Raw genomic sequence first — 70114 nt, 5'->3', positions numbered from 1 at the left:
AGGAATCCCTCACGCTTGCACGACACGGAGGGCACCATAGGACAGCACCAAAATAAAACATACAACTCGTACCAATCTAGATCATCAATCACCCAAGGACAATATACTCAAAACATCATAAGATGGCAACACATCATTGGATCATAATATGTGGCATAAAGCACCATGTTCAAGTAGGGATTACAGCGGGGTGCGGGAGAGTGGACCGCGTAAAAGAGATGAGGATGGTGATGTTGATGAAGACGATCACCGCGGTGATGATTCCCCTCCCGATGGCACTCCGACGCCACCGAGAGAGAGGAGGAGAGGTTCTCCCCCTTGTGCTTCCTCCTCCATGGCCTCCCCCCTAGATGGGGAGAGGTTCTCCCTCTGGTCCTTGGCCTTCATGGCGATGATGGCCCCTCCGGTATCCTCCTCCATGCCCTCTGGTGATGATGGCCCCCTCCGGCAGGGTGCCAGAGAGGGCCTAGATTGATTTCTCGTGGCTACAGAGGCTTGCGGCGGCGGAACTTCCGATGTAGGTTATTTTCTGGGGGTTTCTGTATTTATAGGAATTTTTGGCGTTGGTTTCACGTCGGGGGGGTCTCTGAGTCGTCCACGAGGCAGGGGCCCAAGCCTAGGGGGGGCGCCCCCCCACCCTCGTGGACAGCCAGGACTCTTCTGGCCCAACTCTTTTGCTCCAGGGGCTTCTTTTGGTCCATAAAAAATCAACAAAAATTGTCACGTCAATTGGACTTCGTTTGGTATTCCTTTTTTGTAAAACTCAAAAACAAGGAAAAAAACAGAAACTGGCACTGGGCTCTAGGTTAATAGGTTAGTCCCAAAAATCATATAAAATAGCATATAAAACATCTAAGATGGATAATATAATAGCATGAATACTTCATAAATTAAAGATACGTTGGAGACGTATCAGCATCCCCAAGCTTAATTCCTGCTCGTCCTCGAGTAGGTAAATGATAAAAGAAATAATTTATGAAGTGTGAATGCTAGCAGGTGCACAAGTTTGATCAATGATAATTTCAATCACCTTTTCTAGCATCATTATATGTTATAACAGTAGCTCATCTCATAAAACTTTTCATTATCAAGTAACAAGCTATTCACATGTTAAAGTATAGATCATAAACTTTCTTGAAAACTAACAAACACTATTCTCAGTCATCAAACAATTGCAATTCATCTTATTTTCAGGAAGGGTCTATGTCAGAGCTTTGATTCAGCAAACTCCACATACTCAACTATCATTTAATCTTTCACAATTGCTAACACTCACGTGATATTTATGGGTTCAAAGTTTTAATCGGACACAGAGAAAGATAGGGGCTTATAGTTTTGCCTCCCAACCTTTTACCTTAAGGGTAATGTCAACAATAATAACTCATGAAAACCTACATCCAAGTGGATATATATATATATCCGGATCACTCCAACACAAAGTGCTTAAAAGTGTAAAAAGGAAAGGTGATGATCACCTTGACTCTTGTATAAGGGTAGAAGGTAAAAGTAAAAGATAGGCCCTTCGCAGAGGGAAGCATAGGTTGTCATGCGCTTTTATGGTTGGATGCACAAAATCTTAATGCAAAAGAACGTCACTTTATATTGCCCCTTGTGATAAAGACCTTTATTATGCAGTCTGTCGCTTTTATTTCTTCCCTATCACAAGTTCGTATAAAGCTTATTTTCTTCGCACTAATAGATCATACATATTTAAGGAGCAATTTTTATTGCATGCACCGATGACAACTTACTTGAAGGATCTTACTCAATCCTTAGGTAGGTATGGTGGACTCTCATGGCAAAACTGGTTTAAGGGATGTTTGGAAGCACAAGTAGTATTTCTACTTGGTGCAAAGAATTTGGCTAGCATGAGAGGGAAAGGCAAGCCCAACATGTTGGATGATCCAAGACAATATTACGTTTAGGATATAGGAAAACATAACCCATTAAGTTGTCTTCCTTGTCCAACATCAACCTTTTAGCATGTCATATTTTAATGAGTGCTCACAATTACAAAAGATGTCTAAGATAGTATATTTATATGTGAAATCTCTCTTCCTTCAATATTCTTTCATGAATTGTTCAAGTGACCAATTCTGCGTTTGCTAACTTTCAATAAGTTTACTACCTATACTTATTCTATGTGAAGTCATTACTCCCCATGGTATAAGCATATGAAACATATATAAATTCAGATTTATGATATTCAATTCATTCAACCATTTACTCACAGGATATATGTGAAGCACGTGAGTAAATGACAAACTACTCCAAAAAGATATAAGTGAAGAACACTAAGTAGTCAAATAATTAACTAGCCATGGGAGGATTCTTTTTCATTCAAGATTTCATATCCAATGATTTTATTCAAACAGCAAGTAAAAAATGAAAATACGCTCCAAGCAAAACTCATATCATGTGATGAATAAAAATATAGCTCCGAGTAAGGTATACCGATAGTTTTGAAGACGAAAGAGGGGATGCCTTCCGGGGCATGCCCAAGCTTAGGCGCTTGAGTCTTCCTTGAATATTACCTTGGGGTGCCTTGGGCATCCCCAAGCTTAGGTTCTTTCCACTCCTTATTCTCCTCATATCGATATCTCACCCAAAGCTTGAAAACTTCAATCACACAAAACTTAACGAAACTTCGTGAGATAGGTTAGTATGATAAAGAGTAAACCATTCACTTTGGTACTGTCAAAGACAAGGTTCATAATTGTTCCCACACAATGTCTACTGTATCATATCATTTCTACAATTTATATTGAGAAATATAAGCCATAGAAACTAGAAAACAAGGAGACTATGCAATGAAAACAGAATATGTCATAAACAGAACAATCTGTAATGATCTGAACAGCAACCATACTTCTGCTACTCCAAAAATTATGAAATAAATTGGTGGACGTGAGGAATTTGTCTATTAATATTCTTAAAAAAGAATCAACTCAAAAACACTCTTCTGTAAAAAAATGGTAGCTAATCTCGTGAGCGTAAAGTTTCTATTTTTTTACAGCAAGATCACATTAACTTTCACCCAAGTCTTCCCAAAGGTTTTACTTGGCACTTTATTGAAACAAAAGCTATAAAACATGATTACTATAGTAGCTTAATCATGTAAACATACAAAAATAGTAAGGGTAAATATTGGGTTGTCTCCCAACAAGCGCTTTTCTTTAATGCCTTTTAGCTAGGCATGATGATTTCAATGATGCTCACATAAAAGATAAGAATTGAAACATAAAGAGAGCATCATGAAGAATATGACTAGCACATTTGAATCTAACCAACTTCCTATGACTAGGGATTTTGTGAACACATAATTTATAGGAACAAGTATCAACTAGCATAGGAAGGCAAAACAAGTATAACTTCAAAACTTTAAGCACATAGAGAGGAAACTTGATATTATTGCAACTCCTACAAGCATATATTCCTCCCTCATAATAATTTTCAGTATAATCATGAATGAATTCAACAATATAACCATCACATAAAGCATTCTTTTCATGATCTACAAGCATATAAATTTTTCTACTCTCCACATAAGCAAAAATCTTCTCATTCGGAATAGCGGGATCACTAGTTCCTAAAGTTGACACTCTTCCAAACCCGCTTTAGATGATAGTATTATTCATACTCCAAAAGATATAAGTGAAGTTCATGGAGCATTCTACAATTAATATAGACTAAGCAATATCCAAGCTCAAAATATATAAGTGAAGCACACGAAGCATTCTATAAAACCATACTCAAAATATTTAAGTGAAGCACAAAGAGCAATTCTATAAGATCATATTTAAAAGATATAAGTGAAGCACATGAAGTATTCTATAAATCAATTAAGGGCTATCTCATATTAGCATGGTTCTTAAAGAAAAAACAAAAACACAAAGGACACAAATCATGTGAACAAAACAAAAACCGAGGTACACCGATATTTGTTGAAGAAGAAAGATGGGATGCCAACTGGGGCATCCCCAAGATTAGATGCTTGAGTATCCTTTGAAATATTTACTTGGGGTGCCTTGGGCATCCCCAAGCTTGAACTCTTGCCTCTCTTTATTCTTCTCATATTGATAGCTCCTCGATCTTCAAACACTTCATCCACACAAAACTTTAACAAAAACTTTGTGAGATCCGTTAGTGTAATAAAGCAAATCACTACCTTTAGGTACTGTTGCAAACTTATTCCAATTTCATATTAGAACTATATCTACTGTATTCCAACTTCACTATGGTTCATACCCCCCGATACTACCCATAGATTCATCAAAATAAGCGATCAACACAAGGGAAACAGAATCTGTCTAAAACAGGACAGTCTGTAGTAATCTGGAGGTTTAGTAAACTTCTGTAACTCCAAAAATTATGAAATAAATTTGAAAATTTTAAAAATTTGTACAGAAGTAATGTGCAAAAAGTTTCAGACCCATTTGACTTTCCAGTAAAAAACGTAAAATCACGTGCTACAGCCAAAGTTTCTGTTTTTGTTCTGCACATAGTAAACAAGCAATCTAATCATCCTAAAACCAAAGCTTGGCACATTATTTTTATAATACAAAGGATATACACAAGGGGATAATTATTTAGAGAGAAACTTCCATGAAAAATTCTACATTGTTTCCGTGAGCATGAGCACAAGTGCTCAAGGTCGATCCTCACTTCTTCAATGCATAACTTTCCAATCACTTCTCTTTTTGAAAAACTTTTTAGGCATGAGAGGCAAGTAAATTTTTTTGTATTTTCATTCTTAAATTTTTTTTGTATGTTTCACCCACAACTAAACAGAAACAAAAAGGAAAAACAAAATCTACTTAGTGAAGAAAGCAAACAAGCACACACGAGAATATCAACCCCACGCTATTGCTCCCCGGCAACGGCGCCAGAAAAGAGCTTGATAATCCCCAAGTGCAAGGAATCATCGTAGCAATTTCCAAAGGTGGAAGTGATAAGTATGGAGTGTCGAACCCACAAGGAGCTAAAGGTAAGATCAATATTCTCTCAAGCCCTATCTGCCACTGATACGACTCTACGTACACCGAACGTTTGCTTCCAACTAGCAACGAGAAATAAAACTACGTTGTGGGTATGAAGAGGATAACTTTGCATGGTATCGGAGAGCTAAAATATAAAAGTAGGTGCTGTTATCATAAAGTTAGAATATATTACTAAATTTTATTAATAGCGAGTGTGGAATAATGATGGGTCGGTGTGCGGAATTATCCTAGGCAATCGTTAACAAGACCGGTGGTCGTCATTGCAATTTCATATGAGGGAGAGGCATAAGCTAACATACTTTCTCTTCTTGGATCATATGCACTTATGATTGGAACTCTAGCAAGCATCCGCAACTACTAAAGATCATTAAGGTAAAACCCAACCATAGCATTAAAGCATCAAGTCCCCTTTATCCCATACGCCACAACCCCCTTACTCGTGTTTAAGCTTCTGTCACTCTAGCAACCCACTATAAGCGAATCATAAATGTATTGCAACACCCTACAGCGGGAATCCCTCACGCTTGCGCGACACGGAGGGCACCATAGGACAGCACCAAAATAAAACATACAACTCGTACCAATCTAGATCATCAATCAACCCAAGGACAAAAGATATCTACTCAAAACATCATAAGATGGCAACACATCATTGGATCATAATATGTGGCATAAAGCACCATGTTCAAGTAGGGATTACAGCGGGGTGCGGGAGAGTGGACCGCGTAAAAGAGATGAGGATGGTGATGTTGATGAAGACGATCACCGCGGTGATGATTCCCCTCCCGATGGCACTCCGGCGCCCCCGAGAGAGAGGAGGAGAGGTTCTCCCCCTTGTGCTTCCTCCTCCATGGCCTCCCCCCTAGATGGGGAGAGGTTCTCCCTCTGGTCCTTGGCCTTCATGGCGATGATGGCCCCTCCGGGATCCTCCTCCATGCCCTCTGGTGATGATGGCCCCCTCCGGCAGGGTGCCAGAGAGGGCTAGATTGATTTCTCGTGGCTACAGAGGCTTGCGGCGGTGGAACTTCCGATCTAGGTTATTTTCTGGGGGTTTCTGTATTTATAGGAATTTTTGGCGTTGGTTTCACCTCGGGGGGGGGGGGTCTCTGAGTCGTCCACGAGGAAGGGGCCCACGCCCAGGGGGGTGGGCGCCCCCCCACCCTCGTGGACAGCCCGGGACTCTTCTGGCCCAACTCTTTTGCTCCAGGGGCTTCTTTTGGTCCATAAAAAATCAAAAAAAATTGGCACGTCAATTGGACTCCGTTTGGTATTCCTTTTCTGTAAAACTCGAAAACAAGGAAAAAACAGAAACTGGCACTGGGCTCTAGGTTAATAGGTTAGTCCCAAAAATCATATAAAATAGCATATAAATGCATATAAAACATCTAAGATGGATAATATAATAGCATGAATCCTTCATAAATTAAAGATACGTTGGAGACGTATCATTGGATACCATCGCAACATTAGCCTGACAGGATGTAAAAGAGGACCCGTAAATTTCCACAAAAATGATAGTCATGCACATTATAGGCAAGCAACCCTAGCAATTCTACACCGATCATAGCCATGAACACATACTAGCAATCCCAGAAATCCTATCAACTGGCACACCGATCATAGTCATCACAGGGTTGTCAAATCGAATCGAATCGACACAACCGCCCCAAAAAAACCCTAACCACCCCATCATTGGCGTTCACAACATCCGCTTGAAGCACTCCCCATGAGATTTGGGCAATGAAGCATAGGGAGGCGGAGCTTGTAGCACCTCGTGGTCTCCTTGCAGTAGCACGATTCGGATCTGCAGCAACGAGCTCAGCTGGCGACGGCTGCTGCAATGGGAGAGGATGATGAGAGAGAGGAGGCAGCACGCAGGCTGATGATGATTTGGGGGAAGACGGAGTGGGGATTTCGGGGGAGAGGGTGAGACCGGATCGTGGGAGAGGCAAAGACCGATGGGTGGGCCCAGAGGCATGTGTCGGTTGAGGGAGGCGGCTGTAGGTTGGGTGTAGACAGTCGGTTGATTTTAGTCGTTTCTGGTCTTTCTTTTTTGTTTTTGGCCGAGTGGCATCCTAGCTGTCTGTATTTGGGAATATATATGCAAGCTTTATTTTGAACGGCCATAAAATCTTGTGTCTATCTATTTGCAACGGTCAAACTATAATTCCTTTTGTAATACTACTAGAGATATATATATATATACTCGGCTGCTCGTAATAAATCCAGCGGAGGAGAAGCAAGTTGGTAGACCCATGCTTCCCCCCACAAATGAAGCGGCTTTCTTAAACGCGAGGGAAGAGAAGCGCCGCCGCCGCCGCGGGGGGAGATGGCCCCCGCCCCCGCCGCCGCGCCGGCGCCGGCCGCCACCGCCTGCTCCTCGTCGGCGAGCTCCGCGCGCCCGCCCTCCACTGCCTCCTCCTCCTCCCAGTCGTCGCCCAGGCGCGCGGTCCCGGCGCTCCTCCTCTTCACCTCCCTCGCCGCCCTCCTCATCCTCTCCTCCGGCGAGGCCCACGACGCCGACGCCGATGCCGCGTCCGGCCGCCCCCTCAAAGGTTCGCGCGCCCCGCCCCGAAACTCGCCCCGCGACCGCTCTCTGTGCTCGGATTTGGGTTCCCCCTGCGCGCTCCCGCGCCCGCGGGGGTCGATTACGGCCTCCCCCTAGGGTTTAGGGTTTTCACGCGGCCCTGCCCGCCTTCGGGATGCATCCCCCTCCCCAGGCCGTAGCTGTTGGTTGGGGCTTCGTTTCCGAATAGGATTTTGGAGTGATTATTTTTGTTCCTTTGCAGTATTGTGTGTCCTTTTTGGGCAAATATGTTCAGCAGTTTGCCCTCAGAACTCATGATCCGGGGTCCATTGTGTGGGGGGATCTAGTGTTCGTTTCGTTCTTGTCGCAATAGGTGGGATTTGAGAGAGAAGGACTTGGGCACTCCGTGTGCCCTTGCCATTGCATTTGGTGCATCGGTTTGAGTTCTCCATGGTGATACGTGGAAGTTACAAGTTGAGAAGCTTATTACTCTTGGGTGCTTGGTACCCTTGAGCTTGTTCCTCTTGGGTGCTTGGGCGCCCTAGATGGTTGGTGGTGTTCGGAGCTCAATCATTGTGGTGTAAAGCTCCGGGCAAGCATCGGGGTCTCCAATTAGGTTGTGGAGATCGCCCCGAGCAATTTGACGGGTTCCGATGACCGCCCCCAAGGGTTGCCAAAGTGTACGGGTTCGGTGACCGCCCCCAAGGGTTGCCATTTGTACGGGTTCGGTGACCGCCCTCAAGGGTCCCTTAGTGGAATCACGGCATCTTGCATTGTGCGAGGGCGTGAGGAGATTACGGTCGCCCTAGTGGCTTCTTGGGGAGCATTGTGTCTCCACACCGCTCCAAACGGAGATTAGCATCCGCAAGGGTGTGAACTTCGGGATACATCGTCGTCTCCGCGTGCCTCGGTTATCTCTTACCCGAGCCCTTACTTATGCACTTTACTTTGTGATAGCCATATTGTTTCTTGTCATATATCTTGCTATCACCTAAGTAGTTTTTCTTGCTTAGCATAAGTTGTTGGTGCACATAGGTGAGCCTAGTTGTTGTAGGTTTTGTGCTTGACAAATTAACCGCTAGGTTTATTCCGTATTTGTTCAAGCCTCAACCGTAATTATTTTAAAGCGCCTATTCACCCTCCCCCTCTAGGCGACATCCACGATCTTTCAGTTGGCAAGCCATCTCGGTGGCACTGATTGCAAAACTCGATAAGACCGAAATAATTGCAACACGCAACAGAGAGTTGGCAAGGCCATCTCGGTGAGACCGAGATCCATATCGATGGATCCGATTTGTTAGGGTTTGGCTGTGGCAGTGTCCAGATGAACTCGGTGGGTCCGGATATGCATGTTTCGATGGGACCGAGTTGGAATGTAGGGTTGTGGACATATTTGGATAGAGAAAGTGGCTGAGGGTTTTGGAGCAATATCACTGAGCACTTGAGCAAACATATCATTAAACAACACCTCTTCCCCTTTTAATAGTATTGGCTTTTCTATGGAGTCAATGTGATCTTGGATCACTTAACCAAAAAAGTAGAGTCTTGAGCTTTTGCCAATCCATGTCCTTAGCATTTTGAGGGGTCTACAATCACTAGTCCTTGCCATGTCAACCATTGAACTTCCTGAAATCTTTAACTTGAATGGATATTAGTTCAATGAGATATATGTTGTTATTAATTACCCAAACCACCCGGGGCTTAGTTGCACTTTCACCACGAGATTTGGGCAACGAAACATAGCACGAAGCAGATCTGCAGCAACGAGCTCAGTTGGCAATGACTGCTACAATGGGAGAGAGGAGGCAGTAGGCAGGCCAGTGTGGATTTGGGGGAAGACGAAGAAGTGGGATTTCTGGGGAGAGGGTGAGACTGGATTGTGGGAGATGCGGAGATTGATGGGTGGGCCCAGCCGCCCAGGGGCATGTGTCGGTTGAGGAAGACGACTATAGGTTGATTGTAAATAGTCGGTTGATTGTAAACAGTCGGTTGATGGGTGGGCCCAGTCACCCCGGGGCATGTGTTGGTTGAGGAAGACGACACATAGGAGTTGGCTCTCGACCATCTGATTAAGAGCCCATCTAACGGACCTGGAGGCGGCGGACGCTGGTCCAAGATCGGTCGGTCGGAGGGAATCATCTCCCTAAAATCTTTGTGCCTATTTGCAACGGTCAAACTATAATTCCTTTTTTAATGTACTATATATACTCGGCTGCTCGTAATAAATCCAGCGGAGGAGAAGCAAGTTGGTAGACCCACGCTTTCCCCCACAAATGAAGCGGCTTTCTTAAACTCGAGGGAAGAGAAGCGCCGCTGCCGCCGCGGGGGGAGATGGCCCCCGCCGCAGCCGCCGCGCCGGCGCCGGCCGCCACCGCCTGCTCCTCGTCGGCGAGCTCCGCGCGCCCGCCCTCCACCGCCTCCTCCTCCTCCCAGTCGTCGCCCAGGCGCGCGGTCCCGGCGCTCCTCCTCTTCACCTCCCTCGCCGCCCTCCTCATCCTCTCCTCCGGCGAGGCCCACGACGCCGACGCCGACGCCGCGTCCGGCCGCCCCCTCAAAGGTTCGCGCGCCCCGCCCCGAAACTCGCCCCGCGACCGCTCTCTGTGCTCGGATTTGAGTTCCCCCTGCGCGCTCCCGCGCCCGCGGGGGTCGATTACGGCCTCCCCCTAGGGTTTAGGGTTTTTACGCGGCCCTGCCCGCCTTCGGGATGCATCCCCCTCCCCAGGCCGTAGCTGTTGGTTGGGGCTTCGTTTCCGAATAGGATTTTGGAGTGATTATTTTTGTTCCTTTGCAGTATTGTGTGCCCTTTTTGGGCAAATATGTTCAGCAATTTGCCCTCAGAACTCATGATCCGGGGTCCATTGTGTGGGAGGATCTAGTGTTCGTTTCGTTCTTGTCGCAATACCGCACACCGTTGTAAACTGCATTGTTCTTGCTGCCCTTGGGGTACCCTACTCGTTGTCATATTTATGTGTGCTAAGGTGTACCAATGCTGGCCTGATTATTCATTACCGCAGATGTCAGCTTGGAAAATCCGGAGGTGACTTTTGCTCCCTCATCCATGGGTGGAATCTTTTGTGAGCGAATCCGCATTTCTGGAATGCCAAGGTGGCAGTTTCAAAGCTACGCAAATCAAATACATGTTAGAATGAATGTTTCTCATTCAATGCCAGAAAAGTTCCATTGGAAAATACAGATTTGCTTTCATGGGTAAGTCTTGCATTGCCTGGAAAAAAAGAAAGAATATATGCATCTTTGCTAGTATGCAGCAAATTGAAGCAACTTTCATTTGCAGGAATGCTTCTACGGGTCTGTGCCAATGTGAGATGGGTGAATGGCAAGTTCTGCAAGGTGGCATGTGGAACGCAGTGAAGTCTCCATATGTCAGCAGATATGTTGATGTGAAACTGACTGATAAGAAATCTACTGTCTTCAGCCTTTCCATTCAGGAAGGTAAGGACTTCTTTTCCTGAAACTAATCTGTTTCCGCCAGTCACACATATTTAACAGCATATGTATCAGCCCTTTCCTCTGAAATACTAATTCATTCTCGTTCCGTGCAATCAAAATTTGCAGAGCTTCAGAAGTGGCGTTTAGCTTGCCTTGGTATTGGATTTGTCCTGTTATTCCTGTCACCCATCGTTAGTAAATGGGCACCTTTTTACTATAGCAGCTCTATGGCACTTGGAATCCTGCTTGTGGTGCTGATTGTCCTTTTCCAGGTATTGTTTTAGTCAAATACCTGTTTATGATTCTCTCGATAAAGATTCATTGTTAAAAGAAGTGAAATAAAACTAATGCATTATGGTACCTATTTTTCAAGGCTTTCTCAAAAGTGTTTTCTATTAATAATCTAGTTGATTGATGTTCCATATTCTTAAGTTCATGTAAGCTGCATGGATGCAGGTTAAATAGGCTTTGATATTATGCTAGTTTCAAGTAGAGTACACCATGAATCAAGTTAAAGTTTGGCACCATGAGGATCCTTGCAGTTATATGCAAAGTGTTAATGCTGATATTTTTTTAGCAAACCTAGAAACTTGAGTACACTTCATTAAGCAAGATACTTATGCCCTGTAAACTTGATTTCGATGGAGATTCAACATAGCACTATGGTAATTCAATAGTCCCTTGATCAACCATGCCGTAGTAGTATCCGAAGTTCTCTTCTACAGATACTTGAAAGTCAGGTCCATCTTGGTGATTTAGACATAAACAGCGAGCTTTGTAGGATAATACCTTAACGGCGTCTCTTATTTTATTGAACTTTGTAGCTCCTTGTAGCATCAGGTGGTGTACAGATGGACTAGCATCTTGTGAGTCATCAGTGTTTGAACCATTTGATGTTTTTTAGTGTATCAGTGCGAGGGTCTGATTGACCAACCAACAACGAAGTTTAGTGTTTACTTTAGTACATTTAATACGGAATATTTTCTTGTAACTGGTACTGATTTTGCTGGTTGGGGAATCATGAGCATTTCTGATGAGGGAGTTAATTTTTTATTATGTTCATGTTTGTTTGTTTGTTTGTTTGTTCTCTACTCTTGTAGATAACTAGTTACTGATTTAATTTGATGTTACAGTAATCAAAACTCTACACCCCCCAAGTTTCGTAATTTTTGCTCAGTGCACATGATGCCAAGTTATCAGTGTGGCCCTGGTTACAATTTATGATAAAGAACAGTCATTCTCAATCAGGTTTCTATTTATTTGCTGGAGAATTGGTTCCCTTAATGTTCTGACCTCGTTCTCATTATAGGGGATGAAACTGCTACCAATGGGCAAAAAAGGTTTATTTTACCTTACAATTTATGGATCTGTGGTAAGTTTTCTATATCGTCAGCGTTCTGCTATAACATTTTATTACACCATAAATATGCCTATCTGAATATATTCTCTCTAATTCTTGATATCATTTCATTCCTTTTCCAATATTTAGTTGGGTGTTGGCTCCTACGCTGCACACTACTTCTCCTCAATGGTTGCCTCTATTCTGGAAAACTTTGGCTTGAGTGAGGAGATGCACAACCCTGTAAGTAATTCATCCATCCAAGTATCAACTATAGAATTGGTGATCGAATAATACTTCTTTTTACCCAGCAAACAGCATGAGAGGCTCTTACAGTATATTATTAATAGAGAAGGATAATCATGGTATGATATCTAAAGGCCACATGGGCCAGAAGCCACATGTTACATCAAGAATTAATTAGCTCAATGCCATCACAGAAATGCATAATTATGCAAGTACCGTTGAGTGTGGGGAAGACATGTGAATGGATTGCTTTGTTCTTGTTGTCCATATTTGTGATGGACTGACCTAGTTCCTCGGATATGATTTAGCCTAGTTTTTGTTCACCCTTTTGCATGGTATTATATCATTTGCTAGCAATCTTCTGACTTCTCAATTATTGTTCCTGTCAGAAATGGTTCACATTATCTTGTCTTGTCTAGTAATAATACTTATTGCCACTACTTTGGGTAATCTTTAAGCTCTTCAAATAACAAAAAATATTGGAATGAATTACAGGTGTCAATCTTTCTGCTGGTAGCAGTTGTCTTGACTGGAGCTGGTTTTGGCTATTGGATGGTGAGGAGATTTATCATTTCAAAAGATGGCAGTGTTGATGCCGGGATAGCACAGTTTGTGAAGTGGGCTATGCGTGTTGTTTCAATGTTCTTTGTTATGCAGGTGGGCTTATTTTCAAACGCTAAGTATTCTTCTCATGCATCTATGAGGACTCTGAATCTTGGTCAATGCCTACATCAGATTTTATTGTCTTTTGAAGTTCATGTTTGACATTGTCTTGTAGAGCACACTGGACCCTATTCTAGCATCGGCTGCTCTAGCTGCTAGCTGGTGGATTTGCTCTGTACTGACAGCAAAGAAAGTTCACAAGCCAACAGCACCGTGAGTGTCCCTTGAGTTAATTACTGTTGTGAATTTACTGTTGCTGTTGAAGCCCTGAATATGCTGATTCTGCTGCAGGAAGCGAAAACAATCAAATGTTCCTTCTCATCCAAGGTTTACTCAAGTATCACCCAACACTCGCCAGGTCCAGTTCTTAAGTCCATCATCAGGGGCGGGTACTGGAAGAGCCACAACAACACAGTATGGTTGGAACAATTTAGCCAATGGAGGTAAAGTAATCAGTATCATGTTCCGCATACTACTGTGAGCCAGTGTACTGTACTTATAGGAAACTGCCATAAGTCATAAGTAACCTCGAAATATTTAAGGATGCAAATTGATGGATGTTGGTGCCCTCTGGCCCTAGCTAGTTATTTTGTAATTTTTACTTCATTCAAGTGAACTAGTTATGGTCGGAGCCTCGGTGGGTATCCTTCAGGCTACCCATTTGCATCCCTGCTCTCTGTTTGTCTTTGGTACTACGAACTAATGATCTTTTAGGCATATATTTAACTCCAGAAGACCTATAAAACCATCAACTTTGACACGTTGAAGCATTTGACATAATAACTAGCCAACTCTTGTTGTCTTTGCAGGTCTGGTCCCGTCAGCACTAGGAAAGAGGGTAGCACCCAATCAAGATGAAGACTACTACTCCACCTTCCACAACATCGAACCACGGAGATACTCAAAGAGAGAATGGGAGGAGTTCACCGAGGAATCGACCAGAAACGCACTGATGGAACACACAGCCACCCCAGAGTTCGCCCAATGGGCTGCTGACAATGCTCACCGGTTGCGGGTGGAGCGGGACGACGCCTCCGAGGACGAGTCGATCGAGAGCTCCTCAAGCTCTTCCGAAGAAGCCGAGAAAAGCGGAAAAGCTTCCGGTCTGTTGAGCAGGTTTATGTGATACCCTCACCGACTAAAACCGTAGGGAGCTCGGCGTGCTGCTTTTGCGGACGATTCCATAAGGTAGGATTGGAAACTTGGTAGCGGTAGGGGGTGGAAGTTCATCGTTTCCACATGGTTCGCCATTGCAGCAGAATGCTTGGTGACTGTAGGCTAGTAGCTGGTTAACCACCATCATCCGTCTCAATTCAACTAATGTTAGGTTTAGCTGGCAGATTGCCATCCATGGATCTTTAGATTTTAGTCGATGCATCAGGGGATGTCGACCGGCGTCGGTTCCGCGCCATTCGATGGATTAGGGACAGTCGATCCTGTTGGGATCTTGCCATTGTCTTGTTGAACATCTCCTGTTCCATTCTCAGGTGTGGCATTTCAAGGATCTTTATCTCTTGTTAGCTAGGCATGTACTATGTCAAGTTACGCAAAGCAAAGACTGTTTGGGAGCCGGTCTGCTGGATGGCATCGGTTGCGACGTAGTAGCTGTTAGGCTCATCGATGGCGACCTGCACCTCTCTCAAGTTCAACAGGGCACTTGGGCTGGGCTGAGAGGTTCAGTCTCCTTTAGACTGTATTCTTAGAATCTGCTGTAAATGGTACTGCACAATGCAGCACGTGCAATCAGCAAGCTTGCGATGGGTAGACATTGCCAGTCAAGAATGGGATCAAGCACCATCAGCCACCAAGAAATTCAGAGTTGTCTCACAATAAGCGAGAAACCAAGAAATTCAGAGTTCTCCCGGGAGCATTGGTTTTGTGAGAACGTACGCCAAGGGACCAACCCTAGGCGAATCTTGGCGCAGGGCCGACGCCATGTAGATCAACTGGAGTCGGTCACTGTAAACCGTTTCCTGCGAACACTCGTTTAAAAATTTATGTTTTTTTAGGGGTTTAAAAATTTATGTGAGGTGGACAGGCAGGGAATTCAAACTCGAGACATCCTGCGGAGAGGCGCACACGCTTTACCACTTGGGCTGAAACAGTTTTTGTGGAAACATGTACTTTATCTTGTTTTATGTATTTGAACCTAAATTCTTTAAATTCAAATTTTCATTTAAAAAATAAGAAAAATCATTTTTTTTCCTTTTGAAAGAATAAAGTCACTATTTTTTAGAGGGGATTTTTTTTCTTAACTTGCCATGTGCATTTTTATTATATGTAGCATGGCATTTTCTAGGTCCTTTGTTGTAATGCCCCCCCCCCCCCCATGTGAAACTTTTGGGAAATTTTATCACTTATTCATGGTAAATTTATTTATTTTTACTTTTTCACATGATAATTTTATTATTAATAATTAATAATATGACGAATATCCATTTCTATGCCATGGCTTATCTGCACATGGTGAAAATTAAATTCAAATAATAATACTAATAAAATTCTAAAAAATCTGTTTTTTTTTGCATGGAAGACTTTTTAGTGCGTGAGGTCCATGCCAGTTTTCAACTCATTCAGACATTTGAGTAGCTCTCAGCAAAAAAACAATGGGTCCGAACAGTACATAAACAGTAAAATGTTTCACAGATCCACATTTGCCTTTTTAAGTGAGAGCTACTCAAAGTCCAAATGAGTTGAAATTTGGCACGGACCTCACACAACGAAGTATCTTTCATGAAAATAAAATCAAATTATTTTGAAAATTTCTACTATTTTATTTGATTTTACTGTTCATGGCCGGAGCAGATGAGCCCGGAAGCCAAATTGCAGCTATCATAATATGACTTTTTTTATTAAGAAAATATTAGTTTTATTACTAAGAGCATGGAATTTTAATAATTAACTATAAAATTGTCCGTGCGTTGCAACAGGAATATAAACATTTGAGTACATTAGCTCGCGCGTCTATTATTATATTGATGCGCTAAAATTTTAGCAAGTTTTTGTATGCAATCGCCATAATTTACCTGCCATTTTATTGTTAAGCACTTATTTTTTGGTAAGAATTTAATTACTTACCAAACAAAATATGCTTTTTTTATAAGTTAATAAAACATGAGATAATTGATTCTATTTTAGGGAGAATGGATGGGAGAAAAATCAGAGATGAGAGAAAAAATCAAAGAGGAGAAGGAAAGAGTGGGACATATATAGAAGGTTAGACGAAAGAGAGGTGAACTGAGAACCTTATGTTCATTTTAAGTAATAGAGGCTACTAGATTAGCTTGTGACTGTGTGTCTATTATTATATTGATGCGCTAAAATCTTAGCAAGTTTTTCGCCATGATTTACCTGTCATTTTATTGTTAACCATTTATTTGGTAAAAATTTAATTACTCACCAGACAAAATGTGCTTTTTTTGGGTAAGTTAATAAAACATGAGAAAATTGATTATGTTTTAGAGAGAATGAATAGGAGAAAAATCAGAGATGAGAGAAAAAAAATCAAAGAGGAGAAGGAAAGAGTGAGACATATACAAGGAAGGTTAGACGAACGAGAATGAAATAAGAACCTTACGTTCTTTTTAAGCAGTAGAGATAGAGATACCGTGGCAATTTTATTATTGATATAATGACGGTTTTATGATTAAGAGCATGTCATTTTTGTTATTAGTAACATGTCGTTTTTATTTTAAGGAGGATGACATTTTTATTATTAACCGGATGCCAGTTTTATTATTGGCATGTCATTTTTATTATTATCAGGATGACAATTTCATTATTATAAGCGTGGCAATTTTGTTTTTTCGAATGACACACATTTTTAAGATCTTTTGCACAATGGATCCAATAATAAAAAGCATTACGACATGACATTGTGTTTTTCATTCTTCTCCAAAACATGGCTTTTTTGGCACATCCATAAATTTATTTTTCAGATCACACGGCACATTGTTTCAATCATACCATTTGTAAATTAATAATTTAAAGAAATGACAGTTTTATAAAGTAGCATGACATTGTTTATTTTTTCATATCATGGCAATTATATATTTATGTTTTCTCTGTTATTCATAAGAAAATGTGTTTTTTGGTTTAGGGCAATTATACATTTATGTTTTCTTTGTTTTCATAAGAAAATATGTATTTTTGTTCATGGCATTTGAGAAAACGGTAAACCGGACTCCGGACCAATGGGTTCGCCCTGGCCCTCCCCCGAACAATTGAGGGAGGCGAAATGTTCGCTGGGAGCTGCTCCCCTGGCGAATGATCGTTGGTCAGCCCTCCTTTTTGGGGCTGGTCGCCAGGTATTAGAGTCCTTCAGAATTTTGTCTGTACTCTTCCCGCAAAAAAAAGGAGAGATTTGTGTGTGCTCACAAAGAGAAATAATGTACTATAGTAATCTTGTACTCCCTCCGTTCCATATATTAGAGCATTTTTTTTACACTAGTCTAAAACGCTCTTCTATTATGGGACGGAGAGAGTAATTTAATTGGGATGTGGCTAGATGTCACCCGACCGGGACTTAACCAAATCTATAAAAAAATTGTATGGATCTCCACGTAAGATCATGGAATAACTGCGACGCAATGCCGAATTGTATTTCATAATAATAGAATCCAGGGGCCCGGACGGCGGCAACAGAATCTTCTCTCAATCCTTCTTTGACTCTGCATATTCCTCCCGTCAGAGAGAGAAAACAACACGAGAGAGAGAGGGGGAGAGCGAGGCCGCCTCCATCTCCACTTCCGTCGCTTTCTCGCCCCCCTCGCCGCCCAAGCCCCGCGTAAACCGCCACAACCCGATGCCCTTATCCGCCCTCTGATCGAGATTGCTTGGCTCTCGCCATCGTCGATGGAAAGTATCTCTCTACCAATTGCGTGTATTCTTCCCTTTATAGGCTAAATGATTTATTTGCCGATAATCAACTAATTAGCCTAGGGTAATTTCATCCTACTGTCTCCAATTACGTGCCTTGGTCACCTTGCTGGAAATAATACACCTTACATGAAGAAATTAAGGGAGTATCAGTTTTTGTTCATGGCATTTAGAAAAGGGCGCTGCTACAGATAAGCCGGATGATTTCCTAGAGAAATCATCCGCCTGCACAGCCGTCCAATCCTTTCGTCGCAGCTGTTGGATACATAGTGAAACAAGAAGCAGCGCTGCTGCGCAAGCAGGAGCCGCCCCCTCTTCAGCGGGGCTGGGCGTTCGACAGCAACGGCAACACGGGGATGCGCCATTGCAGCCGCCAACACTGGCGCGGCGGTGCTCCAACGCAGCGCCGACGTCCCTCCATAACTTCGTCCATGCTTCATTGCAGCCGCGACACCGGCATGTGGTGCTCGAACGCAGTGCCGGCGACCCAGCGCAACTCCGGCCATGCTTCATTGCAGCCGCCAACACCGGTGCAGCGGTGCTACAACGGAGCACCGCCGTCCCTCCGTAGCTCCGTCCATGCTTCATTGCAGCCGCGACACCGACATGCGGTGCTCCAACGCAGCATCGGCGACCCGGCGCAGCTCCGGCCATGCTTCATTGCAGCCGCCAACACCGGCGTGGCGGTGCTACAACGCAGCGCCGAGGTCCCTCCGTAGCTCCGTCCATGCTTCATTGCAGCCGTGACACCGGCATGCGGTGCTCCAACGCAGCGCCGGCGACCCGGCGCAGCTCCGGCCATTCTTCATTGCAGCCGCGACACTGACACAAAGTGCTCCAACGCAGCTCCGGCCATGCTTCACTGCATCCGCGACACCGGCACGAGGTGCTCCAACGCAGCGCCGCCGACCCGTCGCATCGCCGGCCATGCTTAATTGCAGCCCGCGACATCGGCACACGGTGCTCCAGCGGCCAGTCGCAGCTCCGGCATGTTGCACTGTAGCTGCGTCGCTCTAGTGTGCAGCACCGCGCAGGTTCACTTTAGCTCCACCGCACCCCCGCGCAGCACCACGCCGCTGCACTTCAGCTCCGCCGTACACCGCCGTGTTCCACTGCAGCTCCACTGCCGGCACACAGCACAACGTTGCTGCCCGGCGGAGCTCGGTGTTGTGCAGCTTTCCTCCGTTCTGCAGCAATGGCGGAAATCCCCTCTCCCATGGATTGCAGCTGGGGAGTAGCAGGTGCGGGCCAGATTAGAGGGCATGGCTAGTGGCGGTGGCTCACACCAGCTCGCAGCGCGGCAATTGCGTCCATGGCGGATGCGTAGCAGAAGTGCTGGGGGAGCAGGTAGGTTGCAGAGAGAGTCAGAGAGATGAGGAGAAAAGAAGGAAGAAGACGACCGGCTAGAACGGCTTGGGAAAAGATAAGGCAAGGTGGGAGAGTGGTGGGTGGGCCTCACAGGAGCACGTGTCAAGTGGAGGAGGCGGTTTACGGAGTAGAGAAATCAACCGGTTGATTTTAAACAATTTTCTTTAGAAAAACAGTAAACCGGGTCTCCGGACCAATGGGGTTCGCCCTGGCCCTCCCCCCTACGAACGACCGAGGGAGGCGAAACGTTCGCCGGGAGCTGCTCCCCCGGCGAACGAAATCGTTCGACCGGCGACCGGTCGGCCGATATTAGAGCCCTTGGGAAATTTGTATGTACTCTTCCCGCATCCTGCAAAAAAAGGAAAAGAAAAAGATTTTTTTGTATGTGCTCACAAAAGGAAATAATGGAATGTAATTGTAATCCTGTAATCGTATCCCATGATAATAGAATCCATCCAAGACTCTGGACGGCGGCAACTGAATCTCAATCCTCCTTTGACTCTGCATATTCCTCCCGAAACAACACGAGCGAGGCCGCCTCCATCTCCACTTCCGTCGCTTTCTCGCCCCCCTCGCCGCCCAATCCCCGCGTAAACCGCCAGAGCCCGATGCCCTTATCCGCCCTCTGATCGAGATTGCTTGGCTCTCGCCACCGCCAAATCCCTCCCGATGGCATTGCAGATTGGCGGCGGCGGCGGGTTCCGGAGCCTGATGCGCCGGAAGCCGGTCGACTCCGACAGGGCCCGCGCCGAGGGCCAGCAGCTCGCCAAGGAGCTCAACATCCTCGAGCTCGTTGCGATCGGTACGGCGACGTCGCCCTCTCCCCTCCCCTCCCGTCCGCCTTTTCTGTTCTTTTCTTTTCTTTTCTGTCCGCCCTTTTCCGGAGTAACAGTATATTTCTGCAATGGAAAAGCGAGGCCTTTTTTTGGGGTTGGGGACTGTGGCGACACTGCAGGTTTCGTGGTGGAATCAGTTCTGTTTAGTAGCTACACGGGTCTTGGATCAATCTCCATGGAGCCGCTAGATTGATTTGGAGGATTTGCTTTGTATTTTGATTAATGTGCTTATGTACATTTTTATTAAATTGTTTACCTAGAACTGATCTTTTCTAAAAACTAGAGAGTTTAAGTGGTGAACTGTGACTTGTTCTTTCTTCTGAAATAGTACTAACAAAAATACAAGGGAACAATTTTGCCATAGTACTCTGTTTTTCTCTCTGTAAACAAATGCAGTAAATAAAATAAATCGGTTTTTACATTATGCTTATAATAGGAGTAGTATTTAAAAAAAACTGGAGGCTTATATTAGTTGTGAAAGACATTCAGATGAGTGCTTGCTCGTGTGTGGCAGAAGTTCTATTTTTGGTATACTTGCTTTGTTTCAGCCTGTTAACTGGTTCTGAAATCAATAAAGATTCAGAAACAAAGGGAGGTCCTTGTTGGTTGCCCACTGAAAGGTAGTCATCATCAATACCGCAACCTTGATATTGTCATGATCTTGTGCAGTATACTCATTAGCTTAAATCATAGCTCCACTCATGTATGCTGCCTTGCTTAAGCACAATTGTGGTTGCAGAACTTATTTTATAATCTGCTGAAACAGTATATATATATAATAAACAAAACGGTAAACAGGAAAATGTTTGATAAACAAATGTCATTATCATAAATTCATAATCCAGCAGTGTCAAATGGAGCCTGATGTTTGATATTCTAGATTTAATAGAGTCTTTTCCCCCAATACATAGAGTGCTTATGATATATTAACAGATTGTTTCTGAACCCTTGCATTATCTACCAGGGGTTGGTTCGACAATTGGAGCTGGAGTATATGTTCTTGTCGGAACAGTTGCCAGGGAGCATGCTGGTCCAGCATTGGCAGTTTCATTCCTGATAGCTGGGATAGCTGCTGCACTTTCAGCATTCTGTTATGCCGAGCTTGCTAGCCGTTGCCCCTCTGCTGGAAGCGCGTATCATTATTCATATATCTGCATCGGCGAAGGGTAAAAATTACTGGTCCCATGGCATAGATTGCATTCTTCAGAGATGAAATATTAGCTGTTTGATATTCTATACCATGGTGAACTCTGTTATCGTGTTACATTTATTTAAGATCTTAAGGCCAGAATGATCTAACATGCTTCACACGTTGTACTTATCTAGTGTTGCCTGGCTGATTGGCTGGTCTTTGGTGCTGGAATATACTCTTGGCGGATCTGCTGTTGCCCGTGGCATATCCCCCAATTTAGTGAGTGTCATCTCTTTCTTAGAGCTTTGTTCTGTGGAATTTTGGTCAATGCTTGAACAACCGCTCTGCTATATTCAATATTTTATGAGCTTTCATTTATCTTTTCAGGCCTTGTGTTTTGGAGGACCAGATAGCTTGCCATGGATATTAGCACGGCATCAACTTCCATGGTTTGACGTTATTGTTGATCCCTGTGCTGCTGCTCTTGTTCTTGCTGTCACTGCTTTATTATGCCTAGGGATAAAAGAGGTTGGTACTTTGCTCAGGTTATAAGATTGCTCATTTCCCCAAATATAGGACCATCAATGATTATTCCGTTTGAATTTCTTGCAGAGCTCATTTGTACAAGCAATTGTGACGATTATGAATGCTTGTGTGATGCTATTTGTAATCATAGCTGGTTGTTATATTGGCTTCCAGATTGGATGGGAGGGCTATAAGGTTACTGACGGGTATGTACCCTGAAATCATTTGGTATTTAGCATACTGCAGAGGGGTTGGTAGTGGAATAACACTGCTAAACTTTTCAGGTATTTTCCATACGGAGTAAATGGAGTGCTTGCTGGATCAGCAACTGTTTTCTTTGCATACATAGGCTTTGACACAGTAGCGAGTACTGCCGAGGAGGTAAGGAAGGTCCTACTTAATGACTTATTTGTCCACTTCTGTTAAGGAGATATATATTGACTTTTCTTGTTATTGTTGCTTTTACTTCGATCGACAGGTGAAGAACCCACAACGAGATCTACCTCTGGGAATAGGAGCAGCATTGTCTATTTGCTGTTTGTTGTACATGATGGTCGCTGTTGTTATTGTTGGGATTGTACCGTATTTTGCTATGGACCCAGATACACCTATTTCATCCGCCTTTGCAAAACATGGAATGCAGTGGGCAATGTAAGGACTCAATTCTCCTTTTGTTTGTGCTGTTGGCTATAATGGTCATCTAGCGTGCTTTTGACTGAATTATCCACTGTGTCTTTTATTTTATTTTAGGTATGTCGTGACAAGTGGTGCTGTTCTTGCACTGTGTTCAACCTTGATGGGCTCACTTCTTCCACAGGTATACAAACACATCACTGTGACTCAAACTTGTGATAATTAGCAGTCTACCCCGTAACTTTTAGTCTGTATAGAATTTCCATACTAGGGGCAGCTACTTTTCTGCAGTGCGTAGGTGAACCTAGTCTTGTAGCTTGCCGAAGCTGGGTGACTTCCAAAATAGTTGCTAAACTACTTGAGTTTTTCATCCTCACAGCCTAGAATACTGATGACCATGGCAAGAGATGGACTGCTGCCGTCTTTCTTCTCCGATGTGAACAAGCACACACAAGTACCTGTCAAGGGCACAATTGTGGCTGGTATCTGTGCTGCTGCTCTTGCCTTTTTCATGGATGTTTCTCAATTGGCAGGAATGGTAAGAAAACATCAAGCCTTTGTCATTTGCATACTTTGATTTGATGGCCTTCCACACACCAAAAAGTAGTTAACAGCACTGCAAGATTTAACATGAAGATAAATTTAAATGCTTGACCATTTCAGGTCAGTGTAGGCACACTCCTCGCGTTCACCATAGTGGCAGTATCGATCTTGATACTCAGATATGTTCCTCCAGAGGAGGTCCCTCTATCATCATCTCGGCGAGAATCAATGGGTTTGAACCAAGAATATGATGAGGAAAAGGGTAGGGATCCACTTGGGGATGACATCTGCGACACATCTCAAATAAAGGATTTGATTGCGACAGAAGCAATGAAGGACCCTCTTCTCGAGAAGCAACACAAAGGTAATGTGCACACAGTTGCTTTCAGATTTAAACTAGTCATTCCATTTTTCCCACAAAAAGTTTGCTTCTTATAACTTATCAAGCTAACCAAAATGAATGGTGCCCTTTCCTCATAATATGTTAGGCAAGATGGATGAGATGAAGCGTCGAAAGATAGCTGCTTTCAGCATAGGATCTGTTTGTCTAGGAGTTCTGGTCCTCACGGCTTCAGCTTCTGCCACATGGCTACCTTTGTAAGTATGCATATAGTTGGGAAAGAGATATACATTTGCCTCATTGTTTTTTTAAAGAAAATGGAAGCTTTATTTCCCACGGCCTCTGCGCCATAGATGAAGGCAGCAGCATCTATAATTATACTGTTTATTACAAGTCACCAGAAAGTCTAACAAATATATGTTTGTTTCTTATTGTCAGCCTACCGCTTTGCATTGGTTGCATTGTTGGTGGTGTGCTCCTTATACCTGGTCTTGTTGTACTCTGCTGCATTGACCAAGATGATGGCAGGCACTCTTTTGGTCATTCTGGAGGTACATTAAACTGCTTGTCCTTTTCTTATTTCTTCTTTAAGTTAAAGAGGATGCATGCATGTTTCTTTAGGCTGAACTCTGTCTCTGCTTGCAGGATTCATGTGCCCGTTTGTTCCGTTTCTACCTGTCGTGTGCATCCTCATAAATACTTATCTGTTGATAAACCTGGGGTGAGTGCACATCTAACTTTAGATGCTTATTTCGCTTCCCTTTTTCCATGATTTATCCAGAAAGAACAATCATTTTCATTGTGTTTTTCAGCGGAGATGCATGGATAAGAGTCGGCATATGGCTGCTGATAGGTGTTCTCGTTTACATTTTCTACGGACGAACCCGCAGCTCGCTAGTCGACGTTGTATATGTCCCTGTGGCCAAGACCGATCTACGCAGGAGTTCATCTGGTTTCATGTCCTAGAAAAGAAAGAACCGTCACATCTTGGAGCTGACAAAACCTCGCCGGCCCTCACCTGCGCATAGCCGGATATCAGCCAGCCCGGAAGGGCCTGTTGAATTGCTGGAGCTTGGTCGACCACAGGGTCTCATTGATGCAGTTTTTTGGGGGCCGTGCATGAGAAAGATCAGCATACAAACTAGAGTTTGGATTGGGTGGTGTAGTGTGTGATTGTTTGTAATTCATTCATTCATGTATAAGCAAGCCCCTTGTACCGGAACGGGTGAATACTGACTGCAAAGAGATGATGGAATCTTACAGAAATTGCGACAGAAACCATTCTTTCAGAGCTTCAATACAGTTATTATTACCAAAAAGAAGAAATATATATGTGCATTTGCTGTTTTGTCCCTGTTTAAACTTGAAATGAACACGATGAAGTCGGAAGGGACGAATCAGAAATGTCTGGAGGTCTGAATTCTGGATAGATCACTGCTAGCTACGGTACAACAGAACTTGTCATGGTTTTAGTTCAACCACGGCAAGTATTTTGGAACGGAGGGAGTACAACAGAAACAAAAGCACAAACAGAAAGACTAGCTAGTACTCATTGGTGAATGGAGGGAGGATCCCTGTGAGAAAGGACTGGAGCAGTATCATCGCTCTCTCGGGTTGGAAGGCCGGGACCATGTGCCCGGCTCCTCTCACGGTGGCGAAGGTGAACCCTCCGGCGTACTGCTGGACATAGCCCCCTACATTGCTGTTGTGTGCTAAGATGGTGGCGGCGAGTTGGGGGATGTAGTGACCGGCGTAGCTCTCCCCGGTGATTTAATTAGATGTTTCAGACTGACACTGGATCAAGATGAAACAACAAGAATTCAAGATAGGGATGATGAAAATTTTCAAATAAATGCCCGTGTTGTTTGAATCAGTTGGAACTTGAAAAGACTCGAAAGAACACCCTAAAGGTTTTGTTTCCTTACAAACAAGACCTCAACATTGTGCAGTGAACAACCTAAAGCTTGTGTTTCCTTACAAACAAGGCCAAATTTTTGACAGGTCGCCATAATTTCAGCTAGAAATTTCGGCAGCATAACGCGTTGGGCAGCTAGAGATTTGAGGTTCATAACAATTATATATGGCATTATAACTGAGATGTCACATATATATGTGTGAGCAGAAATACAACTTGTGTGCCATCAATACCATACTAGGATTTTCATCTCTAAGAGCTAGCTAGCTACTTACTACTCCAACTCATCCGTCCTACCAAAGCAACACACCCAGCAAGCTAGTTCGGAAGGAAAGCAACATCCAGGCCAAGTACACAACAATATCAACATGCAGCAATCACATCATCTGGAACCTGGGTGAGCATCCAGCCAACAGTCAAACAAAGCGCGAGCTGCACGCCCAGCTCGTCTTGCCGTGGTGCTTCCAAATCTTGGCTCTCCCCGACACCTTGGGTCGACCTCAATGGCACCAACAACAAACAATAGGCCTTGCGGCTTTTGGGCTCGGTGATGGACAGTTTGAGATCCCGGACCGTGTACCTCGTGCCGGTGAAGGGGCAAATAGAGTCAAAATCCCCGCTGAAAATCATTTCGTCAGTTTCAGCATCGACAAGGAGCGCGCATGTTCGTCATTTTTTCTTTGAAGAATGTATTGGATTACCTGAACAGCCATATGGGCAAGCCGTGGTCGATTAGCCATTTCAAGGTTGGTACCATGCTATCTGGCGAGTCCTTGAAACCTATAAAGGTTCTTCACCAACAAGAAATCGAACAAGATCATATTTATACATATATGCGTACACGTATATATAGCTCATTTCATCAGGTTGATCTCAGGTGCTCGTACCTATTGCAGCCACGCCATTTCGTTTCTCTGGCGTGCAGAGCCCTCTGCACCGCGGGACGATTCAGGTAGGCAAAGGTAGCCACTTCATCGCACGGATCATACCCAGGTAACTGAAAGAAAAGAAAAAATCTCCCAAGAAATTTCACACCACTGGCAATGATAATGCAGCTTCGATCTATCAGAATGTCTCTTTAAAAAAAATAAATTGTACGTACTTGGCTGCTAGAATAGTAGGAGCCGTTGTCGCTGGTGATGCAGGTGGGAGCGTATATGTTGTACATGTCGAGGTCCCTATGCGTATAGTTGGATTTACTAATAGCTTCATCGCACATACCACCATAGGAGGAGCCGTTGAAGCTGCAGTGGCTGGAGATATCGGCCCAGACCTCGTCGGAGATCACCCCGTGGTTCCACAGGTACTCGTAGCGCCCTCTCTTGTTCTTCACGACGTCCAACAACGGGTTGCCGACCAAGATGCCCTTGAGATTTAGCATGACGCCCGTGTTGTTGTTGTTGTTGTGGGCTAAGATGGCGGCGGCGAGCTGGGGCACGTAGTGGCCGGCGTAGCTCTCACCGGCGATGTAGAGGCCGCGCGCCTTGTACTCGGGAAAGGACCCAATTCTCGCATCGCTCCCAAGCCCAGCGACGAGCATCCAGGGCCTGCATGCATGCTCCATATCAATCCGTTGTGATTTCTACATGTATATATTCTTCTAAAAAGTTTTGCAAATGAAATTTTTGACAAATTTACCAAACATATTGTTCAACAATTCCCAGCGGTACTAGATACTACTCACCTCCGTTGAGCCAGAGGAGGAGTGGCTTCGCCGCCTTGTCGCCAGGCGCTTCCACGAAGTAGTAGAAGAGCGCACGGCCGTTGTGGCCGTCGACGGTGACATACCCGGCGTACTGGTCGAAGTCGACGCCTTCCGGCTGCCCCGGCAGCACCGGGATCTTGTCGGCCGCCTTTAGAGCGCGGTCGGAGTTGGGGTACTCATCTGTTCGGAGGCTGTTGGTGATTACGGGAACAGATCCGCCATGGAAAATAGAATCACTAATTGTGCTGCCGCTGCTACTTCTGGATTTTCTAGATAAGAGGAATTCTGTGAGATGGGCCTCCTGAGATGATGCATGGGCGTGCAATGCAATTATGGGAATGAGAAATAAAACGTGGAATCCAGCAGCAGTAATAGTGCCCATCTCCCAAGATGATCGACTATTCGAGTCTGCGTGGGGTAGATGGTTGTCTAATTCGCATGGTTTTTATAGGCCATGCAGTGGGAGCAAGAGGGTACAACGACACCATCTGAGCAAGATCAAATCCAAATTAATGTACTGCCATAATATGCCATTATCACATGGTGAAATTCGTGCTTTCTCTAGCTATTATTTATGGTAGAATCAATGCTTTAATTGCACTCATTTACCAAAACGATGTAAACAGATAGGCAGCATATTCCACAGCTTCCTCTTACACAACACTTTCTCCATCAAGTCTATGCTGCTCATGGTGCTACACACGGTCGTCTCCCATAAGACATGCAAAGCTTCTAGTGAAGTTTGCCCCGACAACTTCATTGTTGCCTGATGGACAACACCAAGGAAGCCCTTCCCCTCAGAGGGTAGAGAATCTGCAAAGGCATGTTGGGACATTCTTCCTAACATATCGTGATGATGTACAAACATGTTTGATGTTCGTTGTAAAGAGAAAACTTGATAGTAAGTGGGCTCGATTCTGAACTGAAACACGACATTGTCTCCATATAATTCCTTCTTGTGCTTTGAGACACTTTTTTAGAGGGTGTCCATTATAACGATAAAAGGGAATATACAATGTGGCTATTATTACAAGAACGCACTTTAAAGGATATCCTAGCCAGTGCAGTCCCGGTAACTACTTCTTCTATCTGTCTAGCTAGACAATGGCCTCGTCTCCTTCTACCGAGTTCTATTCAGATACATATCGCTCCAAACTCTGAGTATATGAAAAATGTCACTACAAAATATCACTTATGAAATATGCCAATACAATTACTCAATACAAACACAAAGACTAATTGTGATATTTCTCGGATCAAAATAACCGCACTAAAAATTGATGTACACCATGGCAAGGACAAAACCGTTGGACCGGTCAGGGAGCTACCCGGAAGAGTGCCACAGGCACATCATGATTTCGCTCTCACTACTCTTCTTCCTCTGCTTTTGATGTCTATACAGCAAAAAAGGCTCATGAAAAGAAATGAGTAAAAAAGGGGAGCGGCGCTTTGGCTCCCGAGAGCACATGCTCCGGGGTGAAGTACTCCAGAAATAAATAGTAAATGTTTTAAAAAATATATGAAAAAAATGCAGACGATCGTGTTGGTGTCGCAAGTATGCTTGATGATTTTCATGCGGAACAGAGCAACGGTGTTTCGTCGGTGAAAAAACAAAACCGGGGTGACATTTGGTCTTTGATTAATTCTTTTTTGCGCAGACCAAAATGTTTAACCTTTTTACCTCAGAATTTACAGGTAGCATTTGTATGTGACAAAGATCACAAAAAAACTGTCTCATTAAATTTCCGCTAAAAAAGATGAAGCCAAATTGGATTTCCGCTAAAAAAGATGAAATAACATATATGAAAAAAAAGAACTAACAAAACGAAGAGACTGGATCCAGTTCTGTACCGTGGCAGGTTTTAGGGGCACTATTGTACCACTAGACCACTTGCATGGCCCGACGATGCTTTCCTTGGAGACAAACACTTCAAATAAAAAAGAGCAGATAAAGAAATGACTAAAAATAAAAAGGAGTGCACCAGCCGGGTACTATTCTACCACTAGACCACTGGTGCCTCCATGGCAATTAAATTGGATTTTCTATAAGACGACCATATCAACCGGAAAACCAGGCAGCATGTCAGTTCAGTTTCGATGCTGATCAACTAATAGATGTGCACATACGCCATTGTAGTCCTAGGCACGTGTAGGAGACGAAGGGGCGCCAACAACGTGTCACGAAGAGAGTGGTGAACTACAAATTGAACGTCTATTCTTGACAGGGCACATGAACCATTCCTATCACCATACTGCCAGTGCCAGAGCTTTCCTAATCTTATTCCCGTACGACTTGTTCATCTAAGTCCACCAAGAATAACCAATTCTGTCAACTCCCTTCACTACAGATGTGTTTGGTAGGGTGTATGAAGGGTGCATGAGAGCAAAAGTTCTCTTCTCGACCTACTTTTGGGTGTTTAGTAGAGTGTATAAAGGGTGCATGAATCCACACTAGCTTAACACAAATACACTAGGAGCAGGCATGAAGAGGGGTGTTGAGATGAGCATGCACGAAGAGTGAACAACTATGCTAAGATGAGAATGCAACCAAACCAAACTAGAATCTGGTTCTTTGTCGAGTATCCGGAATACTCGACAAAGGCCTACATCCGTTTGACACAGGCTTGATCGAGTGTTACACTACTAGAATCCAATTCTTTATCGAGTACCAGGAATACTCGAGGAAGGCCAATATCCGCTCGGCAAAGGCTTCTCCTATTGTGTTACACGATACAAGGCATGTGCATATTTCAAGTGGTTTGACAAAGAACGGGAGGGGAGGACAAGAATTGTTATTAGGGAGCTTGCTAGCGATAAATTGATGTTGGGGAAGATGAAAATGAAGAAGGCTCGGAATGAGAGGTTCAAACTGGAGGAAGATGATAGCTATAATGCACAAGGATCAGCTAAATCTAAGAATACCATGCTAATATGTGATGTTTTCATATTTATGTGTTGTTTGCCGTTGTGTTTATAGTAGTTTGCAACAAGTGCAGACTGGTATAAGTGTGATATAGTATTTGCAAAATATTTTGTTAGACTAATTAATATATACTATGTACTAATATGTCATACTATTTTTTTTCTATTTCACAGACGGCATGAGCATCACTTGTAGTCGCATGTATGCCTTAATGTTTTGTTGGACTAATTAACATATGCTCTAATATGTAGTACATATTAGTGCATACACTAATTAGTCCAACAAAACATAAAGATCTTTGCATATGTGTGACTACATGTGTTGCCCATTGCCTTACTGTGACCTGCAGAATAAATTATAAGGACAAATTAATATAGTTCGGTTTACTTTTTAAAATTCTTAACCGTAACGAGCAGGAGAAAGAGCTCTACATTGTTATTAGTCACAACGGTGACAAGCATGAAAAAGTGCACGCCGCCACTGGTGTGACCCTTGCCACTGACTTGCATATATATATAGTTGGTAGTCATGGAGCAAAGTTAGCACTGACTAGCGACGTGCTTCTCACTGCTAGCTAGTTACTGTTGACGAGTGTCTTGTTAGTCAGTGAAGTGTGCCTGTCGCTGGTAAGCATTTCTGCAGTAGTGCTAACTTACAGGAGAGCAAGTACCTTATTTTTATATGTGGGATTCTAAGGAACAGTGAACGAAACCAATACATTTGTTTGGACCTCCTATGGTGTTGCGTACATGGGATTGACTCCCCCTTATCTCTTGGTTAGTTAGGAGTCGAGATCAATATTCCAATATTCTCCCCTTTCATGGTAAATTGGTAATACTCATTCATTATAAGCCCATCCTTAATAGAATAAACATACCGAAACAAAGTGTTACAGTGACCAATGAAATGCGAGCGAACCACAATACTTATAGTATGACCCAAGGAATTAAGCTTTTTTGGAGGTTGTGGTGATTGTGTTTGTTATTAATCATTAGTCCAGTCATAGGTGGCTAGGCAAAGCTGGATCTTCCGAGTTTTCTTGGGTGCTTACTTGTGTTCTTTGATACATAGTGATGCCTTCTTTTGTTTCAAAAATTGTGGAACAAAGTAAATGTTTACTGGCTTTTTAACTGGTAAGCACACATCCAAGAGTGTGGCGCCCAGGAGCGTGAGATAGTACTCCACTAATTATTTGGGCTTTCTAAATTCTACTGTAATACCAAGGACTGAACCCAGTCTTTGCTTCTTTTTCCTAATAAATACAACGCAGAGTGCATGATTTAGTTCCACATCGACAGACGAGATACGGACACCCTAGAATATAAACTTTAGAGTCAGCCAGAGCTTGTGTCCCGAAGTTGAAAGACACAATTGGGAAGGGGAAATATAATTCTAGGTGCGCCACTTACATTAATAGGATTTTATGGATGCAACTGTGAAGGTACGCAGTTGAGAAGAAGAAATATAATTCTAGGGATGCAACTGTGAAGGACAAACATATATAGTTGGAAGGACACATTAATAGGATTTTATGGGGTAAAGGTGCGCCACTTAGCATAACACATAACCAAACTTGTAGTCGCGTGCATCTTGGTGCAAAGACCGAAAGCGCAAATAGATGAGATATGTGCTATCACGGTAATGAAACTCGCTACATGACATGATGACCTTAGATTATAGCATCCATCGCAAAACGAGAACAAAAACTATTTTGCCTTCTCGTAAGGCGGGAGGATCCCTTTGAGAAAGGACTGGAGCAGTATGAGCGCTCTCTCGGGTTGGAAGGTCGGGACCGTGTGCCCTGCTCCTCTCACGGTAGCGAACGTGAACCCTCCCTTGTACTGTTGAACATAGCCCCCTATCTCATGGCCGGCCGTCCATGGACGCCACGGCTCGGCGACGGAGAGGTTGAGGTCGCGGATGGCGTGCCTCGTGCTGGTGATCGGGCACCTTGAGTCCAAATCCCCACTGAAAATCATTTTGTTAGTTTCAGTACCAACAAGAAGCATACATGTTTGCAGTGGACGTGGATTACCTGAAGAGCCACACGGGCAAGCCATGGTCGATTAGCCATTTCAAGGTTGGCACCATGCTATCCGGCGAGTCCTTGAAATCCACAAAGATTCTGCACCAACACAACACACGAGGCCAGTTAGACAGGCCAGTTCATGAAATCGAACAAGAATATATATATATATATATATATATATATATATATATATATATATATATATATATATATATATATATATATATATATATATAGTCTTTGTTATACTCATCCATACTTGGCTGCTGGAGTAGTAGGAGCCGTTGTTGTCGGTGATGCAGGTGGGAGCGTATATGTTGTAGATGTCGATGTCCTCACTCTCATACTGGGATCTAGTAATAGCTTTGTAGCACCTATCGCCATAGACGGAGTCGTCGCTGAAGTTGCAGTGGCCGGCGATTTCGGCCCATACCTCGTCGGAGATCACCCCGTGGTTCCATAGGTACTCGTGGTGCCCTCTTGTTGGGGAACGTAGCAGAAATTCAAAATTTTCTACGCATCACCAAGATCAATCTATGGAGTAATCTAGCAACGAGGGGAAGGGGAGTGAATCTACATACCCTTGTAGATCGCGATGCGGAAGCGTTGCAAGAACGCGGATGAGGGAGTCGTACTCGTAGCGATTCAGATCGCGGTTGATTCCGATCTAAGCACCGAAAGTACGGTGCCTCCGCGTTCAACACACGTGCAGCCCGGTGACGTCTCCCACGCCTTGATCCAGCAAGGAGAGAGGGAGAGGTTGGGAAGACTCCATCCAGCAGCAACACGACGGCATGGTGGTGGTGGATGAGCGTGGCAATCCCGCAGGGCTTCGCCAAGCACCGTGGGAGAGGAGGAGGAGGGAGAGGGGTAGGGCAGCACCAAAAGGAGACTTTCTCGTGTGTGTATGGCAGCCCAAACCTCAAGTATATATAGGGGGGAAGGGGGCTGCGCCCCCCTTAGGGTTTCCACCCCCAAGAGGAGGCAGCCAGCCCTAGATCCCATCAAGGGGGCGGCCAAGGGGAGGAGAGGGGGAGGCGCCCCACTAGATGGGCCCTAAGGCCCATCTGGACCTAGGGTTTGCCCCCTCCCACTCTCCCATGCGCCTTGGGCCTTGGTGGGGGGGCACACCAGCCCACCTGGGGCTGGTCCCCTCCCACACTTGGCCCACGCAGCCTTCTGGGGCTGGTGGCCCCACTTGGTGGACCCCCGGGACCCTCCCGGTGGTCCCGGTACATTACCGATTTCACCCGAAACTTTTCCGGTGACCAAAACAGGACTTCCCATATATAAATCTTTACCTCCGGACCATTCCGGAACTCCTCGTGACGTCCGGGATCTCATCCGGGACTCCGAACAACATTCGGTAACCACGTACATGCTTTCCCTATAACCCTAGCGTCATCGAACCTTAAGCGTGTAGACCCTACGGGTTCGGGAACCATGCAGACATGACCGAGACGTTCTCCGGTCAATAACCAACAGCGGGATCTGGATACCCATGTTGGCTCCCACATGTTCCACGATGATCTCATCGGATGAACCACGATGTCGGGGATTCAATCAATCCCGTATTCAATTCCCTTTGTCTAACGGTATGTTACTTGCCCGAGATTCGATCGTCGGTATCCCTATACCTTGTTCAATCTCGTTACCGGCAAGTCTCTTTACTCGTTCCGTAACTCACATCATCCCGTGATCAACTCCTTGGTCACATTGTGCACATAATGATGATGTCCTACCGAGTGGGCCCAGAGATACCTCTCCGTTTACACGGAGTGACAAATCCCAGTCTCGATTCGTGCCAACCCAACAGACACTTTCGGAGATACCCGTAGTGCACCTTTATAGCCACCCAGTTACGTTGTGACGTTTGGTACACCCAAAGCATTCCTACGGTATCCGGGAGTTGCACAATCTCATGGTCTAAGGAAGTGATACTTGACATTAGAAAAGCTCTGAGCAAACGAACTACACGATCTTGTGCTAGGCTTAGGATTGGGTCTTGTCCATCAAATCATTCTCCTAATGATGTGATCCCGTTATCAACGACATCCAATGTCCATGGTCAGGAAACCGTAACCATCTATTGATCAACGAGCTAGTCTCCTAGAGGCTTACTAGGGACATGGTGTTGTCTATGTATCCACACATGTATCTGAGTTTCCTATCAATACAATTCTAGCATGGATAATAAACGATTATCATGAACAAGGAAATATAATAATAACCTATTTATTATTGCCTCTAGGGCATATTTCCAACAGTCTCCCACTTGCACTAGAGTCAATAATCTAGTTCACATCACCATGTGATTAACACTGACAGGTCACATCACCATGTGACCAACACCCAAGAGTTTACTAGAGTCAACAATCTAGTTCACATCTCTATGTGATTAACACTCAATGAGTTCTGGTTTGATCATGTTATGCTTGTGAGAGAGGTTATTAGTCAACGGGTCTGAACCTTTCAGATCCGTGTGTGCTTTACGAATATCTATGTCATCTTTGTGGATGCTACCACGCGCTATTTGGAGCCATTTCAAATAATTGCTCTACTATACGAATCCGGTTTACTACTCAGAGTCATCCGGATTAGTGTCAAAGTTCGCATCGACGTAACCCTTTACGACGAACTCCTTTCCACCTCCATAATCGAGAAAATTCCTTAATCCACTAGGTACTAAGGATAAGTTCGACCGCTGTCATGAGATCCTTTCCCGGATCACCATTGTACCCTCTTGACCAACTCATGGCAAGGCACACTACATGTGCGGTACACAGCATAGCATACTATAGAGCCTACGTCTAAAGCATAGGGGACGACCTTCGTCCTTTCTCTATCTTCTGCTGTGGTCAGGTCTTGAGTCTTACTCAATACTCACACCTTGTAACACAGCCAAGAACTCCTTCTTTGCTGATCTATTTGAACTCTTTCAAAATCATGTCAAGGTGTGCGTTCTTTGAAAGTATCATCAAGCGTCTTGATCTATCTCTATAGATCTTGATGCCCAATGTGTAAGCAGCTTTATCCAGGTCTTCCTTTGAAAAACTCCTTTCAAACAACCCTTTATGCTTTCCAGAAATTTTACATCATTTCGGATCAACAATATGTCATTCACATATACTTATCAGAAATGTTGTAGCGCTCCCACTCACTTTATTGTAAATACAAGTTTCTAACAAACTTTGTATAAACCCAAAAACTTTGATCACTCCATCAAAGTGTATATTCTGACTCCGAGATGCTTGCTCTAATCCATGGAAGGATCACTGGAGCTAGCATACCTTTTAGCATCCTTAGGATCGACAAAAACTTTCTGATTGTATCACATACAACCTTTCCTTACGAAAACTGGTAAGGAAACTTGTTTTGACATCCATCTGCTAGATTTCACAAATGCAGATAATGCTAACATGATTCCGACGGACTTAAGCACCGCTACGGATGAGAAAATCTCATCGTAGTCAACTCCTTGAACTTGTGGAAATACTCTTTGCCACAAGTCGAGCTTCATAGACGGTAACATTACCGTCCACGTCCGTCTTCTTCTCAAAGATCCATTTATCTCGGATTTCATGGCTCTTAACCATTTGTCGGAATATGGGCCCACCATCGCTTCTCCATAGCTCGTAGGTTCAGTATTGTCCAACAACATGATATCTCAGACAGGATCACGTACCACTCTGAAGTAGCACGCATCCTCGTCGTCCTACGAGGTTTGGTAGTGACTTGATCCGAAGTTTCATGATCACTATCATAAGCTTCCACTTCAATTGGTGTAGGTGCCACAGGAACAACTTCCTGTGCCCTGCTACACACTAGTTGAAGTGACGGTTCTATAACCTTATCAAGTCTCCACCATCCTCCCACTCAATTCTTTCGAGAGAAACTTTTCCTCGAGAAAGGACTCGTTTCTAGAAGCAATTACTTTTGCTTCCAGATCTGAAACAGGAGGTATACCCAACTGTTTTGGGTTTTCTATGAAGATGTATTTATCCGCTTTGGGTTCGAGCTTATCAGCTTGAAACTTTTTCACATAAGCTGCGCAGCCCCAAACTTTTAAGAAACGACAACTTAGGTTTCTCTAAACGGTGTCGTCTCAACGGAATTGCGTGGTGCCCCTTTTAAATGAATGCGGTTGTCTCTAATGCCTAACCCATAAACGATAGTGGTAATTTGATAAGAAACATCATGGTATGCACCATATCCAATAGGGTGCAGTTATGATGTTCGGACACACCATCACACTATGGTGTTCCAGGCGGTATTAATTGTGAAACACTTTCCACAATGTCTTAATTGTGTGCCAAACTCGTAACTCAGATATCTCTATGATCATATCATAGACATTTTATCCTCTTGTCACGACAATCTTCGACTTCACTCTGAAATTACTTGAACCTTTCAATAATTCAGACTTGTGTTTCATTAAGTAAATATTCTCAGCATCTACTCAAATTATCTGTGAAGTAAGAACATAATGATATCCACTGCATGCCTCAGAACTCATTGGACTGCATACATCAAAATGTATTACTTCCAATAAGTTGCTCTCTTGTTCCATCTTACTGAAAACGAGGACTTTCAGTCATCTCGCCCATGTGGTATGATTTGCATGTCTCAAGTGATTCGAAATCAAGTGAGTCCAAGCGATCCATCTGCATGGAGTTTCTTCATACATATATACCAATAGACATGGTTCGCATGTCTCAATCTTTTCAAAAACGATTGAGTCCAAAGATCCATCTACATGGAGCTTCTTCATGCGTTCTATACCAATATGACTCAAATTGCAGTGCCATAAGTATCTGGAACTATCATTACTATTTTACATCTTTTGGCACGAACATGTGTATCACTACAATCGAGATTCATTTTAGGTGCAAGACCATTGAAAGTATTATTCAAATAAGCAGAGTAACCATTATTCTCCTTAAATGAATAACCGTATTGCGATAAACATAATCCAATCATGCTCAACGCAAACACCAAATCTCGATGGTAGAGGGAGCATGCGATGCTTGATCACATCAACCTTGGAAACACTTCCAACACATATCGTCATCTCACCTTTAGCTAGTCTCCGTTTATTCCGCAGCTTTTATTTCGAGTTACTAACACATAGCAACCGAACCGGTATCTAATACCCTGGTGCTGCTGGGAGTACTAGTAAAGTACACATTCATATGACGTATATCCAATATACTTCTGTCGACCTTGCCTGTCTTCTCATCTACCAAGTATCTAGGGTAGTACTGCTTCAGTGACCGTTCCTCTTATTACAGAAGCACTTAGTCTCGGGTTTGGGTTCAACCTTGGGATTCTTCACTAGAGCAGCAAACGACTTGCTGTTTCATGAAGTATCCCTTTTGCCCTTGCCCTTCTTAAACTAGCGGTTCTACTAACCATCAACAATTGATGCTCCTTCTTGATTTCTACTCTCGCGGTGTCAAACATCGCGAATAGCTCAAGGATCATCATAACTATCCTTGATATGTTATAGTTCATCACGAAGCTCTACTAGCTTGGTGGCAGTGACTATGGAGAACTATCACTATCTCATCTGGGAGAATAACTCCCACTCGATTCAAGCGATTGTGGCACTCAGACAATCTGAGCACACGCTCAACGATTGAGCTTTTCTCCCTTAGTTTGCAGGCTTAGGAAACTTGTCAGAGGTCTCATACCTCTTGACGTGGGCACTAGTCTGAAATCCCAATTTCAGTCTTCGGAACATCTCACATGTTCTGCGACGTTTCAAAAACGTCTTGGGTGCCACAATTCTAAACCGCACTGAACTATCACGTAGTTATCAAAACGTGTATGTCAGATGTTTCGTAACATCTACAGACGACGCTGAGGTTCAGCACACCGAGCGGTGCATTAAGGACATAAGCCTTCTGTGTAGTAATGAGGACAATCCTCAGTTTACAGACCTAGTCCGCATAATTGCTACTACCAACTTTCAACTAAATTTTCTCTAGGAACATATCTAAACCAGTAGAACTTAAAGCGCAAGACATAATTCGCAAAGACCTTTTGACTATGTTCATGATAATGAAGTTCGTCTGATTAATGAACTCCCACTCAGATAGACATCCCTCTAGTCATCTAAGTGAAACATGATCCGAGTTTAACTAGGCCGTGTCCGATCATCACGTGAGACGGACTAGTCAAGATCGGTGAACATCTCCATGTTGATCGTATCTTCTATACGACTCATGCTCGACCTTTCGGTCCTCCGTGTTCCGAGGCCATGTCTGTACATGCTAGGCTCGTCAAGTCAACCTAAGTGTATTGCGTGTGTTCCGAGGCCATGTCTGTACATGCTAGGCTCGTCAACACCCGTTGTATTCGAACGTAAGAATCTATCACACCCGATCATCACGTGGTGCTTCGAAACGACGAACCTTCGCAACGGTGCACAGTTAGGGTGAACACTTTCTTGAAATTATTATAAGGGATCATCCTACTTGCTACCGTCGTTCTAAGCAAATAAGATGCAAAAACATGATAAACATCACATGCAATCAAATAGTGACATGATATGGCCAATATCATCATGCTCCTTTGATCTCCATCTTCGGGGCACCATGATCATCCTTGTCACCGGCATGACACCATGATCTCCATCATCATGATCTCCATCATTGTGTCTTCATGAAGTTGTCACGCCAACGGTCACTTCAACTTCTATGGCTAACGCGTTTAGCAATAAAGTAAAGTAATTTACATGGCGTTATTCAATGACACGCAGGTCATACAAAATAATAAAGACAACTCCTATGGCTCCTGCCGGTTGTCATTCTCATCGACATGCAAGTCGTGATTCTTATTACAAGAATATGATCAATCTCATACATCACATATATCATTCATCACATCTTCTGGCCATATCACATCACAAGGCACATGCTGCAAAAACAAGTTAGACGTCCTCTAATTGTTGTTGCAAGTTTTTACGTGGTTTGTAGGTTTCTAGCAAGAACGTTTCTTACCTACGTATGACCACAACGTGATTTGCCAATTTCCATTTACCCTTCATAAGGACCCTTTTCATCGAATCCGTTCCGACTAAAGTGGGAGAGACAGACACCCGCTAGCCACCTTATGCAACTAGTGCATGTCAGTCGGTGGAACCTGTCTCACGTAAGCGTACGTGTAAGGTCGGTCCGGGCCGCTTCATCCCACAATGCCGCCGAAACAAGATAAGACTAGTAGCGGCAAGAAGAATTGACAACATCGACGCCCACAACTTCTTTGTGTTCTACTCGTGCATAGAAACTACGCATAGACCTAGCTCATGATGCCACTGTTGGGGAACGTAGCAGAAATTCAAAATTTTCTACGCATCACCAAGATCAATCTATGGAGTAATCTAGCAACGAGGGGAAGGGGAGTGAATCTACATACCCTTGTAGATCGCGATGCGGAAGCGTTGCAAGAACGCGGATGAGGGAGTCGTACTCGTAGCGATTCAGATCGCGGTTGATTCCGATCTAAGCACCGAAAGTACGGTGCCTCCGCGTTCAACACACGTGCAGCCCGGTGACGTCTCCCACGCCTTGATCCAGCAAGGAGAGAGGGAGAGGTTGGGAAGACTCCATCCAGCAGCAACACGACGGCATGGTGGTGGTGGATGAGCGTGGCAATCCCGCAGGGCTTCGCCAAGCACCGTGGGAGAGGAGGAGGAGGGAGAGGGGTAGGGCAGCACCAAAAGGAGACTTTCTCGTGTGTGTATGGCAGCCCAAACCTCAAGTATATATAGGGGGGAAGGGGGCTGCGCCCCCCTTAGGGTTTCCACCCCCAAGAGGAGGCAGCCAGCCCTAGATCCCATCAAGGGGGCGGCCAAGGGGAGGAGAGGGGAGGCGCCCCACTAGATGGGCCCTAAGGCCCATCTGGACCTAGGGTTTGCCCCCTCCCACTCTCCCATGCGCCTTGGGCCTTGGTGGGGGGGCACACCAGCCCACCTGGGGCTGGTCCCCTCCCACACTTGGCCCACGCAGCCTTCTGGGGCTGGTGGCCCCACTTGGTGGACCCCCGGGACCCTCCCGGTGGTCCCGGTACATTACCGATTTCACCCGAAACTTTTCCGGTGACCAAAACAGGACTTCCCATATATAAATCTTTACCTCCGGACCATTCCGGAACTCCTCGTGACGTCCGGGATCTCATCCGGGACTCCGAACAACATTCGGTAACCACGTACATGCTTTCCCTATAACCCTAGCGTCATCGAACCTTAAGCGTGTAGACCCTACGGGTTCGGGAACCATGCAGACATGACCGAGACGTTCTCCGGTCAATAACCAACAGCGGGATCTGGATACCCATGTTGGCTCCCACATGTTCCACGATGATCTCATCGGATGAACCACGATGTCGGGGATTCAATCAATCCCGTATTCAATTCCCTTTGTCTAACGGTATGTTACTTGCCCGAGATTCGATCGTCGGTATCCCTATACCTTGTTCAATCTCGTTACCGGCAAGTCTCTTTACTCGTTCCGTAACTCACATCATCCCGTGATCAACTCCTTGGTCACATTGTGCACATAATGATGATGTCCTACCGAGTGGGCCCAGAGATACCTCTCCGTTTACACGGAGTGACAAATCCCAGTCTCGATTCGTGCCAACCCAACAGACACTTTCGGAGATACCCGTAGTGCACCTTTATAGCCACCCAGTTACGTTGTGACGTTTGGTACACCCAAAGCATTCCTACGGTATCCGGGAGTTGCACAATCTCATGGTCTAAGGAAGTGATACTTGACATTAGAAAAGCTCTGAGCAAACGAACTACACGATCTTGTGCTAGGCTTAGGATTGGGTCTTGTCCATCAAATCATTCTCCTAATGATGTGATCCCGTTATCAACGACATCCAATGTCCATGGTCAGGAAACCGTAACCATCTATTGATCAACGAGCTAGTCTCCTAGAGGCTTACTAGGGACATGGTGTTGTCTATGTATCCACACATGTATCTGAGTTTCCTATCAATACAATTCTAGCATGGATAATAAACGATTATCATGAACAAGGAAATATAATAATAACCTATTTATTATTGCCTCTAGGGCATATTTCCAACACCTCTCTCCTCCTTCGCGTCGTCCAGAAGCGGGTTTCCGATGAAGATGCCCTTGAGATTTAGTATGACACCCGTGTTGTTGTTGTTGTTGTTGTTGTGGGCTAAGATGGTGGCGGCGAGCTGGGGCACATAGTGACCGGCGTAGCTCTCCCCAGCGATGTAGAGGGCGCGTGCCTTGTACTCAGGAAACCTGTCGAGCCAGTTGACGAGGAAGGCATAGGTGTCTTGGGCTATCAGTGGATCCCCCATCTTGTCGTAATCAGAAGATGTGTTGGAGTAGGAGAATCCCACGCCAGCGGGTGATTCCAGAAAAACGACGTTTGCCACTGCAATAAGGTTTTGATATACATTTAGAAAGTTTGACCAAATTTATAGAAAACAACACGAACATTTAAAATAAAAAAATTATACATGATGTCAAAATATACACCATCATATTAATAGTATTGATTTGATATTTAGGTGTCAATAAGTTTTCTATAAATTTGGTCAAATTTATGAAGTTTGATTTAAGACAGAGCTAGTATGCAGAGTAAATAAAAACAAAAGGAGTACTAGAAATTAAGATTTTTCTCCCCTTTTTCTGACACCTGTTTTGATATGAGTATTGTTAAAATGGAAATATATAGGACCATTACCATTGTTCCAGGCATGGTTGTTCCTAGTGAGGGTTTGGTTGTCTCTGTTCACCCGGAAAGGGCCCAATTCTCGCATCGCTCCGAAGCCCAACGACGAGCACCCAGGCCCTGCATGCATGCTCCATATCAATCCATTATTTGTTTTTTTGAAAGATCATATAAATTCATTGTGCATTTCTAATGTATTTCTTAGAACATTTTGAGGAATTTACCAAATAGTGTTCAACAATACGCAATGGTACTAGCTAGCTACTAGTAGTAGAGTGTATCTTCCTCACCTCCGTTGAGCCACAGGAGGAGTGGCTTCGTCACCGGGTTGCCGGGAGATTCCACGAAGTAGTAGAAGAGTGCACGACCATTATGGCCGTCGACAGTCACGTACCCGCCGTACTGGTCGAAGTCGACGCCCTCCGGCTGCCCTGGCAGCGCCGAGATCTTGTCGGCCGCCTTCAGAGCGATGTGGTCGGAGCCCGGGTACCCATCTTTTCGGGGGCTGCTGGCGATTCCGAGAAATGATCCACCATGGAAACTAGTAGGATCACCAATTTTGTTGCTGATGTTGCTTCTGGATCTTTTAGACGAGAGGAACTTTGTGAGATGCGCCTCCTGAGATGAGGCATGGGCGTGCAATGCAATTGTGGGAATGAGAAATAAAAGATGGAATCCAACAGTAATAGTCCCCATCTCTTGAGAGATCAACTATTCAACTTATGTGTGAGATCGATGATGGTCTAATTCACATGGATTTTATAGGTCATGGAGTTAGGTAGCTAGGGAGAGCAAAGATGCCATCTGAGCAAGATCAAATCCGAATTAATGTACTGCCATAATATGCTTTTGGCACATGCAGGTGAAATCCGCTGATTCTATAGCTATTATTTATGGCAAAATCAATGCTTTAATTGCACTCATTTACCAAAACAATGTAAACATCTGAAAATAAATAAATATGGTCAATATTTTATTTTATTGTGAAAATGATCGGAACTTTTTGTAGTGTGCAAAAGATAAGAGAACGGGCAGCTCCCTAATTGTCGCGGATCGTACTAGAGGATGGCTATGTATTCACTCCCTCCAATGGTCGCTGGCACCGTCTCCCTTCTTTCCCTGAAGGTGGCATCTGTATTGACTCCTTTGACAACTAGCTTCCCCTTGATCTCAATGACATCTATGCCTCTAGTGACGCATGAAAAATACATAGTACACAACTTCCTCTTACACAAAACTCTCTCCAGCAAGTCTATGTTTCTCATGGTGCTAGACACGGTCGTTTTTCATAAGACTTGCAAAGCTTCTCATAAAGTTTCCCCCGACAACTTCATTGTAGCCTGTCGATCGTATTTCAGCAAGGAAATGGTGTGTGGTTGCCTGAGCCGGAAAAAAGACATAGGAATATATAATTGACATTGCATTCCTTGGAGACAAACACTATGCGATCACAAAGGCTCGAGATCTCATACTGCTCGATCTTATTTCAACTCATTTTACAGATTACGGTATAGCCAAACCAAATGGTATTTCTACTTTGACCACTAGACTTTACTCGGGAAAAGGTGAAGTAGAAGAAAATTGTATGAACCTTTCCTTTTTTTCGTTAAGTTCAAGTCTGATGGCAAGGCAACCACTTCCCGATGCTTGTTAAGTTGTCACTGACATTTTCAAGTCTTGCACTGGGTATCAACATGACACCCATGGCTACCATCGCAAGCGTGTTATCAAGCAACCATCAAGCTATGATGATCACAATGCCTAGAGCACGGATGATGATGATGATGATGATGATGATGATGAGGGAGAAGAGAATGCAATAATCGCTAGGAAGAAGAAGATGGGGAGGAAGAGGAGGATGACGATGTGGCAACACCAGATGAGGAGGGCGATGGCGTGGCAAGACATTTAAAGAAGTTGATGATAGTCAAAATATGAGTTTGTCTTGTGCATGTACAAGAGACAATGAAACCGGTGATGTCATCATCACCAGCTAGCACCTAACCGAGTCCCATGGGAAGCTGCTAATGGTGAGGTTACAGGAAAAAAAAGTCGTCTCGGCTCTCCTTTATTCACTTGACAATTTGACGTTTTGAAGGCAGACGTCGACACAGGCAAGTGGGTGCCACTAACGGTGGATAATGGGCTAGGCAGTGACTGAGCATTGTTCGCCAACATATACTTTTCCTAGTTTGAGACATTCTGCCTAACATGTTGTGATGATGAACAAACATGCTAGACATTTCTAGTTGCATTGTTTTTGGTGGTCATAGTAAATGGGCTCGATTCTGAATTAAAACACGGCACAACATCCACTTAATTCCTTCTTGCGTTTTCATACACGTTTTTTATATGGCATCCATTACAACGATAAAAAGGAATATATAGTGAGGCTACTCCCTCCGTTCCTAAATATAATTCTTTTTTAGATATTCCACTACAAACTACATACGGATGTATATAGACATATTTAGAGTGTAGATTCACTCATTTTGTTCCCATAGTGGATTCTCTAAAAAGACTTATATTTAGAAACAGAGGGAGTAGTATCATAATGACACACTTTAAAGAATATCTTAGCTAGTGGAGTACTGTAGTTACTTCTTCTATCTGTTTAGCTAGACATTGACCTCATGCCCTTCAAGAGTTCTCTTCACATACATACAGCCCCAGACTTCGAGTACTCCTATATGAGAAATCTCACTATACAAAATATCACTTATGAAATTTCCTCTCTAACTTTTTATAAAATGTTTTAAGAGTCCATGACAGTGACCAAAAACGTCTTTTTCCAGAATTGTTTGGATTACTTACCAAGCCTCTTATATTATGTTACGGAGGCAGTACGCCCTTACAATTTCTCGATACACACAAGGGTTGTCGTGATATTTTTTAGATCAAAATAACCCCGCAAAAAGGGCATACACCATGGCAAGAACGATAGTGTGTAGGATCGGTGGGCGAGCTGCCTGGAAGAGTGGGAACAAACACACCATGATTTGGCTCTCACTACTCTTCTTCCTCTGCTTTTGATGTATATAAAGCCAAAAAAGACTTATATAAGTGGCAAGATCAGATGAACTTACATGTATGTAAAGAAAGGACTAAAAATAAAAAAGAGTGCACCAGCCGGGAATCGAACCCGGGTCTGTACCGTGGCAGGGTACTATTCTACCACTAGACCACTGGTGCATCCATGACAAATTTATTTGAAGAAATTAAAAGACGCTTGACAAAACTAGCAAACGGGAATTCAGGCAACATGTCAGTTCAGTTTCGGTGCTGATCTTCAGTCCACATACGTCGTTGAGGGACGCCAACGTGTCCCAAAGAATGAACCATTCCTATCACAATTCTGAATCCAGCGGGTCTCTCAAATAGAGTTGAACTGAACTGCTAGACGACTACGTTGAGTGATGAACTCACTACCGTCAGAGTTCTCTCCTATCTTATTCCTGAACCACCTGTTGATCCAAGTCCACCAAGAACAACCAACACTCCCTTCACTACTGGAATCAGGATCTTTGCCGTGTAGTGAGCTAGCAACAGGTTACACGCCCGGGGCTGTGCTATATTGAGTGATAAACTTTTGTGATTTTCTATACACCTGTATGAAGGAATAACAAGGCAAGTTGTTGCTAGGTCTGGGGCTATAGCCATAGCTGCCCCAGGCCTGTCTCCGCCACTGCGCCATGTACTCCGTTCTCGGCGAAGGTCGATATATCCGCTTGGTAAAGACTTCACTGAGTGTTACACTGCAAAGCCTACTCGGCTTACCCCTTTTCAGGGTTATTGACTTGGAGATAGGACGTCTCCATGACCTCCGCGATGACCCCCGTGGCCAGCGAGCTCCGCCTCCCGTGCTACTACGCCTTCTTCACCGCGCCTGCCACCATGTTTCCCCCGATGGCGCCTCATTTTTTATTTTCATTCATCATGTTTGCCGAGTGTTCCATTGATTTTCATCGCCCGTTATTTTTTCAAACCGAGCATAAATCTTTGCCGAGGCGAGTATGCAACCCAAAAAACAAGATAAACAATGGATGTCATGGCTGATCTATATATGCAACATCAAAACCGCAGGGCGGTGTTTTTTCGTGCCACGCGTGTGGCACTTATCATTTTGGTACATCTGTTGCATCACAGGCTTGCGACCACCTGGAAGATATGATCAACTAGCTAGATCTCTTGGTTGTCGTCGTCCATCGCGTACATGGCCTCCGGCTGGTCATCCTCCAGAGCGCGCACCCGCCCACGTATCCTCCGCAGCGCGCCCTCCACGGCAATGTCCACCGCGTCCATGCTCGCCTCCCTCATCCTCTCCGCCGCGCTCCCGTGCCGCCGGTACATCACCCTCGGCGCCAGCTCCAGCAGCCGCTCCCGCATCCGGGCCACCTCCTCCTCCGGCACCGCCGCCAGGGTCTCCATGATCTGCACGCCCCCCAGCATCACCGCATCCTTGGGTATGGTCACCGAGAACTCCTCGTACCTCTCCGGCGGCAGGTGCCACCCGTACTGCGTCCTCGCCGACGCGTCCTCGAAGAAGACCGGCACGCACCCGGCCACCACCGCGTCGAACGTCGAACGACGCGTCGGCGTGTCCCCCGGCGGCTCCAGGCAGAACTTGGCCTTCAGCATGGGCCGCATGGAGCGCACCGGGTCGAGCGCGCAGGACCCGCCATGGCAGTCGACGACGGTGCATGTGTCGGTGCGGTTCGCGCACTCGGCGAGGATGAAGCTCCGGATGTTGGGGCGGGACGGCCTGGACACGGTGCCGGCGTAGAGCATCAGCGCCGTGCGGCGCGAGCGGCGCGCGCGGGCGATCCACGCGCGGAGCCGCGGGAGCGATGATGGGTGGAAGGACGTCGGGTGCGGCACGGCGTGCTCCTGCCACGGCCACGCGCGGGACTCGAGCGTGAGGAAGGTAAAGTTGTCGAACTCGGGGCGGCGGAGCAGTGAGGTGGTGCCCCAGAGCCTGGGGTCGGTGTCGGCCGGCTGCGCGTAGTCCCAGGCCGGGCCGGCGAGGACGAGGAAGTGGTCGTGGCCGTGGCGCCGGGCGAGGACCCGCGGGCGGTCGGTCGCGAGGAACTGGGCGAGGGCGACGCCGTGCGCGGCGGAGAAGTTGAGCATGGCGGGGTCGAGGAGGAAGGGGAGCGCGTCGAGGGAGGCGTAGTAGGGGAGGAAGACGGCGTCGGCGCGGGCGGGGTCGTCGGTGAGGCAGTCCCGGTCGAGGAGGCGGCGGTGGAAGAAGGGCTCGAGGAGGCGCGCGTCGGTGCGGTACCATGAGCGGGAGCGGTTGTGGGTGCGCGGCCCGAGGCCGTGGTTGGCGAGCGAGGCGCAGGCGGGCGTGGCTAAGGGGTGGTCGGCCAGCGGGAAGGCGCCGTCGCAGTGGCGGAGGAGGTCCGTGTTGAAGCGCGCCGGGAGGCGCCGCACGTGGATGCGGCGGCCGGCGCATGGGTCCGGCAACGGCACGCCGTGGACGGCGGTGGAGGGGAGGATCACCGGGAGGAGGAGGAGGAGGAGAAGCAGGTTTGCCCTAGTTATCAGGAGATCGCCCGCCATGCGATGCATGTTGGGTTCTCTCTCGCGCTCGATCGAGCGTAAGAAGGGCGCGCCGATCGGGTGCATGGCTAGCCTGTTTAGCGGATCCGGGCTTGAATTTTCATGGCAAGCGTGTTAAGTGGATGCGGCGGCCGGCGCATGGGTCCTGGCTCCGGCACGGCGACGGCGGTGGGGGAGAGGATTTCCAGGAGGAGGAGGAGGAGCACAAGGTTTGCCCTAATTGCTAGGAGATCGCGCGCCGTGACATGTCATGTGGATCCCTCGATCGAACGTAAGGAGCACGGCAAAGTTTAGCGGATCGGACGCATACCAAGTTTTGGGTGTGTTTTTTAGTTTTTGTTTTCTTTTACGGGGTAAGCAGGTCCCTTTTATAAATTATTATAAGCAATAGGGTTACTAGCGTAGCAAAGTGTCCAATTTTTTTTTTAACACGGCACAGATGCAGATACTCGTGTATGTACACTCATCTATCTCTAATTTTCTATGAACGCATGTAGGCACTCCCACCTCTGAAACATTGAGTCGATACGACATTTTAAGATTAACGAATTTATCATGGGCGTCTTCGTTCGTAATAGACGAGAACACTCCTCCCACTGAACAACTAAACTTGTATTATGTGATGATGAAGAAACATGTTCCATTCATATGTCTAGCAGCAGATGTTTTTGGGTGATTTAGGCTCGTCTCTTAGAACGTTCTTTGGGCAGTGGTTTTTTTGAAGAAACGCTCTCTAATAACGTTGTTTTCTTGAGTGAGGCTGCTTCCTGAGGGAACGGTTCCTGCAAGGGTAAGAAGTGCCAGCTCCTCAATAGGTTTTTTTTACGTGGAGTGGATTTCATTATCTCTACTATTAAAAAGTCCTCGTGTCATTCTTCTAGTCCCCAAAACATTCACAGGGCGCGGCCAATGTGCGCGGGGGGATATTTCACACACGAGTGCGCGTGGACGGGATGAAATATTTACTGGTGGCACGCGGATTGAGCTGGGACATTTCGGCACAATGAGAATGATTGGAGGTGTGATACGTTCATGGTAACTTCAAGTGTTGATACTATTCATGTTGAATCCACTCGGAAGATGAGCGTTGTCAAAATAATCAAACCACATAGTTCTACTAAAATTTGCAGCATTGTTGCGAGGGACAAAGTGACAGGCCATGGCCAGACAGTGGGGAATCATTTTTATGCAAACAATACATGGAGAAGTAAGGATGGTGTTTTACGTCAACTTTGTGGACCTACATTTGCTCCCGTATTTGAAAGAGAATTAGTACATGCTACTTCGTATTATACAGTGCATGTACCAATACATAGAGGAGTATACAACAAAAGGCCCAGGTCGCCCGATGTTGATCAGGAACCAGAACCGAAGGAGGTGCTCCACCCGACTGGATCAAGATTGGTAAATTTTTAATTGCCATCGAACAAGGAGTGCACGTTGCATGAAATGAAAGGCATGCATGCGTACGTGATTCATGACTACAATATTTCATTAGGTGGTTTCCTTGATAGTAGTAGTTACGGTTTAGATGGTCAGTTAGGATTTCTTTAGTTTTCTTTCTTAGTCCAAGTCAGGCACGACTTATCCTGGTTGATTAGTGGCGTCTACGTAATTCCTTCTTAGAAGGAACGTGTGTTGGCTATTTAACGGACAGGCTACGGCCATGTAGAGATCGGTTTTGAGTTTTATTCGTGAGTTATAAACAAGGTTCAGAAAACGTCCAGTTTTTGGGCTATCCAATCTTGAGTATTTTTGTGATTTTCCTTCATCTATTAGCGATGAAAGATTGACCATCGCATCGACGCCTACGTGCTAATCTGAGGGGGTCATTATCTTTGTTCGCGTACTGTTCGTGCACGGATAGAGATTGTTATTGATGGTTGCAAGGAGGAACACGAGGAAAAAACTGCTGATCTTGCATTGCCGTGAAAGGTCGGGACGTCTACATGCATGAATTAGCATCTCGCCGTTCGTGCCTCATCAAGGTGGGAGATATTTCGGAGGCATCATCCAGGATTTACGAGGTGCACTGGAGATATTTCGGAGGATGTGTGCTCGCTGACGGGCTGAAATATTTGCAACATGCACGCGGGACGATTTCTCGGCACAAAAGGATTGAGTGGGGGGCGGGAGATATTCGACGTTGGAAATTTTGTACGACTAGTGGTTTTTCTTGTTTGGACTTCCCTTTTGTTGGGCACGGAATGCTTTTTTAACACAGTACAGACGTATACGCTCATACATACACGCATACACTTATCCCTATGAATACACACACACATCCTATCCCTATGAACACATCCGAAAGACTGAGCCGGCATGTCATCTTGAGATTGATAAAGTCGCTACAGACATCCTCATTATGGACGGAAACGTCTCCTCCTACTGAACACACATCGCCGAAAGGCCTAAAATAAATCCAGAAAAATGCGAGCATCAATATCAAGTTTAGGATTTGAACTTTGGTGGACTGGGGATATCACTATCCTCCTAACAATCCAACCACAGGGTTGGTTCGCGCTGGCACGGATTACTATGATTGGCCAGTCACAACCCTCCCACGGATCGATCCCGTCTTCAGCTCATCTGAGCCATTCGTCTGTATCCGATGGAAGAGAGAGTAGGAGAGGACCGTGAATATTTCATTAACCGGGAAAGACCACAACGTCACATCCAAACTCGTTCATGGGCACGAAATTCACGTGGACCATGGAAGCCACAATTCACGACGGACCCAAAATTTGTGTGTGCACCATACTTGCCATCCTATACGTACGGTTGAAATCAGGTTTGCTTTCCTTTTCAACGCTCAGCAAAAAAGGGACAGATGGCCTAAGCGCAGGAGCGAGGCCCAAAATATTTCCAAAAGAAATTCAGACAGGATCAGAAAATATTTTGGGCTAGAAAATCCAGTAGAGCTGCACAACGGAGAGAACGCGAGTTACATTGGACCCGGCCCTGGTGAGGTAAGGACGCATGCGATCTCGAGCTGGGTCCTGCTATCCGAGGAGGGGGTGCGGTGGAGCAGGAAGGTGGTGCCGATTAATGGCAATCCCATTTCGTAACAAACGTGGCCTACGCCAGGGTGATCCCATTTCGCCCCTGGTTTTTAATTTTGTTGCGGACGCCCTCTCGGCCATGATTGGTAAGGCTAGGGCAGCCGACCATATTAATGGTTTGGTCCCCAACCTCATTCCAGGGGGTGACCCATCCTCAATATGCAGACGACACCCTGCTATTGTTTGAGCCTGACGACCACAGTATAGCAACGGTTAAACTGCTTTTCTCAGTTTCGAAATCTTATCGGGTCTAAAGATTAACTTCCTGAAAAGTAAGGTCATAGCCATGGGGATGGACGGCCAAGCTAGCAAGCTGGTGGCTGGCCTACTTAATAGTAAGCTTGGGGGCTTTCTGATCAAGTACCTCGGCAAACCCATCTCGAATAGGAAGCTCTCCATACACGAGTGGGAACCGCTATACGGCAAAGTGGCTAGCAGAGTGAGTCCGTGGAGAGGTAATTTTATGTCCTCGGCGGCTAGACTCATCCTAGTCTATCCTTGCTCCCGCTCTTTACAATGGGCATGTTTCTACTAGCCGATGGGGTACACGCTAAGTTAGACACTCCCCGCTCCCGCTTCTTCTGGGAAGGGGCCGGGACTAAGCAGAAATACCACCTGGTGAAGTGGGCTGCAGTTTGTAGGCCCAAGAAATTCGGTGGGTTGGGTATCCTTAACTCCAAACTTATGAGTGTGGCCCTTTCTCACGAAGTGGATTTGGAGGTTAGCCCAAAACGAGTCGGGGCTCTGGGCTGGCCTGTTACGAGCAAGTACTTCCCGGATGGGAATTTTTTTTCACTGCAAAAACTAAGGGATCACCCTTCTGGAACAGGATCCAGGCGGTGAAGCATGCTTTTGCTGTTGGGGCTGTCAAAAACGGCAAGCCTACCCGCTTTTGGTTGGACGCGTGGCTAGGGCCTACTCCCCTTTGGATGAGCCATGGTTCACTCTTCCAACTAGCAACGGACACAGAGCTTATGGTTGCTGACGTACTTCGCTCTTCTCTCCCCACAGTTAGTTTTATGAGAAACCTCACTCCGACAGAAGGGCTCTGTTGGGATGGCTTGGTCGCTAAGCCGGGAGGGAGAACGGTGGTCGTGGGCTCGGATGCAGTCTCGTGGAGCTTGACTGCATTCGGAAAGTTTTCCGTAAAATCCCTGTACGGTAAGCTTACCGAGGGATGGTGTTGGACATAGCTAGGGGTTATGGAAGGCAAGAATGCTGCTTAAGACGAAAATCTTCCTTTGCCGCAACCGCTTCCCCGCTTCTGATAACATGGCCAAGCAAAATGGCCCATCCAATGGGTCATGTGTAGTGTGCTGACTTGGGGAGGACGCTAACCACGTCGTCTTTCGGTGCCATTTGGCTCGCTTTGCCTGGTGTGCCGTAAGAGAGGCTCTTGGGCAGAACTGGAACCCCTCGTCAGTGCCCGTGGACTTGTATCACTCTATTTTTAGTACCTTCGTATGTTGTTATGGTCAAACCTATGTTGGATGCTGCCTTGGATTGCTTTATTAATTTAAAGCTGGACGCAACTTTACGTCTTCATTCTAAAAGAAAAATCTTAGGTGCCTGAATTTTTTTTCGGCACCAGAGTTTTTTTTACATCTTTTTTTTTGACATCAGTTGTTTCCGGCGCCAGTCTATTTCACAAGGCAGAGACGATGTGAGAAGCGGCAGCGACCATCGTCAACCACGACAAGGCTGAGCCAGAAACAAGGACCGGAAGCAGCAGCGTCCCAGGCCAAGGCGAGGAAGCAGGTTGACGAATGCAGGTCAAGTGATGTGGATCGCCGGAGTTGCCGCTCAGAGAGGAATGCAGGTCAGGGGATGTGGCGGTCGCCGGAGTTGCTGCCGATCCCTCGGAGCATCGGAGCTGCTGCTCCGGTCTCATTCAGGTGTGGCGGTCGCAGGAGCTGCTGTAGATCCTCCGCGAGCTCCTGCTGCTGCAGAGATGGGGATTCTGAATTGAAACATGGCACATCATACATCTCGTTGGTGAAGAAGATGCGGGTTGCATTATGAGTGAAGATGGTTTCTTAATTAAAAAAACAAAACTCAAGTGAACAAGTAGTGATTTCTTAGTTTCAATCATTCATTATTTGCGACTTGGCCGCATGGATGTTAGATTCTTCTAGGCCTGCAAGATCACCCAACAATGTTGCATTATTTTAATGTGCCACCAAACTCGTTGGACATGCCCAGTTCCCAGTCTCCAGGAAATCTGGACCTAATTCGGCATAAGGTTCAGAATGTGAGGGCTGGGACCAGGAATGCACACAACAGCTCTAGATTTAAATTCGCCCACAAGGTTACAACTTACAACTGGGGAATTTGAATTTGTTCCGGATTCCAACAGTTCCATTCTGAAAATTACACGAGTCGCATTTCATCAGCCCCTAGTGCCCTAGTTTGGCTGTACTGACAGTTCATCCTCAAGGAAGTTGTATTCAAATGTGAAGTCATTCTTGATCCTTTGGCACCTGCGAGCGAGCGATAATAACAGCATCAGCAACACTCAAACCACCTCTAGTACAGCGAAAGACTAAACGAGGGGTCAACTTACCACCCGTTGCCATCATCTGCAAGATGAAAATCAAAGTACACATATGATCCCCGCTCATACTCATCTGTCGTAACCTGTGGCTCCACATGCCGTTGGAACCAAGTATTGTACTTCCTGTGAAATCTCCATGACTGCTTTTTTAGTTCTTTGGCGGCCAAATATTGTTGGTACGAGTTCTACCAAAGGGGAAAACAAAGAAAGAATGTCAAGAGCTTCATTAAAGTTGGATGGGTGATGATGCTGCAAGGAAATAAGTAAACAGTTGGAATTTGGAAACAAGTATATGAAACCTGACCAACCTGCTGATAGTAGAATGCAAAGAACAACATATCTGTAGACAATGTATCACTACCGAGCCTTTCCCAGAAAGCAGGATTTGTCACAATTGGTGCCTGAATCTGTGGGTAACTGGCAGGGGTCACTGAAGGGTGCCTCTGAAAATGTAACAACATAGGGAGGTTAACTCTACATTACAAAATCTGGTGCATATATAAATAGCAGAGCATCATCCATACCGGAATATAAGTTTTCGCACGCTCAGAGTCCTTGGGCTGGGGAAGCCTGTGGTATGCAGCTTCGAGCATTTGCAAATTATAAAGGTGATCGTGACCCGAAACTACCGAAGCTCCACTGAGATTGTCTCCAATTGCTCCAAAATCAGATACACTCCTCCGGCCAATAACACCAACACCAGATGATGGCATGCCAGCTTGCATAGGCTGCCCGGGTGATAGATCAGAGTCTCTAGATAGCTGGGTGCCTTCTGCTATGGATGCTGGAGGATTCTGTAAAAAACGTACAAGAAAAATCAATGTTCAAATAAGAAGAAAATATGCACACCAAAATGCAATACACATCTACACAGAATTAAGGTACGTCTGGTTCATGTTCAGAAGGTTGCCAAATTTTGGCCATGCCCAGGTCTACTTTGCCACCTTATGCATTTTTATAGCCAACATGGGCAAGCAAAAGTGCAAAACCTCGGCAAAAGTTTTGGCTAACCGAATTTTTGATGGGGGTATGCTCAGGCTCAGACCAAATACACCCTAAAATACTACTCCCTCCGTTGCTAAATATATAATGTTTCGGTAGTTCAATTTGAACTACCAAAACGTCATATGTTTAGCAACGGAGGGAGTACTACCCAAAATAATTACTGCAAAAAAACTAAACTGTACATTGTTCTGATTTTTTCTGTTAAGCCACACAGGGTGACGCCCCAGGTGTTAACATGAATAGAAGTACAGGGAAACTATCGAGTCAAAAACAATTAAGAATTAAACTGTCTAGTACATTGTAGGAGCACCGAAAAGATATGCAGATTGGAACTGGTGTGACCAGTTCAAGTCTATTTTGCAAGAAAGATGGGCCATACACACGACCGGTTTTCTAAAATATGAGCAAAAGAGCCCAAAATCCTTTTAAAAAATCTAGCTACGAAATGTCGTAGATTATTGTGAGTTACTCCACACTATTGATTATTCCCACTGATAATTGCAGTGTCCTTAATTGTATGCACCTTGTTTCACTGAATTCATGAGCAGGCATGTATGGAAAAGTTGGACCGTACCGAATAAGGAGCCTTTGTGTCATCTTCATTAGTGTGCTTGTTCGGTCCAGTTGTTGCAGCAGACTCCACACTAGCATCATCGGCCAAGCCTTGTTGCTGCTCGTCACTTTTTGTTTGCCCAGCGTCTGCACATATTGATAAATTCTTAATGCACAGGAAAAACTAGTGGTCAAACACTATGAGCCTCCAACTTTATATATACTAGAAATAAATGCATGGCCATGACATTGCTCGAGAATTTGGGATTCATGAGGTTGTAGCTGAGATGAGAAGGCAGAAGGGATACCTGGTCCCTGAACCCCTAGCCCAAGGCCCCCTTGAGAAGAGATAGAAGAACTCTGAGAATTAAACTGCAAAAATGAACAAAGTGAAAATGTGAAAACAATCACTATACAGAATTGATTTTAGATTTCAGATATTATAAGATGGTTACAAAAGATCGAGGAATGCCTACACAAAATTACTACAAACTTTACGAGTTTATTTGATGCCTTAACGGAAAGAGGTTAGAATGGAAGCATCTAAAGGACTTGCACTCCTAAAGATAGAAAGAGGTTAGAATGGACGCGTCTAAATTAGGACTTGCACTCCTAAAGACAGAAAGAGAACAGCACCTAGTAATACGCGGACAATCAAAATTCAGTATATTCAACTAATCGGTACTTCCTGATTCTTGACTAAAGGAGGCATTGACATATCACAACATTTTTATTAGTAAAAGCAGGAACAACCTGTTGCAAGAGGGAATTGGCCTGCTGGGTTGAAAATTGCTTCTGATTGATGCCCGTTATATGAGAAGCGTTAAGAAGGTTGCCCTGCTGCTGCTGTACTTGTTGCAATCTTTGCAAGTACTTCTCCCTTTGGTCGGTGACCTCAGGTCTTCCACGAAATTGACCCTGAAAATGTGAATAAGTAAATGTCATATATTCCTATAACCCTATGAATATTTTACAACCTCGGTGATAGATTAACATTCTAAATGAATAAAATCTACAATAGGGAAAAGCAGTTATTTAGATGTTTCAGACTGACGCTGGATCAAGATGAAACAACAAGAATTCAAGATTGGGATGATGAAAAATTTCAAATAAATGCCCGTGTTGTTTTAATCAGTTCGAACTTAAAAGACTCGAAAGAACAGCATAATTGCTGAAGCACTCGTACATCTGAAATGCCCATAAAATTCTTATGATCAATAACATCATTTGCAAAAGCAGAGTGGACTTCAGAAATAAAAATGGAGCAAAGGTACGTACAGTTTCACTTTGATTTTGGAAACCAGCAGGAGCTTGAGGCCTCCATTGAGCCCCAGGAACAACCGGAGGAGAAAATACCCTTCCTCCAATAACCGCACTTTCACTGGTGTTACTGGAATCAGAGCTAACTGCATCGTTAGTCTTCAGAACCGGCTGTGGTTGAACTTTACTACCAAGAGGTGAAACCAACTGCTGAGAAAGACCACCACTGTTAACCCTCTCATCGGTATTCATTATGTTTCGTTTGGACAGGTCATTTATTGGAGGAATTGCAGTAATGGACCCATTTCCTGGAACTGGACCTACACTTACGGGAGCAGCTAATGCCTGACTAGTTAAGCCACGGGTAATACCCCTGCCAAGACCAATTTCAGTAACTGCGGGAGACGGTCTACGAGGAGGAAAGCTCATGCTTTCATCATCCTTCACGGCAGTAGATAAGTTTGCAGGAGTTGAAGCAACAGCAGGCATGCTCTCTGGAGCATTTCGAACAGCAGCAGCAGGAGCAAATATTGTGGGTGCTGTGGCAGGAATAACTGGTCGTACTGGGCCTGGGGAAGTAATAGTATCTGCCGAAACGGAAACAGCTGCAGCACTAGTACTAATGGCAGTGGGCACAACTGGCACTGATGGTCCCAGATTTCCACCCTTCGGAGGTGGTGTTTGTGGCACCGATTCAGGATTGCTTTCTAGCGTAGTTGTTTCCTCTGCTTGATCTTGTGATGTCCCTTGTGAGATTGTTGATACAGTAGCCTGAAGCAAAGGGAGACAGAGTCGGTAAATCAGCATATCGACAAGTAGTAATCAGGATTGTACATTAGAAATAACCAATTCCTCAATCTTGTTAGCATGTGTTTTTATTAAATGCCCAAATTAGCAACAACCACGTGTATTCATATCAAGGATTAGCTTGTAAGAAGATGATCAAATAAATCAATACTAGCATGTAAAGGTTGACAAGAAAGCAGCAGCCAGGATGCCAACTAAGTTGACACTGGGCACATAACAACCATTGTGTTCTGAGTATTCGATATACTAATACTATGTCTCCGTTTATCACAAACCAACAGATATTCAATAAATAACTAGGAATGAATAACATGTACCTGAGTAGGTGAAGTTGCTGTCGGACTCTTTGTACTCAAAACTGCAGTAGTGGAAACAGCAGCAACACCCTGGGAACCAAACAAGAAGCGATGTTGAAAAATATATAATTACCCATATAACTAAAAGATGAAGAGCGGCACGACATAAAAACATGGTAGAGAAATGGTCTGCACCAGCATAGCAGACTAGCAGTATTTGTGGGGTAAAAACATAAGAAAGTTTGCCAGTTGATTCTATTAGCAAAATCACAATAACTAAAGTAAAAAAAATAACAGCTCACAGCTCACCTTGATAAGAATGGAAGGAGCAAGTGAAACCATGTCTTCGAGTGCTTCAACCTTCTCCATAGGCAATGTGCTATAGAGATCCTCAACATCACTAAATTCATCAAAATCTTCCTGAATTCGGATTAAGAAATCGATAGTCAGAACAAGCAGCAGATCCACAATGCTTTTAGGTCATCACAATTCCGACTTGACTATATCAAAAATTCAAAAAAGGATATTATGACAGCCAAGCAGGAAGACAATCCCACCTGATTACGTTCAACATAGTCTTCTAGGAAATCTTTCACATCATTGACTTGCTCAGGACTCAACTCATCATTATCCAAGAGTCTCAGAATTGACTCCAATTTTTTTATATGAGCCTTATGCCGCGTAATAGATTTCTCTAAATGTACCTGATAATGCATAATTACTTCCTCCGCAATAGAGATTGTTGGAAACAGGTTCCGTAGACAGTAAAACATGAACACTTTCCAATCCTATACAGTTGATCATACCAATCGAGGAGGTCTTTGCTTTCCTTTCTTAAATGAAAGTCCTTCAAGCTCCGCTTCAAAATTATCAATCTGATTTTCCAAATCACTAACCTGTAAACCGAACCCAAAAGTATATTAGAAATGTTGCACACACATGCAACAAATAAATAGGAACACCAGAAATCACAAAGTAATGACTGATATAATCAAAATATCAATAAACATCAGCAGAGTCAAGTATGCATGTAAATGTCATTAGCGAGGTGCGGAGTAATGACTTTATATAATCAAAATATCAATAAACATCAAGCAGAGTCAAGTATGCATGCAAATGATACTTTCAGAGTGATCAGATCAAAGAAAATAGCCACAGAATAATAGTCTATACGATTCTGTTTTATTCTGAGAGGGACAAGTAACCACCAGTATAGTCAAAATATTAGCAAATGTAAGCAGTCGGGTGTGCATGCAAGTTATACTTTCAGAACAATCAGATCAGAAAAATTAGTCATCAAATTCTAATAGTCTATTATCAGTTGTCACGAAGCAGAATCTGCGAGTGTCTTTCAGAACATACTCTAGGCCAAAGAGAAACAACAATACAAGACATATATGTTGCAGGTAACTTCTTTGTTTGCTCATGTTTACAGAAAGCCAACAACATGTAGACATGAGCGCACAAGACTAAGCATACATGTAATTCATCTAACATACCACACTGTTAAGCCAATCTCTTGTTTCAGCTTTAGCCTTCTCTCTAGGATCCTGCGTGAAATAAGAATTGATGCTGAGATTATAACAACTGAAGAAAAAAGGGTTAATCAAACACAGAAAAGAGACCGAGTGCATACAGTTTTCGGCTGTTGACCTAACCCTTCTTTCGAGAAGGCCTTGGTTTTAGTTTCCTTCTCACAGACCTTAAACCGTTCCATCTCGCGTTCAATCTGCTTGCGGGCATCCATGAGAGCCTGCTCATAAGAGGCACTAACCTATGTCAACATATATCACAAATGTATTAAAAACAGAACAATAAGCTATGCCCAACTTTAAAGGTTAACATGTTAAGAAAAAAAGTTGGCCCAACCACAAAATTGAAACAAAGGAATAACTGCTTCTCTAAACGAAAAAACAATCAGGAACCCTACCATATTTCTTCAGTAAAACACTCTTCAATTTACAAAGAAAAAAAATGCAGCATGTAGTAGCACAAGCATGGAGCACGAAATGTTCCAATTGACAAGGGATGATTAAAATGACAAGACATATTGGATAATAAAATACAAAGGGTGTGTTTGGTTTGGGAATATAGTGGAATGGAGTGGGTCGGTTCTGTGCATGGGACATATTGCTATGTTTGGTTACAGAGGGAACGAGAATGCTTTGGTTCCTCAAAAGGGAATATTCCCCTCAGATGTGGAACGCACCGATTCCTCCAAATCCTGGTGCTTTATGTGAGGAGAAGTTTCATGGAACTGGTGCACATAGGGTGTTCTAGGAAATGCCAAGTGAACTGGTGCAAATTGGTTACTTGGTTCCTCCTCTTGCCTACGGTTTTGCGATACCTGTTGGTACATGCTGCTGTCCAAAATTGCACTGTAATTTTTAACCTCTAGTGCTTAGAAAATTGTGATAGCTACACAATTTGTCTTGTTTATATGTGTATTCCAGTTTTATGTTCAATAACCAATTAGCCATAGCCAACAGTGATAGCAATACAATTGTTAACGCTGAAAATGCAAAGAAAATGCTGCTGGAAATTAGAATAATATATTGTCCAACAAAAATACGATTGTGCACATGGCCATGGGAGATAATATCACCAAGAGAAGAGGTGAACTGAATCAGATTCTTGTCATTCCATCCCTCCAACCAAACACAGGAAAGGAACTGAACCATTCTATTTTCCTCTGGAATGGAACTGTTATATTCCGCTCCATTTGGTTCTCAAACCAAACAGACCCTAAGAACAACATCAGGAATTGCAACGTCTCCAGAGCCATCAGTATACTGTTGATTTAGCAAGTCTTTCTAAAGGCAGGTTTGGTTTAAGGTCAGTAAGAACTTTAGGGGCCTACAAACTCCTGAACTCTGTTGGACATCCATACAGATTGCCTTATTGCACTGAACAACTTTCTAAGTGAAGTCAATGCCTTGATCAGAACACCTTCTCACAACTGTGGGCTCCACAGCTTAATCCAATCATGGCTTAATGGTACAATTCGAGCACAAGCTAAAAGCAGTTCTATAAATAAATTTCACTCACATTCAGATCAGAAAATCAAACGGGGACCTCTAATGCTCCATTGCGGACATCATTAGACCACGAGATCTCACAAGTAATAAATCCATTCAAAACCCATCATCTAAATTCTTCGCCTCTTATACTACCACTCATGTTTACAATTGTTTGTTAATCAGCTTCGCTCCTTTTGGTTTTTAGAAAAAAATGTCGACTGTTATTCTTATTACCGTTTAAAATATCATTATGTGCAGGATCACACCAAGCACAAGAATGATTTCGTGCATTGGACCTACAATACTGACTACTGGTACTACATACAGCCATAGACGACCAACGATATCAATGTCAAGACAGATACAGAAGCACGGAGAACTGGATTAACAGTCGTCCAAGCAGCTAGCACCGACAGTTAGACACTTAACCTCCCCCAGCGCCTGTAAGAAGACTTTTCCTCCAGATAACTTAGCACTGAAGTCGCATCTAAACTAGGCAGTTGACTGAGGAGAAGAGCGTGACAGCAGATAATTCTCAGGAAGGAAGGGAGGGAGGAAGCAGCTCCATCCATACAGGCAACAGACAGATTACAGAGGGGGTCACCTTCTTGTCCTTGATCTCGCTGGACTGGATCCAGGTCTTGATCTGGTCGCGGTAGCGCTGCAGCTTCTTGATCTCCTTCTTGAGGTCCGCCTCGAACTTCTCCTTCTGGTTCGCATTCTCGGTGTCGTAGACCTGCCCCCAGAATCGCGCAAAATCATGAGAATCCGGCGCGGGGGTTGGGGGAGAGGGGGAGAAGGGGAAGAGGAGGGGGGACCTTGTTCCAGATGCTGTCGAAGACGTCGACGCCCTCCTGCACCTTCTTGAGGACGCGGTCGATCTCGCCCTGCAGCTTCCGACTGGCCCCCATGGCATCCGGCGCTCCGGCGGTCCGGCGGGCGGGCGGGGCTAGGGTTTACGATTGGGGGGAGGGGAGGTTTTTTTTCTTTTGGTGGTTTGGGGGATGGGGAGGAGCGAGGAGTGATCCAGGAGTGGAGGATGACGTTCGTTTATTCGTCGGCGGCCGAGAGAGAACCCAGATGGATCGATGGACGGATGGATGATGGGGGCGCTGCCCCTATGTCTCGCCTACAGCGAGACGTAGGGAAGGGGAGCCGGATGGGCCAGCCCAGCCGCGCAGGAGGCCACAACCTCTTTCTTGATTTCTTTTTTCTTCACTTTTTTTTGTTTTTTCCTTTTTTTAAATTTGACTTTTTTTTTTAATTTCTTGGATCGCTTACCACATATGTCATGTGGTTATTTCCCTCTCGTTCCCTGGTGGCTGTAACCTAGCCGCCTCCAGGAGAGGCCAGTCTTCCAGCGCTGTCCTCCGGCGGCTCCCCTCCGCTGGCGACCTCGGTCGTTGGTGGTGAGGGGGGTCGCCGAATCCACGCGTGTGGATCGTTTCTACTCCTTCGTAGTCCAGTTTTTAGGTTGTTCATCGTCTTTGCTTCGGTGGCGACGATGAAGGCGCTGAATAAAGGTTCTTCGGATCCTTTTCCTGACGAGGCCATCGGTTCTATGGTTGGGGATGGATTTGGAAACCAATCTGTTCAAGTAAGGATGGCGTGGCGGCGGCGGCATCCTCGCGGTGGACCTGTGTCCTCGGGCTCCGCCGTTGCGACGGCATTTGCTCCAGCGCCGGCGCGGAGCTTGGGAGGTAGTCCAGGAGCGGATGCAGATTGTGGTCTGCATCGACGACATCTGGAAGACGGAACGCATGCTAGGCTCATGATTCGTGGATGGCAGGTATGGTTTCCTCCTTCGGCTTCTTAGTCGCAGTGGGGTGCCAGATCTGGAGTTCGATAGCCTGTCTGGGGTGTTGCCTGGTCTGATTCGTTCAACAGCAAGGGCTTCATTTTTGGTGAGCCACCTTGGAGATCCGCAAAGCTGCATATCAGCGATGGAGCCGCGTCGATCGGTGGTTACTATTGTGGTGCTAGAGGCAAGTGACGGACGTTGGTGCCAAACTCAGAGATGTTCTATTATCTTTTAAGCTTTGTCATGTTGATCTTTACGTGACTTGTACTTTGATCTTTATGATATGAATGAGACACGCATTACCATGTCAAAAAAACATATGTCATGTGGTTCTTTTTTTATTTGTTTATTATACCTCCAAACATTCTAAATAAATATATTACAAAAAATAATTTACATAAAACATTTGAACAAATGTTGACCAAACATTTGAAAAATCTTAAACGTGTGTAAAGAAAATGTTTCTCATTTACATAGAAAAACTATAAAAATATATATATACAATGTGCGTGAAAAAGTTGACAATTTATTTTAAAAAATTGACAATGCGCGTGCGTGCCTTGTTCCAGATGCTGTCGAAGACATCGACGCCCTCCTGCACCTTCTTGAGGACGCGGTCGATCTCGTCCTGCAGCTTCCGACTGGCGCCCATGGCATCCGGCGCTCCGGCGGTCCGGCAGGCGGGGCTAGGGTTTACGATTGGGGGGGGGGGAGGGGAGGTTTTTTTTCTGCTTCTTTGGGGGATGGGGAGGAGTGAGGAGTGACCCAGGAGCGGAGGATGACGTCTGTTTATTCGTCGGCGGCCGAGAGAGAACCCAGATGGATCGATGGACGGATGGATGATGGGGGCGCTGCCCCTATGTCTCGCCTACAGCGACACGTAGGGAAGGGGAGCCAGATGGGCCAGCCCACCCGCGGCGGAGGCCATGGCCTCGTTTCTTTGTTTTTTTCACATTTTTTTTGTTTATAATTTTTTACCTGTTTATTATGCTTCCACATATTATAAATAAATAGTATTTCATAACAATTACATTAAGTAAAAATTGAAAAAAAAATGTTAACCAAGCATTCAGAAAATCTTAAATGTGTATGGAAAAAATGTGTCTCATGTACACGGAGAATGTATAAAAATATATACAATGTGCGTGAAAAAGCTGGCCGTTCATTTCAAAAAAAAATGTTAATCAAGCATCCGGAACAGTGTTAAACAAGTTTTGTATAAACGTTAAGCAAAGATTTGAAGTGCATATATAAAAAGGTTGACCATGTATTCAAAAAATGATTAACATGTATTTGAAAAAATGTCAAGCAAAGCATTTGAAAAAAAATGTTAATGAAGCATTTTCAAAATATTAAATGTGTATAGAAAAAAATTAATATTGTATTGTATTAGAAAAATTATACTTGCATTTGAAAAAAGTCAATCAGGCATTTGAAAAATGTTGAATGCATATAGAAAAAATGTGGACCACGTATTCAAAAAAATCTTATTCTTGCATTTGAAAAAAAAAATGTTACTCAGGCATTTGAAAAAAAATATTGATTCTTGATCCTGTAATTGAAAAATGTTAATAAAGCATTTGGAAATGTTTAAAATGTGTAGAGAAATGTAATCAACTATTTGAAAATGTTAAAACGTGTAAACATGAATTCAAAAGTGTTAAACTTATAATTAAGAAATGTTAAACGTGTATTAGAAAATGTGGAATGAGAACTAAAAGAAACAAAAAAGAAAAAAAACAAGGAAAACAGAGAAAGAAACCAAAGAAAAAAAAGAAAACAAAAAATAAAACCAAAGAAACAAGAGCAAAAAGAGCAAAAAGAATGGAAAAATAGTGAAAACCAATAAAGTAAAATTGAAAACCAAGAAAGAAACAAAAAATCAAAGCACAGAAAGAAGGAAAATTAAGAAAAATAAGTTATATCAAAGAAAAACGAAGGAACAAAGAAAAAATAAACCAAAGAAAAAAAGGAAAAGAAAAGACTAGTGAAAACTGAGGAAAACAAAGAAAACATAAGTTATATCAAAGAATAGAGAAAAACCAAAGAAAACCGATGAAAAACAGACAGAATCAAAGAAAAACAAAAGAAAACAAAAGAAGAAGAAGAAAAAACAGAGAAAACCGTGGCAGAGAAAACATGCAGCGATCAACTACAACGAGTGAGTAACTGTGCTAATGGGCCGGATCGCTGGTGATGCGACTGATCTGAGAGCTTGTTCCATCTCACTGAAAGTGAGATATAGAGGCACATGGCCTTTCTAAGCACGCTTTAGGACTTTCATTTTGGATGCCATTTGTGGCTCCTTAATCCTTCAGACCTAAATTGTATCCCACGAACCTTATTATTGATCAATAAAGAGAAGTGTGTTTAGACTTAAAAAAAAGCTCTCACGGGATGATGGGGCCCTTCTTTTTTTAGAAAGAGAGGGACAATGATGGGGCCCTGCTTTTCATGGGTGTGGATGTGAACCAAAATATCTATCAGGGCACGATGCTCTTGGTTCATCATACTAGATCCAAATTTTGTTGATTTGGTCTGCACTTTTGATTCATTTATCCATGGAATCAAGATGTTGTTTGGTTCCTGAGAATTTCAGCGGCTTCTTGATGTGTTTCAGATCCTTACCTTCTTTTTCGCTTTCCAAACACAACTTTCCTTCATCACATATGGTGTTCATATTCTAGGTCCTAATGATGATCGGAGCCACTTTGTTTCATGGTGTGTTGGTTCTTATTTTGTTTGTAAAACAAAGCGTGCATGCCCGAGTTTATTAACAGTACATATGTGCATGAATTTTCATGGCCTGTCCTGTGGAATTTTATGTACAGATCTTTTGGAAAGAAGATCTATGAAATGTCTATATTACCATCTATGAAATGTCTACAAGTTTTCGTCCTACGTTTTCTGATAGAAACTTTGGAGTGATTCTTTGTCGCACGTTGAGGGATTGTTATACGATTCAATTATGTTAGCACTATTGAGAGATTGCACTAGTGAAAGTATGAACCCTAAGCCTTGTTTTCAAGGAGTGCAATGCCGTTTGTACTCTGTTTTATCACTTGCTACCTTGATGTTTTTATATTTTCATATTACAAAAACCTATATCTACTATCCTTACTACACTTGTATCACCATCTCTTTGTCGAACTAGTGCACCTATACAATTTACCATTGTATTTGGTGTGTTGGGGACACAAGAGATTTCTTATATTTGATTTCATGGTTGTTTGAGAGAGACTATCTTCATCCTACGCCCCCCACGGATTGATAAACCTTAGGTCATCCACTTGAGGGGAAATTGCTACTGTCCTAGAAAATTCTCATGTATCCTTGCAAACCCTCATGGTGACACTAAAAAATTCTACTAAGATTGCATATATGAAGGAACATATATCTTATGATGCTCCATGACCATGGAAATGTTGGGCTCCGCTATCCTACAAAATCTTCATGTAGCTTGCAATTCAGTATCGGGTTTGGACATCGAATAGGAGGCTCCGACATGGATTACATGACACTCCTCCTTACTTTCTACGTGAGCAAGAGGAAGACACGGTTGATCACCTCCTCCCCCCAATGTGTCATTTCACTGCAAGTTTGGGAGGCATGGTTCGGGAAAAGCGGGCGTCGATGTGGCTTTGATCCTTGACGAATCAGCTCGAGAATAGGTGGACCATCTGCAAGGGTTTTGACTCCTTTATCACATTGGTATCTTGGACACTATGGAAGCATAGGAATGATCGGGTGTTTGGTCGTCGACAAGGGTTTCCCCGTCGACTGGATCCAGGTCTTGATCTGGTCCCGGTAGTGCTGCAACTTCTTGATCTCCTTCTTGAGGTCCGCCTCGAACTTCTCCTTCTGGTTCGCATTCTCGGTGTCGTAGACCTGCCCCAAAATCGCACAAAATCATGAGAATCTGGCGCGGAGGGTTGGGGAGAAGTTGGGGGAGAGGAAAGAAGAAGCCGGCGCGCGCGTGCCTTGTTCCAGATGCTGTCGAAGACGTCGACGCCCTCTTGCCCCTTCTTGAGGATGTAGTCAATCTCGCCCTGCAGCTTCCGACTGGCCCCCATGGCATCCGGCGCTCCGGCGGGCGGGCGGGGCAAGGGTTTACGATTGGGGGGAGGGGAGATTTTTTTTTCTTCTGTTGGGGGATGGGGAGGAGCGAGGAATGACTCAGGAGTGGAGGATGGCGTTTGTTTATTCGTCGGCGGCCGAGAGCCGAGAGATGGGTGGATGGATGGATGATGGGCCGCTGCCCCTATGTCTTGCCTAAAGCGAGACGTAGGGAAGGGGAGCCGGATCAGCCAGCCCAGCCGCGCCGGAGGCCACGACCACGTTTCTTTCTTTTTTTCACGTTTCTTTTTCGTTTTTTGCTCCTTTTTACTTGTTTATTATACCTCCAAATATTGTAAATAAATATTTTACAAAAAAACTTTACATAAAACATTTTAAAAAATGTTAACCAAACATTTGAGAAACATTAAATGGGTATAGAGAAAATATTTCTTATGTACATAGAAAATGTATACAAAAAATATACAATGTGTGTGTAAAATTTGACCGTTTATTTTTAAAAATGTTAATCAAGCATTTGAAAGAGTGTTTTGAGAGAGAGAATTTCAAAAGGGAAAACTTTGTTTTTGCCACTCTAGTTTTTGCCCACTTTGCTTATGCCACTCTAGAATTTGACATCTCACTTTTGCCACTCCTAACTTTTGACAATACATCACAAATGTCATTGGATGGCAAAAGCAATAATTTTTTATATCACTTCTGCCACTCTTAGATTTTGAAATGTATCACAATTGCCACTCTGAAAATTTTGTTTTTGCCATGGAATGGCAATTGTGATAATTGTCAAAAGCTAAGGGTGGCGAAAGTGACATGTCAAATTCTAGAGTGGCATAAGTAAAGTGGGCAAAAACTAGAGTGACAAAAACAAAGTTTTCCCATTTCAAAATCACAGCTGGTGGATCAATTGGCTGGTGATTAGCACTCCAGCCACAAAATGTGACCTCCATAAACATACAGTATTACAATGTTATGAATTTTTGCACATACGTGATACGTGTGTGTTTACAATTTTTTTGAAACTTTTTGCACTATAAAAATTTATTTTTAATAACGGGCACGAAGGTGCCCGTGCACCATTTGCAATTAGCGCCTCTCCCACCCACTAGCCGTGAAAACTGACAAATCTGGACCTTTTCTGAAACTTTGACACAGATGAACCAAATTCAAAAGGTTTTCACAAAATGGCTCACTTTTGCATAACGCCAGGGGCTGAGGCGCCATGCTAGCATGGCGCCCTAGCATGATACCCCTGGCGTCATGTCTTGTGGATCTTTTTTTGGATCGGGTTCTTTTTTGCTAAAGTTTTGAAGAAAGGGTCAGATTTGTCCATTTTCACCCTCTAGCCTGTTAGAGGGCCCACATGTCAGCGACCATTAAGTCTCCTGACTATTTATTTTTTTGAAGTGCGCACGAGTGCCACGGATTAGTTAACGGTAACGAAACAATAAATCTAAACACGAGGTATCCATGGCGTTTTTCTGGTTTCTGGCCAGTATATTTGTGCCGTTGAGGTGGGCAGAGAGATTTTTGTGAAAAAAGAAATAAAGATAAGAGGAAGATGGAGAGATGTGCAGTGTCCGGCACGTAGTACATGGGTGATCACTGTGCAACTTGTACGGCCGCGTACTACACGAGCTAGAAAACATAAAACCATGGCGATGAGATGAGATGGGCCGTCGAGGTCGAGGAAGAGAGAGGGTAGACACAACAGCAAGGGCTTAATTGTCGTCAGAGAGTCGCTGGTAGTAATTATATAGTCAATTATACAGTATATTAAATTAAGAGGAAAACGACTTAAGCAAACGACCGGATCGATGGAGAGGCGCGCATGCAGATCCAAATCGGAGGCGGTTGCGGCGCGCACATGCACATGCACATGCACGAGCCGGGGAGTCAGCGCCATGGCATGCGGGATGCATTGCGTGCATGCTGCAGGTGCCACTAGCTAGCAAAAAGAAAGAAAACAAAGAGGTGACCAAGCTTCACCGTATGGCATTTTGTCTTTCGATCTACGCGTCTTTTGGCATGGTATACAGCCATACAGTAGGTACGTAACCCGTCCGCATGCGCATATTCCACTGGAATCCATTCCGTTCAGATCGGCACTGCACATACTACATCACACTTACAGTAGTAGCATTTCAGTCACTCAGTGCTAGCACTCCACTGCCGCCCAGTGCGCTGCGTCCGTACGCTTTGCGTCAGCGGATAACTGGGTCGTCTGCGCCCGTGCGCCTCATGGGCCCTGGCCCGAAGTCGACGTTGCGAGTAGGGGTGGATTAAGAGTATCCGGGCGCCTCCAACCACCAATCTCAGACGATCGGGCGGCTCGTCCCATCACTAATCGGTCACGAAAACATGATCCACCGGACGTCTCAAACGTCTGGGCTAACCGGCAACGCTCATATCAAGTTTATATATGGGGCGGATATAGGGCGTCCCGTCGCGCCCGCCACGTCGGCCTGGCCCGCAACGACCTTACTCTAGCCCTCACAAATATCTGACGACCGACCAACAAACCCTAGTCAAACTCAGTCCGTACTCACTTGACCTCTCCACTTCTCCCCCAAATCCACTTTGTCTTCCCCGCCCGCCATGCCCGGCAATGAATCCGACCTACAGGAGTGGCTAAAGGCCGCCACGAATTCCGATGGCTCTGCGCCCGACGAGTAAGAGCTAGCGCTCCGGATTGCCCTCCACCGGTCGCCGCTGGACCGGGGCGTCGGCGACAGGCCGGGTGGGCAGCCGCAGCTCCGTGGCGCCCCGCGCTCGAAAACGATGTTCTCCATGATGAAACGATTGGTCGTTTCATCATCGTTTTGGGGTTATGCATTAGAGACAGCTGGGCACCATCTAAATCCGTTGAGATGACACCATATGAACTGTGGTTTGGCAAGAAACCAAAGTTGTCGTTTCTTAAAGTTTGGGGTTGCGATGCTTATGTGAAAAAGTTTCATCCTAATAAGCTCAAACCCAAATCGGAGAAATGTGTCTTCATAGGATACCCAAAGGAGACAGTTTGGTACACCTTCTATCACTCATCCGAAGGCAAGACATTCACTGCTAAAAATGGATTCTTTCTAGAGAAGGAGTTTCTCTCGAAAGAAGTGAGTGGGAGGAAAGTAGAACTTGATGAGGTAACTGTACCTGCTCCCTTATTGGAAAGTAGTTCATCACAGAAATCTGTTCCTGTGACTTCTACACCAATTAGTGAGGAAGCTAATGATGTTGATCATGTAACTTCAGATCAAGTTACTACCGAACCTCGTAGGTCAACCAGAGTGAGATCCGCACCAGCGTGGTACGGTAATCCTGTTCTGGAGGTCATGTTACTTGACCATGACGAACCTACGAACTATGAGGAAGCGATGATGAGCCCAGATTCCGCAAAATGGTTTAAGGCCATGAAATCTGAGATGGGATCCATGTATGAGAACAAAGTATGGACTTTGGTTGACTTGCCCGATGATCGGCAAGCCATTGAGAATAATTGGATCTTCAAGACGAAGACGGACGCTGATAGTAGTGTTACTATCTACAAAGCTAGACTTGTCGAAAAAAAGGTTTTTGACAAGTTCAAGGTGTTGACTACGATGAGATTTTCTCACTCGTAGCGATGCTTAAGTCTGTCCGAATCATGTTAGCAATTACCGCATTTTATGAAATCTGGCAAATGGATAAACAAAACTGCATTACTTAATGGATTTATTAAAGAAGAGTTGTATATGATGCAACCAGAAGGTTTTGTCAATCCTAAATGTGCTAACAAAATATGCAAGCTCCAGCGATCCATCTATGGACTGGTGCAAGCATCTCGGAGCTAGAATATATGCTTTGATGAGTTGATCAAAGCATATAGTTTTATACAGACTTGTGGTGAAGCCTGTATTTACAAGAAAGTGAGTGGGAGCACTACAACATTTCTGATAAAATATGTGAATGACATATTGTTGATCGGAAATAATGTAGAATTTTTCTGGAAAGCATAAAGGAGTATTTGAAAGGAGTTTTTCAAAGAATGACCTCGGTGAAGCTGCTTACATCAAGATCTATAGAGATAGATCAAGACGCTTGATAAGTTTTTTCAACAAGTACATACCTTGACAAGATTTTAAAGTAGTTCAAAATGGAACAGTCAAAGAAAGAGTTCTTGCCTGTGTTACAAGGTGTGAAATTGAGTAAGACTCAAAACCCGACCACGGCAGAAGATAGAGAGAGAATGAAAGCCATTCCCTATGCAACAACCATATGTTCTATAAAATATGCCATGCTATGTACCAGACCTATTGTATACCCTGCCCTGAGTATGGCAAAGGAGTACAATATTGATCTAGGAGTAGA

The 70114-nt window shown here is 44.5% G+C and overlaps 6 protein-coding genes and 1 non-coding gene across 10 annotated transcripts; 2 read left to right on the top strand and 5 right to left on the bottom strand.

Moving 5' to 3' along the window:
- The first annotated feature begins 9756 nt into the window (after positions 1 to 9756).
- On the top strand, positions 9757 to 14742 carry LOC109750836 (uncharacterized). The gene is made up of 10 exons (XM_020309778.4): positions 9757 to 10084; positions 10542 to 10734; positions 10820 to 10977; positions 11101 to 11246; positions 12284 to 12346; positions 12464 to 12556; positions 13055 to 13216; positions 13338 to 13435; positions 13514 to 13665; positions 14032 to 14742. Exons 1-10 carry the CDS (start codon positions 9859 to 9861, stop codon positions 14346 to 14348), a joined length of 1608 nt encoding a protein of 535 aa, XP_020165367.1. The 5' UTR covers positions 9757 to 9858; the 3' UTR covers positions 14349 to 14742.
- Positions 14743 to 19937: 5195 nt separating this feature from the next.
- Positions 19938 to 24825, top strand: LOC109750835 (cationic amino acid transporter 2, vacuolar). The gene is made up of 14 exons (XM_020309777.4): positions 19938 to 20270; positions 21269 to 21470; positions 21631 to 21715; positions 21824 to 21964; positions 22049 to 22167; positions 22246 to 22342; positions 22440 to 22612; positions 22712 to 22778; positions 22974 to 23132; positions 23258 to 23501; positions 23626 to 23734; positions 23916 to 24028; positions 24123 to 24198; positions 24290 to 24825. The coding sequence occupies exons 1-14, from the start codon at positions 20138 to 20140 to the stop codon at positions 24441 to 24443; spliced, it is 1872 nt and encodes a 623-aa protein (XP_020165366.1). The 5' UTR covers positions 19938 to 20137; the 3' UTR covers positions 24444 to 24825.
- Positions 24826 to 25640: 815 nt separating this feature from the next.
- LOC109750842 (serine carboxypeptidase 1-like) lies at positions 25641 to 27479 on the bottom strand. The gene is made up of 5 exons (XM_073496059.1): positions 27181 to 27479; positions 26495 to 26939; positions 26280 to 26389; positions 26094 to 26183; positions 25641 to 26011 (listed from the first exon to the last, which is right to left on the bottom strand). The coding sequence occupies exons 1-5, from the start codon at positions 27477 to 27479 to the stop codon at positions 25756 to 25758; spliced, it is 1200 nt and encodes a 399-aa protein (XP_073352160.1). The 3' UTR covers positions 25641 to 25755.
- Positions 27480 to 31726: 4247 nt separating this feature from the next.
- LOC109779467 (serine carboxypeptidase 1-like) lies at positions 31727 to 42473 on the bottom strand. Its single transcript, XM_073497301.1, has 5 exons — positions 42068 to 42473; positions 41790 to 41897; positions 41154 to 41477; positions 32259 to 32526; positions 31727 to 32054 (listed from the first exon to the last, which is right to left on the bottom strand). The coding sequence occupies exons 1-5, from the start codon at positions 42471 to 42473 to the stop codon at positions 31727 to 31729; spliced, it is 1434 nt and encodes a 477-aa protein (XP_073353402.1).
- A 2425-nt stretch (positions 42474 to 44898) lies between these two features.
- Positions 44899 to 44969, bottom strand: TRNAG-GCC (transfer RNA glycine (anticodon GCC)). The gene has a single exon. It is a non-coding gene; the product is annotated as a tRNA-Gly (tRNA).
- Positions 44970 to 45916: 947 nt separating this feature from the next.
- LOC109779468 (probable xyloglucan galactosyltransferase GT19) lies at positions 45917 to 47405 on the bottom strand. Its single transcript, XM_020338092.2, has one exon. It carries the CDS (start codon positions 47403 to 47405, stop codon positions 45957 to 45959), a length of 1449 nt encoding a protein of 482 aa, XP_020193681.1. The 3' UTR covers positions 45917 to 45956.
- Positions 47406 to 52546: 5141 nt separating this feature from the next.
- On the bottom strand, positions 52547 to 60956 carry LOC109779485 (uncharacterized). Of its 4 annotated transcripts, none has more exons than XM_040386403.3 (16): positions 60714 to 60956; positions 60500 to 60631; positions 58512 to 58628; positions 58375 to 58425; positions 57682 to 57771; positions 57433 to 57579; positions 57185 to 57295; positions 56897 to 56965; positions 55791 to 56543; positions 55266 to 55430; positions 54821 to 54884; positions 54535 to 54659; positions 53480 to 53749; positions 53264 to 53398; positions 52965 to 53140; positions 52547 to 52881 (listed from the first exon to the last, which is right to left on the bottom strand). In XM_040386403.3, the coding sequence occupies exons 1-16, from the start codon at positions 60804 to 60806 to the stop codon at positions 52806 to 52808; spliced, it is 2574 nt and encodes an 857-aa protein (XP_040242337.1). In that variant the 5' UTR covers positions 60807 to 60956; the 3' UTR covers positions 52547 to 52805. The 4 variants fall into 4 exon arrangements, with proteins under 4 accessions (XP_040242337.1, XP_020193699.1, XP_020193702.1 ...); XM_020338110.2 differs by having other exon boundaries at positions 54761 to 54884; positions 58512 to 58649; positions 60714 to 60935; XM_020338113.2 differs by having other exon boundaries at positions 58512 to 58649; positions 60714 to 60935.
- Between the last annotated feature and the right edge of the window lie 9158 nt (positions 60957 to 70114).

This window comes from Aegilops tauschii, chromosome 4, assembly GCF_002575655.3.
Source record: "Aegilops tauschii subsp. strangulata cultivar AL8/78 chromosome 4, Aet v6.0, whole genome shotgun sequence".
Classification (NCBI taxonomy): Eukaryota; Viridiplantae; Streptophyta; class Magnoliopsida; order Poales; family Poaceae; genus Aegilops; species Aegilops tauschii.
This window is presented reverse-complemented; position numbering and strand designations above follow the sequence as displayed.

Coding starts and splice junctions, on each gene's coding strand:
- LOC109779468 (XM_020338092.2), bottom strand. CDS start 47,405: ATGCACCCGATCGGCGCGCCCTTCTTACGCTCGATCGAGCGCGAGAGA.
- LOC109750836 (XM_020309778.4), top strand. CDS start 9,859: ATGGCCCCCGCCGCAGCCGCCGCGCCGGCGCCGGCCGCCACCGCCTGC. Junction 12,557..13,054: donor GTGAGGAGATGCACAACCCT/GTAAGTAATTCA, acceptor AATGAATTACAG/GTGTCAATCTTTCTGCTGGT. Junction 13,217..13,337: donor CAATGTTCTTTGTTATGCAG/GTGGGCTTATTT, acceptor ATTGTCTTGTAG/AGCACACTGGACCCTATTCT.
- LOC109750835 (XM_020309777.4), top strand. CDS start 20,138: ATGGCATTGCAGATTGGCGGCGGCGGCGGGTTCCGGAGCCTGATGCGC. Junction 22,613..22,711: donor CATGGAATGCAGTGGGCAAT/GTAAGGACTCAA, acceptor ATTTTATTTTAG/GTATGTCGTGACAAGTGGTG. Junction 22,779..22,973: donor TGGGCTCACTTCTTCCACAG/GTATACAAACAC, acceptor TCATCCTCACAG/CCTAGAATACTGATGACCAT.
- LOC109779467 (XM_073497301.1), bottom strand. CDS start 42,473: ATGGGGACTATTACTGTTGGATTCCATCTTTTATTTCTCATTCCCACA. Junction 32,527..41,153: donor CGACGCGAAGGAGGAGAGAG/GTGTTGGAAATA, acceptor CCCCAACAAGAG/GGCACCACGAGTACCTATGG. Junction 32,055..32,258: donor ATATATATATATATATATAT/ATATATATATAT, acceptor TGGCTCTTCAGG/TAATCCACGTCCACTGCAAA.
- LOC109750842 (XM_073496059.1), bottom strand. CDS start 27,479: ATGGGCACTATTACTGCTGCTGGATTCCACGTTTTATTTCTCATTCCC. Junction 26,940..27,180: donor GACTTCGACCAGTACGCCGG/GTATGTCACCGT, acceptor GCATGCATGCAG/GCCCTGGATGCTCGTCGCTG. Junction 26,012..26,093: donor TTGCCCATATGGCTGTTCAG/GTAATCCAATAC, acceptor AATGATTTTCAG/CGGGGATTTTGACTCTATTT.
- LOC109779485 (XM_020338110.2), bottom strand. CDS start 60,806: ATGGGGGCCAGTCGGAAGCTGCAGGGCGAGATCGACCGCGTCCTCAAG. Junction 58,650..60,499: donor GCGAGATCAAGGACAAGAAG/GTGACCCCCTCT, acceptor ATGTTGACATAG/GTTAGTGCCTCTTATGAGCA. Junction 57,580..57,681: donor AGCAAAGACCTCCTCGATTG/GTATGATCAACT, acceptor ATGCATTATCAG/GTACATTTAGAGAAATCTAT.